We start from the raw sequence: 72,089 nt of genomic DNA on the forward strand, positions 1-72,089 counted from the left end.
TAAGGATTGCCACCCAGCTTTCTTTTGGTGTCCATTAGCATGGTAAATGGTTTTCCATCCCCTCACTTTCAATCTGGGGGTGTCTTTGGGTCTAAACTTAGTCTCTTGCAGACAGCATATTGATGGGTTTTTTTTTTTTATCCAATCTGATAGCCTGTGTCTTTTGATTGGGGAATTTAGCCCATTTACATTCAGGGTGACTATTGAAAGATATGAATTTAGTGCCATTGTATTGCCTGTAAGGTGAATGTTTTTGTATATTGTCTGTGTTCCTTTCTGGTCTATGTTACCTTTAGGCTCTCTCTTTGCTTAGAGGACCCCTTTCAATATTTCTTGTAGGGCTGGTTTCATGTTTGCAAATTCCTTTAGTTTTTGTTTGTCCTGGAATTTTTTTTTATCTCTCCTTCTATTTTCAATGACAGCCTAGCTGGATATAGTGGTCTTGGCTGCATATTTTTCTCATTTAGTGCTCTGAATATATCATGCCTGTCCTTTCTGGCCTGCCAGGTCTCTGTGGATGGGTCTATTGCCAATCTAATGTTTCTACCATTGTAGGTTACAAATCTCTTGTCCTGAGCTGCTTTCAGGATTTTTTCTTTGTCTCTGAGACTCATAAGTCTTACTATTAGATGTCAGGATGTTGACCTATTTATTGATTTTGTGGGGGGTTCTCTGTGCCTCCTGGATTTTGATGCCTGTTTCCTTCCCTAAATTGGGAAAGTTCTCTGCTATAATTTGCTCCAATATACCTTCTGCCCCTTAGTCTCTTCTTATTCTGGGATCCTAATTATTCTAATGTTGTTTCGTCTTATGGTATCACTTATCTCTCGAATTCTGCCCTCGTGATCCAGTAGTTGTTTTCTCTCTTTTTCTCAGCTTCTTTATTTTCTATCATTTGGTCTTCTATATCACTAATTCTCTCTTCTGCCTCATTTATCCTAGCAGTTACAGCCTCGGTACAGCCTCTTGTTCTTTTTTTGAGGTGATTTTTTCCATCTTGTCATTTTGTCCAGAGGAGAATAGATGAATAAGAGAAGAAAATGCTAACAGGGTAACAATGACCCCAGAAAAATATACATTAAACAAATCAAAAGAGACCTCAAACCTGGGGAAAAGAAAGGGAAAGAAAGAAAAAAGAAGAAAAAGAAAAAAGAAGAAAAAGAAAAAAGAAAAAATAACAAACAAAGAAAAAACCAGAATATGATCAAATATGATCAGGCTGGTGCATAGATCAGTGCCACATACTAGATTTTGGGAGTATTTTGGTCTTTTAGAAGAAAGTGTCTCCCAAAAATTTAAAGAAAGAAAAACTTATATATGTACAAAAATAAGGGTAAATACAATGAAGGAATGGATTATGACTGTAAAGCTGAAAATTATAAAAGTTTTTATAAAAGGAATTGATAAGATAAGAAGTTGGTTGAAAAAAGAAAGAAGAGGATTTAAAAAAAAAAGGGAGAGAATGTGATCAGGCAGGAGACTAGAACAAAGTCATACATTAGAGATTTAGGGTATATTTTGGTCTGTTAGAAGAAACTGTATCCCAAAATTTTAAAGAGAGAACAACTTATATATATATATCCAAAATAAGGTTAACTCCTATGAAAGGATAAAATATGACTCTAAAAATGAAAAATAAAATATATTTTTTAAAAAAAGAGATCAATAAGATGTTGGTTGAAAAAGGGAAAAAGAAAAATTAAAAAAAAAAGACAGTTAAAAAAATGAATTTTGAAAGACTAAGGAATCATGGTAAAAAAGCATGAATTCTATCTGCTGTATTCCCCTAGTGCTGGAGTTCTGCCATCCTCATTGATCGGTAAACTTGATCTTGGCCGGCTGTTCTTGCTGATCTTCTGGGGGAGGGGCTTGTTGCTGTGGTTCTCAGTCTTTCCCGGAGGCAGAATTGCCCCACCCTTGCTGGGGTCCGGCTAAGTAATCTGCTCGGGTTTGCTCTCGGGAGCTTTTGTTCCCTGCAAGTTTTCTGTACACCTTTGGAGGATGAGAATGAACATGTGGCCTCCCAATCTCTGCCCCAGGGGAGCCAAGAACTCGGGGCCCCACTTCTCAGTGAGCCCCCAGAGAAAAGCAGTCAATCACTCCCTTCTCCCCAGTCTCCAGCCACACTCTGTGCTCACCCTGTCTGTGACTGAGCATTTCTATCTCTGGCACACGATCCTGTTTGGAGTCTCCAAACCGAGGAGATTCCTGTGGTGCACTCCCAAGCCACTCCTCCTGGCGAGGGGGGAAGGGGAGTCTCCCCTGATCTGCCACTTGTTGGGTCCCTGCTGGAAGTGCAGTGGCCCGACTGTGCCGAGGATCACAGTTTATGGCAACCCCGAGCTGAGGGCCCACTCCTCGGCTCCATCTCTGCAGCCGGCTTCCCTGCTCTGATACCTGGGAGCTCTGCTGCACTCAGGCACCCCCAGTCTTTCTGTGACCCTGAGGGTCCTGAGACCACACTGTCCCAGAGAGGGTTCCACGTCCCTCGGTGGAGCAGACTTCGAAAATTTCTGATTTTGTACTCTGCTGCTCTATCACTTGCCAGTAGCGGCCAACTGAGGCCCCCTCCCCCACCATCTATCTTCCCGAATATCACCTTGGATTCACTTCTCTGCACGTCCTACCTTCCAGAAAGTGGTCGCTTTTCTGTTCAGAGAGTTGTTGCTATTCTTTTCTTTGATCTCCTGTTGAGTTCGTAGGTGTTCAGAATGGTTTGACCCCTATCTAGCTGAATTCCTGGGACCAGACAAAATTTAGGTCTCCTACTCCTCCACCATCTTGCTCCTCCTGTCCATATACCTTCTGTTTTACCTCCTTTAGCAAATAGAAGTGCATTTACTTCCAGAGTTGGTATGGTGGAGAGGATATGGAGATCCAATGGCTTTAGGAAGTAATTTTCAACCTAACTACCATTTTTACCTCCACATTTATGCCCATCTCTATGGGGTCCTGAAAATGCTAATTTCTGACCCTTATGGAGGTACCATGGTACGAGATGGCTAGCTCTCATGTCTATGGTGTCTTCAAAGACAGTTATTACTCATTCTTCTGTTTCCTAACTCCCAAAATTCTGTGGTTATTGTTTTTTTCCTAATTTTCTTTGTCCTTGTTGTTCTATCCCTTAAAACATTTCTTTACTTTTTTTTTTAGTGAGGTTTTCAGATGAAGTGATGCTAAATGTTTTTTCAGTCTGCAGTCTTCACCTGAAGGCTAGATCTTGCTTCTTACTCTCTGGTCAAAGGTTGGGGTTGGGGGGTGAGGAGGAATTACATGATAGTGTGATGTTACCAAAATTCAGAGTCATTGTCTTTCTCTTAATCCAAATGAGTAATTTTTTCTTTTAGTCATCTGACTAAATTGCTCAATCATCTGAGCTGCACGTGAAAAATAAATTTCAGGTTTACTTATGAAATACTGAATTCTACAATATCACAAGAACTTTTATAAATAATCTAAAAATATTTCCTGAACATCCATCATGTGCAAAACCTTGTTATCTAGCTATAGTCTCAAGCAATTTATGATTTGGTGTGAAAAATTGGTCTGTAAAATAAAAAGAAGTAATGAATCAAGATAATAATATAAGCAATTTTATTAATTTCTACATTACTACATTCCATGTACCCAGATGCAAACAATCATCATTCATGTGACATGATAACCTCCCAGATTCTGAGTCATTGGAACACATGATGGAAGTACACTTTATGATGATTAAATGCCTTACTTAGCATGCATTTGTGATTTCTACCTCTTTGGAGGTTTTAAAATTAAAGCTGTGTCATCTCTGAGTAAGTTAAATGTGGTTCAATCTGGAAATGATGGGATTTTTAGTGATTGTTTTTATTATGACTAGGTTCATCTACATGTGACAAATGACCTTAATTTCCTAAACAGTGATTTTATGGTAAACAGAGAATGGGGTACAGGGCTCATGCACCATAATTACCTGGCACCAGAACCCTCTGTCTTGCCACTTCACTCTCCTTAGGATGGCCTCTTATAGTCCAAGATGGCAGCATGAGCTCCAGCTACCATTTCCTCTTTCCAACCAACAGGAAAGAGGAAGGGCAAACAAAGGCCTGTGTTTTCATCTTGGGGACACTTCCTGGAAGCTATGTGCCTGTCATTGGTTAAACCTTGGTCTCATGGTCACACCTAGCTGCAGGGAGTGGCAGAAAATGTATCTTTTCTAGGCCGCCTTGGACTCAGTAGCTATGGGAGTTTGTTTCTATTTCTAAGGAAGAAAGGAAGAAAGGTAGGACAGATAAAGGAGAGAAAGAGCAGTCTACTTCACAGGGACACTATATGTCCAACCTGTGATTCTACACTGTTGAAAAACTGCTATGATAAGAGGTGGTGACAAGTGACCCTGGTGATGGGCATCATGTCAATGGCAGGATCGACAATCAGTCATCTGTTTTACAGCTATTGCTGCTATTCTGGGATCCAGCTGGAAAGGAAATACTCTTTAAAATTATGTATTTTGATTGTAAAATATCTCAGATGCACAGAGAAGTCTGATGCCTGTTATCTTTCACTCAATTATAACAGATTTTGTCAGATTTACTTCTGATAACTCTTGTCCTGACAGGAACAGAAGTACCACAACCTCCCCCATTTCTTCCTTTCTGAGTGTTGAATCTTTACCAATGACATGGGATATTTTCCTTGGAATAGAACGTATTCACTCATGGCATTATGTAGGTGTCATGTGGTGATTAGGGGTGTCTTGGCTAATAGGGATCTAAAAAGCACAATTTGATAGGTGTGATTACTGATCTTAACAAGACACAATCCAATTAATACTGCTTTTATCTATTAAAAATATAAATTTCAGCTTAAAAATCTACAATACTAGGGCTGCCTGGGTGGCTCAGTCGGTTAAGCATCTGCCTTCGGCTCAGGTCATGATTCCAAGGGCCTGGGATTAAGCCCCACATGGGGCTCCCTGCTCAGCAGGGTGTCTGCTTCTCCCTTTCCTTGTGCCCCTCTCCTGCTTCTTCCCCCACTCATGCTCTCTCTCTCATGCTCTCTATCTCCCTCTCCCAAATAAATAAAATTAAAAAAAAATCTACAATACTATTTGTACACATATTTGATGTAATTTAAAGAGAACTGAACATCTAGAATAAATATATGTGCATATATAGAGACAGATGTATATTTTTATTAAGTGGCCTACTTGACTAAGAAAATGAAGCCAGAGCTTCCAGTGGAGTGAAACTCAGAACTGTTGGAAGCCTGACCAATCTCCTGGCCGCCTGTCAATAGAATTAACTTATCACTGAAGGTGCTTTGTGAGGCAACTCTCATACCAGGAATGCCCGGAAAAGGTTGTCGAACATGACTTCATGCCCGGGCCTCCCTACTGCCAATCCCGCCTTAGGAAAGGCTTAATTTTTTGGCTGCACCTGCAGTGGGGAGCAAGGGAAAGACCCGAGGGGAGCACAAGCAGGTGCCAGCAGCAGGAAGTTCAGCCTCAGAGCCTGGGTCCAGATCACATTTCAAGCATTGGCATTGGTATAACTGGATTGCTATTTGCCTGGTGCACACCCACCTTGGCGTCTCTAATGAGCAGCCCCCTCTCTCCATCCATGTGCGAACATAGGAGACTTTAATGAAGACGGAGGAGCAGCCCAGGAGAAGGTGTTGGAGTCTATTCAGCCTCTGAGCTCACTGAGCATGAGTCATCCTTCGAGCTGGGGGCCTGCACTCTGAGACCTGTGTCCCTGCCCTCACGTCCCCTCACACATAGATTCCCCTTTCTTTCTTCCCATTTCTAACTGAGGGAAGATACGCTTTATTTGAAGTGAGAATCCCCCTGTGTCCATGAATGTCCTCCACTCCTGCAAATGACCACAAGGGGAATCATAACTCAAGTCATGCAGACAGAAGGCAGTTTGGTGATCTCATAGAGGAGTCCAGTGAGCGAAGCGGGGGGTAGGGGGGTCAGGGGAACTTGGCTCAGTCTGAGCTACACGAGCTTTCTTCTCCTCTCTTTGAGCAAGAAAGAGCATAGGCTGTGCTCTCTACCTCCTGGGGTTGCAAGTCAGGCGCACGACAGAAGGAGATGAAGGGTAGCTCAGCCCGTAGCAATCCAGGATCAATCAATCTGTCAACAAAACCTACCGGGATATTTATGGAACATCTGATATACGAGTGAGGGAAACCCAATGTGCATCATGATTAATTATTTTAAAATATTCCTTAAAACATTCAGAGGAAAAAAAAGAAAAGAATTAGCCCCTTTAAAAACTGAACGGAAGTTTCTGGCATTGGTGAGAATGGAAAACTGGCTGGAAACCTGCTTTGTGTGTAGTGTGGTAAAGAGACTACTTAAGCGTTGTTTTTTTATTTCCCCTAAAGTAGCCTTTCTTTCCATTCATTCAGGTATTTATACTCTGAGTAACGACTGGGTTAGGGGAGCAGCGTCTCCTACACTACTGGGAACCCTCACCTCAAGTCCTCGCTCCGCTTGGGGACCCTGCTTCTACCCCAAACCCTGCCTCCGCAGTTGTCCCGGCTTTGTACCTGAAAGACAAGAGAGGTGGGCAGGTGGGCATTTCTCTTCCTGCAAACCACAACCACCCATCCTTTTGTCCTTCGCATCTTAGAATAAAAGTGTTCTTCCTCCCTTCCTTCACTCAGGGCTGGCAACAGACCTGGCAAAGCCCAGGGCAAAATGAAAACCCAGGCAGGGAAGCCAATCTCCCCCTCCTCCAATGGCCCACTGTTTCAGTTCACAGGGGACAGGTGACCCCCAGGGTATTATAATCTCCATGGTGAACTTGTTTAATCCCTGATGGGGTGGGTGAGGGACCTTGCCTGTGTTGTCCACTGAGCAAGCCTGGTGCTGCCAGCCTGGATCAGAGCTGGCCAAGCCCGGCCCAGCTCCAAGATGCTGTGGGGCAGGCCCCTGCTGGGACAAAGGGGTGATGGCCAGTGTGGCTTTCCCTGCCCACACAACCTGCTCTCCACCTTGTGTGGGGGGTGAACATGTTTGTGGGGTGGGCGAGGCCACAGGGGAAGCACCCAGGTCCCCAGCGGGTGAGATAGCTTGTTTGCCGAGGCTCCACACCCCTCACACATGTTCCACTTGCAAAACAGAAAATCAAAGATAAAAGTATTAAGAATTTTAAGACAGCAACCGCAGAGCTTTAAACAATGTGGAGGGCCGTTCTGAACTGCACAAAGTTGGTCCTGACCCTACCTCTCCTCTGGGAACCACCCTCTCACAAATCCTCCACGAGGGTGCTGTGCCAGCCACACCTCTTCTCCTGGACCTCGCTCCATCCCTCGGCACTGACTCTTCATCCTTGGACTCTGTGTTCAACTTCTACCTATTATTTCGATGTCTTTCCACCTCTTCTCCTCTTTTTTCTTTTGATCACCCTCTTTCCACAGGTGGGCTTTTCTTGAAAGGAGTCAGCAGTCACTGGGTGTCTCTACTGCTTCACGTCTCATGCACCCTACTCGCCTGCAACGAGGCAAGCTCTTTCCTTACTCCACTGAAAGTCCCCTTGCAAAGGTCATTGTCAGACTCTCAATCACTCAACCCAGAGGTCAGATTTTCAGTTTTTTATCTTCTCTCACTAAAGATGTGATATTTGATGACATTGACGATGCCTCCTCTTGGGACCCACTCCTCAGTGTATTCTCTCTCAGTCCTGGAGGTCAGGAGTCTCAAATCAAGATATCTGCAGGGCCGGGCCTCCCCTAAAAGTCTCTGGGGGAAGGTCATACCTTGCCTCTTTCAGCTGTGGTGGCCACAGGCATTCACAGGCCGTGGCATCACCATTCCGATCTCTGCCTCTGTCTCCACATGGCCAGCTTTCTCGCATGTCCCTGTTTCTTCACATAGCAGTCTTTTTATAAGGACACCAGTCACATTGGATTAGGTACCCACCCAACTCCAGTGTGACCTCATCTTAACTAATCACATGGGTAGGGACCCTATTTCTACATAAAGTCCCATCCTGGGATACTGGGAGCTTTGAACTTCGACACTTCAAGCCCTAACATATTGTAAAAATAAAATTATATTTATAAAAAATGCATACCATTTAATTTCTTGGCTTCAGTGTACTTGTCTATATAATGGGCATGATAAAAAGCAAATCAAATAGTGAATATGGAAGCTATTATGGACTTAAGCACACTTCACAAGTTTGAGAGTTTATCATGATTATGATCCCCTTTTACGTTTTTGGGTTGTGCATCCTCAGACACACTGTGCTTTTCACTCTTGTTGTGAAAGGTACTAACCAGGTGTCGTAAGCACACACCAGGGCTTTGTTTCTTCCAGAATGTCTTGGCAACCCATGTTTCTTAACTCTATGTTCTCCCAGGCAGTGGGTACTGCTGGGCTGTGAAAAGGGGTGAGATTTTATGCCAAATGGAAGGGTACACTGGAGGAACAGTGGGGAAGTCAAGCTTTTGGACTAGGGCTATGGGGGGTTGGGGGTTCACGAGTACATGGTAGCCTGCTCCCTGCCTCCACTCACCTCCTGCTCTCACAGCTGAAGCCACTTGACCAGTCAATCCTGCTTCTGGTCCTTGGAACTCTCAGGCTTTTAGATGAATTTGAGGTGTTTCAGGAGCCCGCATCAAGCAAGCCTTCCTGACCTTACCAGGAATAAGCCCTGTCTCATGGCTGTTACAGTAAGAGCACTTCCAGGCTCTCAGTCATCAGCCCCTTGCACCCAGAGCCCTGTCAGTATGCCCCTTTCCAAAATTATCTTCCTATTGGCCTTGCTGTGGAGCCTGAACTCCACTGTGATTCCCACTTGAGTTAAAGCACCGAACTGCCTTGTTAAGTAGCAAGCCAGAGGAAGACAAACTTCACCAGCCACAGAGCCCACAGCTTGCTCAGGTCAGCTCGTGATCAGGCGGTCTTTGTAGTGCAGCAACATCTGTCCAAAATGTCCCATCGAGCAATAATCAAAATGGCTCTTGGGGGAAAGCCTGTCTATAGCCCATGGACCAGGGCAGGAAAACAGAGCTTCAGATCCTGGTTGTATCACTAACCTATGACTTCAATCTTTATCTTCATTTTCTTATCTACAGAACAGAGATATTTCCACTTGAGAGAGCTTAGTAAGCAGTGAAAAGGGTAACTGGGTGATGGGCATTAAGGAGGGCATGTGATCTGATGAGCACTGGGTGTCATATGCCACTAATGAATCATTGAACACTACATAAAAACTAATGATGTCCTATATGTTGGCTAATTGAATTTAAATTTAAAAAAAGAAAAGGAATAAATGAGATCAAGTAGACAAAGTGCTTGTAGAGTGTCTGGCATGTGGTGGTGGACGTGAACACCCAAGTTCAACACTACGGACCTACATGTGAAAACATGTTGGAGTCCTTTTAAATGGAACAAAGTGGAAGTAGCCCCATTGTTCTGCCTTTTTCTCCCACATCCCATCCCTTTATTCCTCACCTGTTTAGAGCATCGCTCTTCTGTTGACCCTGCACCCTCATATAAATATGCTTCCTAGTACAACTGGGTTTTGGTTGGCTTAATACAAGGAACACTTTTTCGTGGCCAGAGCTGCCTGGAGATGGAGTGGAATGCCTCACAAGATGCTTACTATTATAGGGGATGTGTAAGCAAGAGCCTGGATAACCACTTGGTAGAAATGTCCATTTTTAATTATTTATTTGACAAATATTTACTGTACACTCACTATATACCGGGCATTATATTTAGCACTGCAGAAACAAAATAAATAAATCTTGTGGGTCTAAAACTCTAGCTGGAATTTTAGGCTGGAGCTATAGCTAACTACGCGGCGCACATCACGCTCTTCGTCGGTGCTGTGCCTCTTTTTATGCCTCTTTCCACTTTAAACTGTGTTCACAGTTTCATGCAGGCATCACTCTGTATAGAAAGTCTTATCTAAATTGCATTGGTTTGGGTTCAGTCCCTTTGTGTGTTCCCAGAGTACCTGGCTTTATCACTGTATACTCTAATCCTTGATATGCTGTGGATTCTTTGAGGCTCATGGTGATAATATTTTATTAATCTTAGTATCTCAACAGTTAGCATAGTGCTTGGCATCAAGTACATGTACAAATTGCATTTGTTGATTCAGTGTGAAATGAGACTGTACCTGCCCAGGCAAAGGACAGATTAGGGAGGTTATTTTTTCCCTTTAAGTAATTTCTGAAATTATAAAATCAATACATGTTCCTTAGAGATTGTAAAAATCCAGAATCAAGAGAGGATTAAGAAAATAAAAATGTGCTTGCTATCTTACCACCCAAACACATTGATAACATATCCTTCTGATTTTATATTTTTATAGTTTCTTATACATACACTTTAAAGACTAGTATATATTAGTTAATATTTTGCTATGTGCAGTAATAGAGAAACCTCCAAACATCAATAGGTTAACACAATAAAACTTTATTTCTCCCTTATGTGACATTCAAATGGATGCTTCTGATTGGGGAGTATCTCTCCTCCCAGTGATAATGCAGCTGTCCAGGCTCCTGCCATCTTGTGGCTCTGCCATCTTTGGCCCGGGGCTTCCAAAAATGTTGACTTGGGGAGAAAGGGCTAGAGGATCTTCAAGGGAATTTTTTATAAGAAGACCTGGAAGTAGCCACACCACTTTCTCTTATAGTTCTTTACCTAAAACTTGATTGTAAATTAGTATTATGTTAAGCAATAAGTTAGTAATGAGATCACAACTAACTCCAAGAGAGGCTGAGCAATGTAGTATGGTTGAGAGCCCAGAAAAAAAAAAAGGACAGGGGTTTAATGAACTTGCAGCAGCCCTTCCATAAATTCAAATGCTCCTTTTTTTTTTTTTTAAAGATTTTTTTTTTTTTTTGAGAGAGAGAGCATGTGCACATGCGCAAGCAGGGGAGAGGGGAGAGGGTCAGAGGGAGAGAGAGAATCTCCAGCAGATCCCCGCTGAGCACAGAGCCTGACATAGGGCTCAATCTCAAGACCCTGAGATCATGACCTGAGCTGAAATCAAGAGTCCAATGCTCAACTGACTGAGCCACCCAGGCACCCCTCAAATGTCTTTCTAAGTACATATTTTATAGATTATATTTTCACTAAAACTAATCATAAGTCTTTCCCATATTATTACATAATCTTTTGAAATAGTGGATATATATTATGTTCCTATGTTACAGATGAGGATGGTGGAGGCAAAGTAATTTGCCTGAGGCCCTCAGCCAATATACAGCAGTGCTGGTCCTCAACCCTCCTATCCAGATTTCCTTCAGGGTGCTTTGTAAGGACATGCATTCAGAAATGAAAAGGGAAGAAGGTTAATAAAACCGTTGTCATGATGGAAACTGGGAAGATAATCTTGAGAGTATCCTGAAGCTTGATTAAGAATGACCAGCACTCAGATGTTTCACCCCAGATACATACTTAGGAGACAGAAAAAAAATAAATCCAAAACTCTCAGCAAAATGTGGTATGGATGAGGCTTGGTGGGTTGGGAGTGTTTAGATTGCTCATCACTTAGACTAAGTGGGTGGTTTGGCCCATGGCCACTGTTCTTTGAGTTAGCTTTGACCCTTGACAACTTAGTGGCCTGACTGGCTAGTGTGCAAGACCATTCAACCCATCTCAAGATTCCCAAGAGGAGAGAACTGGCCCCGCCTATTTGTGAATAACAACAGATACTTGGAACCAAGAAAATGTTTTGTTAGGCTGATGATTTCTCTTTTCCCTAATATCACATTGAGGGTCATGGGTTCTTGAGGTGTGAAATTAACTGGGAAAATTCAGAATTCAGCTAATACCTATTTGCTGGATTCTGAGCCTACATAAGGCTTGCAGAAGCCAAGAACATGTTTATCAACAGACAGAGCGAAGTTTCATTTCTCCTGTGAAATGACCCCTCGATGTGATATACGTATATTGAGTGCCCTGCTGTGACTAAGAGCTATCTAAAAAAGAAAAAATATAGCCACCTCCTGAAGCATGTATAAATTGCTTTTTTAGACCCTATAAAATTTTAGCTAGCACCAAACATAGAACTTCATTCATCATCCTGCAAGTGAGGACTGCCAAGGGAAGCCGGCTCTTCCTGAGCTGAAAGTGGCAACACTCCAGGATTGGCAGGAATCAAATGAATCATTTCCTGCTTTTAGTTTTAGATAAATAATCAGAAAAGATTGTCTAGATTATGATCCAAAAGCCATTTTTCATAGCTCTGAGGATCCAGAATCCTTAACTTCATGTGGAAGCCCCCTTTTCTAATGATTTTATTGAACAGTGTGCAAGAGAAGGCAGACAAACCTACCAAGGCCAAGCTAAATTTTTAATGCAGCGAAGACTTATGATCTCAGTGTGGTGAGTACATTCGGCACATCCTTTTATTTCCGTACTTTGATGCTTTGCCATCTGGAGCCTTGCTAACCCTGGAGGGACTAACCCTCTCGGGGTTAACTAATTCCTAGAGATAGTAAACAGCTCAGCTGGGTGTGTGCTCTCATACACGGACTGATCCATCGAGAGCTCAGACCCCGAACCACCTCCTCTGTCTGGCTCTCTCTCTGGGCCACAGTTGCCCTGCCCTAATCTCCCAGGGCCTTGCATCAGACAATTAGGGGCAGTACCTGTGCTCCAGAGCCTGCTGAAGTAGTTCAAACTAGTCGCTCCTCAGTCGGCCAGCTCTGCTCACCTGTCTTTCCTGTGGAAACCACACCAGAGTCTCCCTGCCATGTTTTCCTCCTTCTGCCTCCCAGCCCACCCTGGTGTTTCCCCGTGTGACCCCCCCACCTCCCCATGCCATGGCCTGCCCCCTCCCTTTTGGATCTGTTACTATGACAAATTCTCTTTACAAGGACAATTGTCTCCATATCTGTTGGTCTGGCCATACCTGAATAATAATGAAATCTACATTTTAAGATGGTGAGGAGAAAGAGAAAGAAAAAGAAAGAAAGAAAGGAAAGAAAGAAAGAAAAGAAGAAAGAAAGAAAGAAAGAAAGAAAGAAAGAAAGAAAGAAAGAAAAAGAGAAAGAGAAAGAAAGAAAGAAAAGAAAGAAAGGAAAGAAAGAAAGAAAAGAAAGAAAAAGAAGGAGAAAGAAAATAAGAGTCAAGGGCTGGGGTTCCAGTCCCGATTCTGTCAACTCCTTTCCTGGGAAATCTTGGACAAGTCTTCTAATTTCTCTAGGCCTCAGTTTCCTTGTCCTTAAAATGAGGTGGCTGGATGTCTTCAGACGAACCCTGAAATTTCTTCAGATGTTCAAATTCTAGGAGTTTATTTCTAATTCTAGGAGTTATTATAGGCTATTTTTTATATAGATTTCCAAATGATGTTATTTCTTCATCAGGTATTTGCTGAGTACCTGCTATTTGATGAACACTGAACTAGGGACTAGGGGTCCGAAGATGGGTAAGAAAAATTTCTGAGTTTCAAATGCATAGTGCTACTTTCACATTTGTGCTGATGGCTGCAGAGGTCCAAGAAACACCCAGCTGGCTCTCCTGAGAAGGTCTGCTATGCCCCAAAGGCTCTGGAAAGCTCTCAATTTAAAAGATTAAACATCAGCTGAGAAAATACAGAATTAACGTTAGATATATAGACCAGATATGATGATGAAATCTCCCCTCCACCCCCCAACCAGGTCTCTTTTCCATTGCATGTGTGCAGACATTCATAAACTGCATAGCCAAACAAGAGGAGAGGGGGTCATGTGGCCCCAGAGGTTTCCATATTTCTAAGCTTCTGTATTATCTTAGAAGTTTCTTAATTATTGCTTCTCTATGAGTGGACTCATTCATTGTTCAAGCACTCCAGGTTCCTTGCGGAAATGCTTCTCATGCCCTAGTACCTTTCTCCACCCCATCACATCCACAGAATGTCATATGCTCTGTCAATGCTGTAGAGAAGGACATTTTTGGGGGATTTCTGGTTTCTGTTTTGTTTTGTTGGCCAGAAAAGGACAAATTCCATTCTGAATTCCACTTTCCAGAGTTTCCATCCATTACGTGCCCCTCCTCCTGATTCTGTTTTCTTTATCTTCTGTGGCCTCCCCACTGGTGTTAGCCGCAGTTAAAACTTTCTGTTGCTGTCTCGCTGGGATTTTGCTGTACCCTCTTTTCAAGTATACTTTCCTATGCTGTAAGGAGGGATAATATTTTCAAAAAATATTAAAACAAGATATTTTTCCTTCCCCATAAAATATGTTGCCTAGCAATTTCATCTGCGTAATGAATCAATGCCATTCATTGATTTGGGGAGATTGTGGCCACCATCTAGAACAAAGAATTCATTGCTCGATTTTGAGTTTCATACTAGATTTTTTTTTAAAGTACATAGAGAGATAGTAGTCCTGTCAGCCTCTCATGGAGAGAGTAGAGGGTTTTTTTTTTTCTTTAAATTTCCCCAAATTTCCATTCACTTATTAAAAAACAAACAAACAAACAAACAAACAAACAAAACAACATGTTGGAGTATCTGAGCTTTATTTGCCCTTAACCGTTGTGTAGAGAAGACAAGGAGGAATATGTAAGTTTGTTTCAAACAGGAAAGGAAAGCCTCTGCTGATGTGATGGGGGAGAGCCAGGCTGCCAGGAAGAAGATGCTGTCTGCCTTGCTGAGAACCACCTGGAGTCTTTGCTCTCTGGATCACCGCTCACGCTGGGGACCATGCCGGACATATATCACTGATAGTTTGAGGCAGAAGCTGAAAGGGGAGAGGGCTTGCTTCTGAAATTCTGGAAGGAGAATGTTTGAGGGTCCACCATAGAGAAAAGGTGACCGGGGTAGAGCAACAGTAGGGTTTGGCAGAAGCCAGACAGGGAATTGTTAAGGGCACTTTCAGTTCTCCTCAAAGACTGCAAGTGACATGGAAGGAATCTACATTTTCCAAGGTGACTCTGTGCAGGACAAAGAAGGTACTCTGTAAACAGGCTGCAGGATGGACAAGCCCAGGGAACCCAGCCAGCTGGATGAGGCAGTGGTGTCGGAAGGTCTACCTCGTCAGCAAGAGCAGAGGTAGAGAGCTCAGCATCAGGGGAAGGTGGCTGAGCTCCCAGGGGCACTCACCCTAGAGGAGCAGCAGGTCCTTCCTTGCAGAAGCACTGAGGGCAGAGGTCAGGCGCTAGAATTTAAAACGACCTCAAACCAGGAAGTGTGAACTTCCCTTAATCCAGAGGTTAGTGGGAGCCAGCAAAGAGGGATAATGCATAGCCCAGACACCCCTCTCTCTTGCTCTCATATTTTTACAGAGTTTCTTCTGGAATTCAGAAGATGGAGAGGTGGGAAGCAGAAGAACTGGGCGGGGGTGAGGTGGGGAGAAGCATTAAAATCTGGGCATTTAGGGACACTTGGGTGGTTTAGTCCGTTAAGTGTCTGCCTTCGGCTCAGGTCATGATTCCGGGGTCCTGGAATCGAGTCCTGCTTCGGGCTCCTTGCTTGGCGGGGAGCCTGCTTCTCCCTCTCCTTCTGCTTGTGTGTGTGCTCTCTCTTTGACAAATAAATTAATAAAATCTTTTAAAAAAATCCTGAGCTTTCACCCTGAAGAGTTCAAGTTTACCTACACATTTGTCTTACGTTCATTAGTAGGCTATCTCATTGCACAAATACTTTAAATCAATCTTGCATTTAGTGAGAGGGTCTGAACAAGCACATGAACATGCACATCTATACATCCAGTTGTAATGAGACCACATGGCCCAAGGTCGTCATTCTACAGGCACGAAGACCTTAGGCATGACTTGTTGTGTGTTACAGGGCTAGTTCACCATGAGGCAGGACTAGATCCATGTCCTGAGGAAGTCAGGAGGGCCTGGGAATCTCTCCATGGCACTGGCCCCTTGGAAATATTGTACATGTCCATTTTGGCTATGGCAGGTCTGCTTTCATTCTCAAAAGATTTTATGAATTCTTAGAATGTCTTTTTTTCTTATAATGTTTTATAACGTCTCCCCCAGTTTTAGTCCTTTAGACATAGCTAAAGTGAAAATATTTTAGTATAACAGTGCTTTTCAAAGTGTAGTCACCGGACCTGAAGCATTGGCATCAGCTGGGAATATGCCAGAAATTAAAGTTCTCAGGTCCCATCCCAGGCCTACTGAATCAGAAACCCTGGTGGAAAGCCCAGAAGTCTGTTTTAATGAGACTTCAAGTGTTTCTGATGCATAAGAAAGTTTGAAAATCCACTATATTATCATACTGTAATTAGCCACAGATCCAAAAATTTATCTACTACTTCTTAAAATTCATGTGCATACTTTTATTTAATTTATTTATTTATTTTAAATTTTATTTTATTATGTTATGTTAGTCACCATACATCATTAGTTTTTGATGTAGTGATCCACGATTCATTGCTATTGTATAAGACCCAGGGCTCCATGCAGTATGTGCCCTCCTTAATACCTGTCACCGGGCTAGCACATCCCCCCACCCTCCTCCCCTCTAAAACCCTCAGTTTGTTTCTCAGAGTCCATAGTCTCTCATGGTTCATCTCTCCCTCCGATTTCCCCCCCTTCATTTTTCCCTTCCTTCTCCTAATGTCCTCCATGCTATTCCTTATGGTCCACAAATAAGTGAAGCTATATGATAATTGGCTTTCTCTGCTTGACTTATTTCACTTAGCATAATCTCCTCCAGTCCCATCCATGTTGATGTAAAAGTTGGGTATTCATCCCTTCTGTGCATACTTTTAAAATACAGGTATGGCTGCCTCTAAATTCAGTAGATAAAAGAGCATTTCTGTTTCTATCCCTTTCCTCAAAAGTCACTAGAAACCATAAAAAAGGTAAAACAGGGAAAACAGAAGCAGCTTCAGTGGAAGAATATGTGCTGTGTGCTGGGAAATGTGGATGGGATGGAGGGGAGTGTGGAGCAAAGACACATTTGCTCTCATACTTTATAAGCAAGACACAGATTTCCCTAGACGTAGGTATCCAAGTCTTAGAAAATCCAGCCAGTGATCTCATGAGTGCGGTCAGCCACAGAGCTGTGGGTGGAGAATGCCCCTGATTGACACTGATGCTGCAGCAGGACATAGAACAGACAAAAGCCCAGGAGCTCACAATCTAGCTGGAAGCACGGAATCAGAATAGAATATTCGCAAGTACTGACTTTTCTTCCCCCTTCGGAGAGCTCAGTGTGCTATCCTTGTTTTACATTTCATCTACAACTTTATTTGTTTACTTTTGAATTACTCTTTATTGCTTATATAAACATTTTAAACTAATTTTTTATAAAAACATATTTTTTATTTTTTCATTGTATTTTTTGATCTGTAAAAATTATTTAGGTATCTTGGGTTGGGATGCAATGCATCATAATTTTCCAATTAAAATAAATGGGCATTTAAAACATCGGTAGCAGGGTTTTCAAGTATATATTAAAGTCATTGAAAATGCCTTTATGAGAGACTATGGACTCTGGGAAACACACTGAGGGTTTTAGAGGGGAGGGGGGTGGGGGATGGGTTAGCCTGGTGATGGGTATTAAAGAGGGCACGTACTGCATGGAGCACTGGGTGTTGTACGAAAACAATGAATCGTGGATCATTACATCAAAAACTAATGATGTATTGTATGGTGACTAACATAACATAATAAAATAAAATTAAAAAAAAAGCAGATGTGCATTTTGAAGATAGAGCCCACAGAATTGGCCCTGGTGTGTGAAAGAAAGAGAGTAGTCAGGGGTGAATCCAAGGCTTGCAAACTGGAAGAATGGAGTTGACAGTAGGTGAGAATAAAAAAGCTGGGAAAGAAAGGGGGAGTGGAGAGGGAGAGGTAACATCAGGGCCTCAGTTATGAAAATGTTAAGTCCCAGAGTTGATGGATGGTTGGATGATAGATAGATGGATGGATGGATGGAAAGATGATAGATGGATGGATAGATGATAGATAGATGATAGATAGATAGATAGATAGATAGATAGATAGATAGATAGATGATAGATAGATAGATATATGTTGAGTGGGCAGTTGGATTGGTAGCCTAGAGTTAAGGAAGTGGTCTAAACTAGAGACATAAATTTTGGTGTCATCAAATACAGATTAGAGCTATGAGTCTGGATATAGGTAGAGAAAAGCAACTTTAAGTGAGCTCTGGTGCTCTCCAAATGAAGAAGTTGAGATGAGCAGGCAGCAGGTGAGGAGGAGGAACCACACATGTATAGAGTCCTGGACGGCAGGCCAGGAAGATGTTTCTAGAAGAAGGGAGTGTCCCCTGCTGTAGATAGGGCAAATGAGATGAACACTGAGGCTTAAACATCAGATCTAAAGTCCCTGACATCACTTTAACAAGATAGCTTTGGAGAAGGGGTAGGGGGTGAAAGTAGATTGAGGACAATAGAGACAGACTCAGACCTACAAATGGTATGATTCGATTTATATGACATTCTAGAAAAGGCAGATCCAAAGGGACAGGTCACTGGTTGTCAGCCTAGGCGTGGGGGAGATGTGACTACAAAGGAGAACAAGGTGATTTTGGTGGGGGGGGGGTGACAGAGCTGTCTTATATCTTGATGTGGTAGTAGTTACACGATTGTGTCCATACGTCAAAACTCAGAGAAAGGTACTATAAAAAGAGTGAATTTTACTGTATGTGAATTTAAAGTAAGAGATATGTGAGTGGTCACAAAAAGGACAAGATAATAGGAGTAGTGGATCTAGAAACAGTGAGTGTAGACACCTCTTTTCAGGGGTTTTGCTCTAAAGGTGAGCAGAGAAATGGGGTCAAAGCTTGAAAAGAAGGTAAATTCAAGAGGATTTTGTTTTAACTAGATAAAGGACGGCTGTGGAGGAATTTGAAGGCTGTTGGGAATAATTCAGTCAAGATGGGAACTCGATGGTGTGGGAGAGAGAAGGAAGAATTGCTAGAAGGATGAACTTGAGCAGAAGAATGTGTAGTCCAGGACTCAGCAAGAGAGAGGCTGACCCGAGACAGTCCTGACAACAAATGCTGGGTTGGGTGGATGGGATGGGGGTGCAGGGTGTATGTATGAATTGTCTTCTGACTTGCTTTTATTTTCTCAATGAAACAGCAAGCTAGAGAGGGAGGGAGGAAGTTGTTGGGGTTTAGAGGAGGAAGGGAGAAGATAGGACACAATTGTCTTAGAGGATGGGAGATGGATAGCAGGACACTGTAATGTGAGCCCTAGGGAATTGGACTAGGTATTAACGTGTATTCAGGGAACATGGTTCTGTGATTTTCTCTAGCCCCTGAGAAAGGGGAGAACTGAATATAATCGGGAGTGAGGCTTTGCCATGTGAATCACCATCTAGGGAGATGGGCAAGAAGTTGAGGACAATGCAACAGGGTGATTGTGGCGATTGGCTTCTCCAGCTCCAGCTGTACTTGTCCCCAGCTAGGAACTGAATTTCATCCTCCAAAATTCATATGCTGAAGCCCTAACCCCCCAGTGAGACAGTGTATCTACGTAGATGGGGCCTTTGGGAGGTAATTAGGTTTAGATGAGGTCATGAGTGTGGGTCCCTTGGGATGGGACTGGTGCCCTTATAAGAAAAGACACCAGAGAACTTACGCTCTTGTCCCTAGAGGCCATGTGCAGACACAGTGGGAAGAGACCGTGTGCAAGCCAGGAAGGAAGCTCACCAGCAACCAAATCTGCTGCACCTCGATCTTGGGCTTCCAACCCCCCAAAATGTGGGAAAATCCATTTTTCTGCTGTTTCAGGCACTCAGTCTATGACATTTTGCTTTGGTAGCCCAAGCTGAGTAAGACAGCCCCCTTCTATTTACCAAACTTGCCAGGTATACTCCCTCTGATGACATCTGTATTTTCCTGCCCCTTTGTGGAGAATGCTTTCTAAATCGCTAACAGGCATCCCATTCATGTGTGTGTGCAAATGTCAGGCTTTCAGTTGGGTTTCTCCTAGTGTCCCATTTAAAATTTCAGTCTCCTCTCTACCCAATACCCCTGCGTTTGCTATCTCCTTTCCCCGCTTTATTTCTCTTGTAGCATGTAAATTTTCTAGCGTTCTGGATACTTTAGTCATTTACTTTTTATTATCGATCTCTTCCCCATTCAATCGTAAGCTTCACGAAGGCAGGGGTTTTTGTATTTAGCTCGTTGCTACATCTATAATGTCTCCAACAGTGCTTGGCATGTCACAGGCGCTCGGTAAATATTTGTTGAGCCGGTGAATGAAGTCAGGACATTTTTACTATTTGACATTATGTCTGAATTAGAAATCAACATTCAAACATTCCACCCTGTTGTTGATGCCTCTGCTGAATCTCGCTTTCTCTTCTTGGGTCCTGGAGCGCCCCTTGCCTCTGCGGCTCAAGTGTCATAGGTATAATTTGGGGACCAGCCCACCTAACTTCTTCAGGCTGTATATTGAAACAGTATAATATGTGGTTCCTGTCCGGAGCGCTCATTAGAGAGAGTATCCAGGGTTCAGTTGATTCCAATTCCATTTTCATCTGTGGTTCTTTCTTGCAATTCCAAACCTGAGGTTGACTTTGGAACATCATCTTTCTTGAGTTCCCACAATATTTGCTCTAGACTAATGAAAAAATGAATGATCATAAATATAATTACTCTGAAGGCCTGAGGATATTTTTGGTATACTTGGAAGGAAGATGGGTTTGAAAGAAAAGCAATTGACGGTTGAGGACTTCAGGTGTTTTTCTCTGTCGGAGCTTTTGGGTACCAAAAATAAAGAGCATTTCTCACCCCTTTTTATGTTCTGAACAAATGGAGAAATAAAAAATAAGGAATATGACATCGATAGGCCAAAATATCACTTTAATTACTGGTAAGAGTTGAGGGGATAGTTTAGTGTGAGCGCCACACCACGCCTCGGACAAGCTAGACGTTACCACACTGCCATCGCAGTGGACAGAACTGATCTCCACCTGGCCAGCAGGGACAGACTCCCTGGTGACAGCAGAGGCCACGGGCACCCCATTGTCGGTCCACTCCAAAGAGGAATATAAGGAAGGCATGATTATACTCAGGGAGCTCCATGGCATTATTTTTCCTGGGGAGGGAGCATTCCTAAAATTTATCAATTCATGGAATTGCTTTGTCATGAAGAGTCTTGTGGAACTCGTGGAACAAGGAAGTCACTTGGAGAAGTGCTGGTGTGGGTAATTGAAGTGCCCTCCCACCCCGATCTCGAATATTCCATGAGATAGCACAAGCACTCTCTTTGTGAAGTTCGATAGATTCCTCTCATTGGCAAACATTATTGAACCCCTATAATGTGCAGGGCGCTGTGCTCGCCATTGGGCATTAGGATAGGAGAGAGGAAGACAAAATGACAACCCTGGCTTTCAAAGAATCTGTAATTAAGTGAGTGGGATGGATACACAAACTCTCGAGACTTTTCCTGGATGCAGTTAGAAAAGATATTACAGTGTGATGTGATGGATGCCTCTTTTCTTTAGGTCATAGTCTAGACAACTTGAACAAGGAAGAGAAACATTTCTTCAGTTTGTTTGTTGGTATGATCTTGACTCTTTTCTTTTCTTTTTAATTAATTTATTTACTTTAGAGAGAGAAAGAGAGAGAGAGCAGGGGGAGGGGCAAAGGGAGAGGGAGAGAGAATCTCAAGCAGACTCCACACAGAGCATGCGTGGAGCCGGATGCGGGGCTCGATCTTACACTCCCGAGATCACGACCTGAGCCAAAACCAAGATTCTGCTGCCTAACTGACTTCGCCACCCAGGTGCCCCTGTATGATCTTGACTCTTAAAATGGAAAGTGACATCAGAAAAAAAAAACATCCAGTTACTTATCTGTACAAGGGGTTTAATTTTATTTATTTGAGATTTTTAACAGACAAGAAAATATAATTACATGGAAACACCAAGTCACACATGGGCTCTATCTTTTGCAAGTGGGCACAAGTTAACGTGGGGCAAACAAAGGGATATGAGTTCAAACCTCAGCTTCACTAATAGCTGGCTGTGTGACTTTGGACAAATCGCTTAACTTCTGCCAAAACTTTGCCGACCTGTCTGTAAGATGGTGGGCATTATGAAAGTCTTCTTGCCTCCCAAGTTCCTGAAGGACGTGTAAGAGGAGGGATGTGAAACCCAAGTGTAAACTGTAATATGCTAACATGACTACATTATTGCACACGTAGGCAGTTTCCTGGGACTGTGCGAGAAGTGTCCACGACCTTATTTCATATCCTTGATTCTGAATTTTAATACAATCTGGAAATATAAAGATAGTACTTATTTCAACCGTGTTTTGTTTTCTCTCCAAAGTTTTGGAGTAAGGCCTATGATTTTTAATGTGATGCTTTTAATGTATGGTTATTTAAAAAGCATAGAGAAGATCACACTAAAATCCTATAAGAAAAATCTTTCTTTTATACCCAATTTTGTAAAGTCAACTTTTCTTTAAATGCATCAAGACTAAAAATCCATGGACAACTAAAAAAAGGCTTCTGGAAGGAGAGATATTTTACCTGAAATATCAGGGTGAGGAGATTTTTATGGCTGGTTTAAAACCCCCTTAAATTAGGGGGTTGTAATGGAAAGTCTGACAGGCTCAAATAAGGCAGTTCAAAAATATATTCTTAACACTTAACACATACTGTACATGAAATGTATTTTTAACATTCTATATGTTTATTACAGATTAAATACTTAAAAATGGAAAAACAGCCCAAATGTTTCTTAAATATTTGCTTAATATAGTCAGAACACATTGCGAATTGTAACCATGAAGAGTACACTTTAAGTGTTTGACTAACATCAAATGCAATAAAATGTTTCATTTGAAATGTTAAGCAGGCGATAAAAATGTCCTGTGAGACAGCAGATTATAGTTTCACCAAAATTCTGTCTAATTAAGCTGAAACTTGGGAGAGACACTTGACTGGCTGCAAGTCCTGAGCTTGTGAATATCACGGTCAGATTTGTGCCTTGATCCATTTTCCCTCCAGGGGAAAGATCATCTGAAACAGATGCCCAAACATCGTGAAAGAAAAGCAGGATGTTGCCTCCTCTTGGAAGCCATCCCTGTTTTTAGGAGCTTTTAAGCGCATCTTTTCTGCACCTTGTGTGTCAACGTGCATTCTATGGTAACACATTTTATCACATTAATGCTAACTCTATTGCTCCTGGTTGTGTGACGTTGGGCAAGCTACTTAACCTCTCTGTGCCTTCGTTTCTTCCCTTATAAAATGGAGATGATCGTAGGACCTATTTCATTGGGTTGTGAGGATGGGTTGAAATGTGCAATGAGCTTAGAACAGGTCCCAGGTACAAAGTGTGAGTTCAACACTTAGCATTTACTCTTCATTCTAAATTTGCAATCTGTTTTGACTATAGTAAACAAATAGTTAAGAAACACTTAGAGCTCCCCCCCATTTTTAAGTACTAAATTTGCAATAAACATGTTAAAATATTTTCCATGTATAGTATATGTTGTTAATTTTTTAAAAACACTCAACGGTTTTGGGAATGTATATGTTGTTAATTTTTTTAAAACACTGAACGGTTTTGGGAATATCTGTTTAAAAGTACAGCTCATCTCCCCACTGGACTCTCATTTTCATCATGGTATTTTCTGCCTATTTCTCTTGGTGCTATGTTTTAGGGGCTCAATGTTTGTGACTGAATAAACAATAAATGAATGAATGAATGTAGACACCCCACCAAATACATGTTTGTCTAATCCACCTGATTAGGTTTTTTTTCCAGTTTCTAGAACTTCAGAGATTCCTGACTAAATATCATTAATGAGATAAACCACTTCTAATTTGCAAGGGCTTGCGTTTGAACCAAAAAAAAAAAATTCAATTAATGGGTCCATAAATTAATGTCTCAAGCAATGCAAATGGAAATGAGCTTTGGCAACTGCTGCAGATATTGTGAAAATACTTGCTAATTCTGTGACTCTGGCTAGTTACATAAACTCAACGAGTTTATTTCTTATCTGCACAGTGAGAATAATAAAATAGTACTTCAAGGCTAAATGAGTTAACATGTAGAAAGTACTTAGAACAGTGCCTGGCACATAGCAGGTGTTCAATAAATGTAAGTTAATGTTATTGTATTATAATAAGTATAATAATTGCTTATACTTACTATAATAGGTTAAATGCATTACTAGCTGGTGCTGTTACTATTATTTAGCATACCAAAGAGATTCTATTCTGTTTTTGCTCTGGTGTATTTTCATTCTTGTTTTAGTTTCTATTTTTGTCTAGAAGCTCCTGGAAGGAGACAGATTGTGTACCTTAGTTCCACTGAAACTCCCAGAATCCCTCTCCACAGTTCCGACTGGCAAGATGGTCTACTTACCCTGTTTCTACCTCACATACAAATATGGATTGAGGCTGGAACTCTGCTCTAAGTGACAACAGACATTACCGAATGGCCAGAGGCAACTTCTTAGTTTTAAAAAAAACTTCTTAAGATAACTGGTCAGAATTAGCCCTCCTCTTTTTTGAAAGAAAATATTGGTGGCTAAAAAAAGAAATATGAAAATTAACAAGTAATTGAGTCCAGCTGGCTCTGCTGCCAACAAAAGTCTGTCTCTTAGAGTCAGTGTGGCTCAGAGCACTTGGAAATTAATGGTGTGGAATTAGTTTGAAGTTCATGGCAATTTTGCACAGAAGTGCTTTTAACACTAATCTCAAATTTGGAGATCGTTGGCATTGCCTCTGACCTCATCCTTTTATCTCTGCATCTCTAATGGACTCATTCCTTTATTTAGAAAATTTTCAGAATTTTCCCTCATTTTTGATAAATTATCACAGTTTATAATTGAATCCTTTCTTTTCTCAAATTCCCGTGTTGTTGCTTAACTTTAAGGAGACTTTCTGTGCCTTTATTTCTTTATCCTAAACATTTGAGCTATTTCTAGGACTGTGGGCAAAAAGTCATTTTGTGAAATCCAGCTAATAATTCCTCCAACTACACTGCGCTTAAGACAAGTGCAGGGAAGGCAATGAGCTTATTGAATTTTAGGCACTTTACTTAATATGCACTTGGCAAAACTAATGAAAGGCCTTGGGAACTATGGAACGTAAATGTGTGTCACAGATTTTTTTTTTTTTAAACAACAGCTTTATTGAGATATAATCACATACCATAAAATTCACCCCTTTAAAGCATACAATTCAATGGTTTTTAGTCTATTCATGGAGGTGTGCAATCATGATTGTCAAAGAAACCCCATATCCATTAGCAGTCACTCCCCGTTCACCTCTCCCCTAGCTCTTGGCAACCACAAATCTATTTTTCATCTCTATGGGTTTGCCTATTCTGGACATTTCACATAAATTAAATCATAGAATATGCAGCCTTTGTTTTTTTTTTGTTTTTTTTTTACATTTTATTCACATTTATATGCAGCCTTTTTTGTCTGGCTCCCTTCACTTAGCTTACGCTAAGTGTGGCATGTATCAATAGTTCACTCCTTTTTATTGCTGACTAATATTCTGTTCTATGGATAGATGACATTTTGCTTATCCATTCATCAATAGATGCACATTCAAATTGTTTCCATTTTTTTAGGCTATCATGAGTAATGTTGCTATAAACATGGCTGTGTGTTCTTTCTGCAGCCTTATGTTTTAATTTCTCTTGGGTAAATACCTAGGAGTAGAATTTCTGAATCATATATGAGAGACTGAAGATACAAACAGAAAATGTCCAGATCATACACAAAAACAGCATTCAGACCCATAACCTGTAGCAACCTGCCCAGAAATCCATCTCTTTATCTACAATAAACAGCTCAGAGAGCCAACCGGCTGGAAATCAGGCTTGCAGGGGAGCCAGATCGCTATGTTTAGTAATACTCCAGGATGCTAAATAATAGCTTCTGTAACAATTGGCCCCGGATGGTTAGGACTTGATTAGTAACTGACAGCTTCCCTAATGTTTGTTCTGGCTTCCAAGTAGGACCAATCAGAGAAAACCAGATATGTGCCTTAACCAATCACAGGGGGTGCCTCACATAATATCTTCTAATGCAGGTGGACCTGCAACCTTCTTTTTTTCCCCACTGTGAAGCTTTCCCACCTACCTCTGAGTCTCTACCTTAGTGTATAAATGGTGGTGGCTGACTCATGTGCTGGAGAGCAAGCTCTGAAAAAATAGTTTTTGCTTTTCCCATCTGGCTGGTCTTCATTCATTTCTACATATGTTAACGCTGTGTTGAACACGAATTGCCCGTCTGTTTTCCATAGTGGCTCCCGTGTCACAGACTATAATTCTTTTTCATCTTATTGTTGGTGAAAGCCAGAGACAATAGGGAAAAATTGCAGAGCTGACTGCTGGAGGAAATGACTTCCTCATAACATTGTTTCATTAACTTGGGGGATGACAGAAAAGGAAGAACTAGCCTTAAAAAAGTGAGCCTTTTTGTTTGGGGAGTCAGGGTTGGATCTTTGAGAAACTTCACATAGAGATGTTGAGGAGTTAGTCAGTCAGTCTTGGGGTTCAAGAAAATAGTTCAGTCTGGAGAGGGTCACCATCTTCCGCTTTTCCATAACCTTTCCTTTTGCCTCTCATACCTCTTCTTTGAGATTTTTCCTCATCGAAGGTCATTCCTTCAATGAGATTCCCCATCATTATACCTTCCTCTTGGCTCATTAAGAGATGCAATGTCTTCTTTTCCCTTAATACCTGAGTACTGGTACAGTGATTTGCAGCTTTTGGTGGGAAAGGTCTCAGGGACAGAACAATAAACCAGGGAGACGTGGTGGCCCTGTGAAAGTCAGGAGACACCAGTACTAGGCTTTTCTAGAAAAAGCTCATTACCTCCTTTTTAAAGATTTGTGACTTTTCGTGTGTTTACTGTTGCTAAGAGTTAACATCATGACGGGTATTTCAAAACTATTTCCCCATTTAAGCCTCATAACCTGAGATCTAGGTATTTTTGTTCCCACTTTATAATACAGATTTTGATCCTTTTATGCTTATGGAGAAATCCCAAGTGATTAGAACAGTGTCTGGCATGTAGTAGGTGCTCAAACAATTGTTGTTGAGAGAGGACACAGGCTTTTTTATTTGCCTACAGTAGCTCTGGGGTGGTAGAGTTGGAATCTAGCATCCCCTTATTTGATTCCAAAGACTGTTTGTGCTGCTTTGGCCCACACTGTCTCCAGGGCCCTGTCACTCTAATGAGAAGACGCCAGGTCATTTTCCCAAGCTGGTGTTCCGACGACAGCAGGTGACTCATCTGTGTCTTCGTGGATATTCTGCTCCAGTAAATTGAGAACTGCTGAGTGCTCAAAGATCATTTTCTTTCCTTTGGGACTTGTCAGCCTTTCATATGCTAAGGCACATTGTGAATCACCAAGGGGAACAAGTAATACATTGGTCTATAGAGTCCTCCAACACCTCCTCACGTGTGTGCGTGTGTGTGTGTGTGTGTGTGTGTGTGTGTGTGTGGCATCTCTTAACATCTCCCAGGAATGAAGTTTTAGAGTACATGGTCTCAATTTCTTGTGTTCTTTTGATTGGCTACATCTAGCCCTATAATTGGTTGACTTGAATTGTGGTAAAAGAACAAATTAAGGTCAAATCTTATTATAGAAAATACAGTTAGAAAAATATTACTATAACAAAGATATTTTAAAGACCTGGCCATAAGCCTAGAGTAATAGGGGCTTGCTGATTTCTTCAGAGTTAAATATGCTGCTACAAATAATTTAGTACAATAAATGCTTTTTTCCTGCCCTATTTTTACAATAGAGGAGGAAAAAGTGGCACCTTGCTGTGTGGTATTTATCTTCCCAAGGAATATTTATCGAAGCCTCCCAAGTACCGTAGGACCTGGTGGGGGACACCAGGCGGGCCGACACAGGACTCCAGCCCCCAGGTATTCATGATCCACTGGGGAGTGATGAGAAGGTACACGGGATCAGAGAATCAGTGGCAGAGCAGGGAATGAAGGCTCCTGTGTACCAGACACAGGATAAAAAAATTAAAAAGCCATTGAAGATAATTTAAAAGATAAGGGAAGATGGGTTGGGCTTGAAGTCCACACAGACTAGGTTACAGGCTTCCTGGGGGCAACCCCAGTGTTGCTGAGCATCCCCTCTGTGCTCTGCCTGGGGTCTGGCAGGGAGTGGGTTGGAGGGAGTCGGTACGACATGCGGCCGCCGCCCCCAGCCTTGCTCCCCCTCTTCCTGGGTCCGGGGCACTTTGCAGCTGAGTCTGCTTCTGAGCCCCACCTGAAGATGCAGCCTCGGCTTCTGGGTCCTTACCTTCGACATGCCACCCTCCTTGCCAGGTCCTGAAGCTTAAGGGAAAGGAAGGGTGATAGTGGTGCAATCAAGCACAGCAGGCCCTCAATTCTGGCCCCACACCTCTGCCACTTAGCCTCATAAACCTCTCGTTCTTCCATTGTGATGCCGATATGTGTGTGTGTGTGTGTGTGAATGTAAAATGTATACGTGATATCAAATATATGCTGTATATCATATATAGTGATATATGCAGTGATCTAGTACATGATATATATGATATCATGTATAAGTTATATATATCCATTGTGTTATCATATATATATATACACACACACACACACATCACAGTGGACGCATATATAGCTTATATATATGTGATACTTTAAAGTTTTATGGCAATGATTACATGAGATGGTGCGGGAAAAGCCTGAGTCCAGTGCCTGGCACTGAGTGGCCGTTGCTTCTGCTGCTCGGTCAGACCTTCAGGCTCCATATGGCTGCTGGGATCCCCTCAGCTCAGTCTCCCCTCCAGCTTGTTGCTGTGGCAGAGCAGGAGTCTGGGATCTGGCACCTTGGATCACAGCCCCTCTTCCCCTTCTGGCTGGGTCGTTCTGACAAACCGGACTTGCGCCCACTCTTCCCTGCTTCTCTGTCTTTGCAGCGGCCCCTCCAGATCCCAGTTATCTGCCAAGTGGGGGTTAGTGCCCTCACATCATGGCAGTAAGGATTATTTCTGGTCGCTCTAAGCTCAAAACATTTCACTCCTAGTAATCCCAGAGAAAAGAATGTGGTTTTCAGTTTCCGATCATCTGCACTGATCCTCTACAAATACTCTAATTGGCCCAACTTGGGTCCTGCCAGACCAATCACTATTCCCACTTTGACCAATGATAGCTGTGCCTCCTCTAGCTGGAAAGGTAACATCACATGACTGAGAATCACACAGCGTAGCGACAAGACAATTCCCTAAAGAAAAAGAAGCCAGACACCCGCCCCCATACACACACACACACACACACACACAAGGCAGGAATCCATAATATGGACACCACCTTAACTAGCTTCTACACTAAACTCAAGTTTAAAGTCTGGATTTCTGGTGATGAGAATGTTCTGAATCCCATAGTTTGCCGTGCTCTTTGGATATCATGATTTGGACCTGCCTGGATGGCTTCCCGATTTTGCATGTGTATTTTTTTCTGGGAAGAGGCTCCTCCACAGCTTTTGTTAAATCCTCAAGCATGCCCAGGACCCATGATGTTTCAGAGACACTCACCTAGAAAATAGATCTCCAGATGAATCCATAAATACTGTGTGCTAAGTTTGTTCCTAGGCACTGGGGATGCAATGCTGCGGAAGACAACACATAAGCTGCTCTCTGTGTGGTGGAATTTTCCCTCCCTGTGGGGCCCCTGGCAGCTGACATCTGGCCAGCAGGAGACTTGAAGAGAAAGCTGGCTTTAGGGAAGCAGAAGGGGATTTGCCTCAAAGTTAGAAAGTCCAGTGGGAGTTTGTGGATAAAGGAGAGACTCAGTGAAACAAATTGAGGGGTGGATTTGGGTAGTTGGGGAGCATCCATATGATGTTGGATGGAGGGGCAGGCAAATTGTGGTCTTACTGTGGGAAGACTGGAATGACATACAAAGGATTCATAGATCACAGGATTTCAGAAAGTCCTTAGCCATCACACAGAGGAAGAAATCAAGGTACAAAAGGTGAACTGACTTACTCTAGGACCCACACCACAATTCTTTCTGCTCTAAGATGCTACACTGGGATCTTCTGGCAAAAGCCCACTGTTTTTTGCTTCTCCTTGCATTCACCCTCCATCTGTGTGGCCAGCACTGGGAAATGGGTGGATTCAGTAGAAACAAATGACCTGGGAGTGAAGAGTGTAGATGTCACTGAGAAGCTGACCAGGAAACCAAGGACTCAGTGAGGCTGGACCACCATCTCCTGGCTTCTCCTGCAGCTCTCCCCCGGCAACCCCCTCGCCCACTTCATCTGGCAAACCTCCCCAGGACTCCTCCCATCAAGCAGGACCCTCTCTAGGCACGTTTCCTCCAGGATCCTCTGAGGGAGTCAGAAAGTAACAGCATGCACTTTTGATAGGCCTGGTCTTGGTCCAAATGAGAACGGCTCTTGTGGAGAAATGCAGATGCCTCCTACCTATTTGTGCCAAAAAAGTATGCCCCACCTACAAAATTATAGAATTATTAGTTCTTGAAAATGCACTGCTTCTACTCCTTTCATTGAAATTCAATCCAGTGCAATTAAAACATCGTGGCAGGCTCCACAAGGGCACAGATGCCCTGGAAAATGATTTTGGGGGTGTTTTCCCTGGCTATGAATAGTCCGTCAATGTGGAGGCGACCACACACGTACTTAAAAATGAAAACAGTCCTGATGGTAATGGAGCAATTCAATAATACTAACTTGCATTTTGAGAGGCACTTTGTTTTAAGGTTAATTTTTGGTTGGGTTGATCATGAGCAAATATAACTAGGGCTCCGTTTTTGCTCTAAGTGCTTTCTCTTTGCTCACTCCTCTTCCCCGATGCCTTTCCTCCTTGTTTCTCTCTCGTTCCGTAAGACCTATGTGTTGGTGACTCACAAGGAACCCACTCTGATGGCAGAATAACTGATGCTGTAAAGATTCTCCATCCAGGCAATGTTTCCAAGGGGCTGTTGATGAGGCTGGTGACCCACCCCCCTCCAGTGGTGTCTACACCAAGTCCCGTTGGGTTATCTTCTTAACAGACTGACCTACTTATCACAGAGCAGAGTGCCATTCTTTAGCTTGGGATTCTAAGGTTCCCACACTGACCCTCACCAATTATACCTCCTGTGTCCCACCACTCCAACCAAACCTGGGCTTTTCCTCCTTTATGCTGGATTCAAAACTTAAGTGACATCATGGTTTCCTCTCTATCCATTGAGACCTTTCCCATTGACCATGGCCCAGTGCGTTCTCTGTGTTCTCCTCCTGGAGTCCTTTCTGACATTTCTGTAATCGCTTGCCACCTATTACCCACTGCTCCATACTACTGAGTTTATTTTACTAATGATGTTTGGCACATAGCTTGTTCAATAAGCAAGCTAAACAGGAATAATGCATACAAGTCACTAATGCCCGACAAGCACACTGTTCAGTGCTCGGTTACTATTGTGCTCTGTTACTTCTTTTATGACAAAAGCTGCTGTCACAGACACTGATATCGTCATCGCTAACAGCAAACCCTTGAGCCAGTTTGTGTAGTTCGACACACTCAAATCCCACTTTAAATTTCTGTATTTCCATGTGATAACAGGTAGGGCTTTGGTTCTTCTGTACTGTTAAAGTTGATTCAGTGCTGTAATAGTTTCTTCATTTTATTTTTATTTTTTATTTATTTATTTTATTTTTTTAAAGATTTTATTTATTTATTTGAGACAGAGAGAATGAGAGACAGAGAGCATGAGAGGGGGGAGGGTCAGAGGGAGAAGCAGACTCCCCACCGAGCAGGGAGCCCGATGCGGGACTCGATCCAGGGACTCCAGGATCATGACCTGAGCCGAAGGCAGTTGCTTAACCGACTGAGCCACCCAGGCGCCCTATTTTTTTATTTTTATTTTTATTATTTTTAAGACTTACTTATGTTTTTTTTTGGGGGGGGGGTCAGAGGGAGAGGGAAAGAGAGAATCTCAAGCAAACTCTGTGCTGAGCATGAAGCCTGACTCAAGGCTCAACCATCTCACAACCCTGAGATCATGACCTGGGCCAAAATCAAGAGTCAGATGTTCAATGGATTGAGCCACCCAGGTGCCCCCTTTCCTCATTTTATTTTATTGCAAGTTTTCTTCCTGTTTTATCCACTTCCCCTCTAGATTGTGTTTTGGTCACCCAATCATATCAGAAATTTGGTATAATTTTGGATTCCATTCAATGGTGGGACCTTCCAGCTTCTCACCACCTGATATTGCAGATAGAGGAGTATTTACATTGGCATTTCTCTTCCAGAAAAGTTATTTCTGTCCCTTGTCTGCTGGCAAAGTTCTGCTTGTCCTTCAAGAGAACTAAAGCATCCTGTCAATTATTCCTTTTACTTCAGAAGAATAATTCCTCCTTTATCTACTTGTCATTATAGGCAGTTTTTATATGGCATTGTCTGACACTCCAAGAGTAGCAGAACCATTGTTTACTATTGCACTCTCTGTACCACAAAGAAATTGACATGAAGTTAGCACATGTATTAGTCAGGACAGACTAGGATATGCTGAGTAACAAATAACCCCAAAGTCAGTGAATTAACACAACAGTTTATTTCTTACCTTTGCTAAAGTAACATGAATGACAGCAGGAGGTGCTTCTCCACACAGTCACTTAGGGATCTAGGCTGAGGGAGGCTTGAGCATCTCCTAGCTATATGATCTGGAGTTCAGGATCTCTTCAGTGCTATGTCAGTGGAAGAAAGAGAGAGACGCCACATTTATGTGTAGCCTCTTCATGGTCCCACCCTGGACATGATACATGTAACTTCCACTCATGTTTCATTGGTCATAACCAATGGCTTCAGATCATATCTACACCTAACTGTGCAAGGAGGAAAATGCAAGGAGAAGATTAAATATTGGGTGAGTATTACTGTCTCTGCTACAGAATGCCATAAGTATTTGTTGAATGTATGAAGGGGACACTGTAGCCCAATAAGAAAAAGACTCTCTGCACCCACAGAGAGACCAAGCTAGATGGTACAGACTTGGAAAAGCCACTTGGTCTCCTGAATCTCAGCTTCCTCTTCTGAGAAGTGTGGAGGGAAAATGCAGACCTCACTCTCAGTTTTGTTTTGACCATAAGAGATGATTTATGCAAAGCAATTAGTGCAGGCAATGATATATAGTAAAATGACTGTGGCTTGTTCCTTGTGCCAGTTATTCTCAATCACCTTGCCTGTATACACCCTCCCCCTTCTCCCTCTAAGAGCCGCTCCACTCAGTCTCCTTTGCTTTCTGCCTCTGGTTGGGCAGCACAGAGAGGAGATAGGAAAGAAAGAGGAGATGGGGGTGATGCATTTATTTCTCTCCTTCCATCCCTGATTCAGGATGCACTGACTGTGTCAAACAACCCCTTTCAGGGTTCTGATCTCAACTGGATTCACTTCAGTAGCACTGTTTCCTCTCTTACTTTTTCTTTTATTTATTTATTTATTTTTAAGATTTTTATTTATTTACTTTAGAGAGAGAGAGAGCACGAGCTGGGGAGGGGGCAGAGGGAGAAGCAGGCTCCCCACTGAGTCGGGAGACCAATGGAGCTCGATCCCAGGACCCTGAGATCACAACCTGATTTGAAGGCAGACACTTAACTGACTGAGTCACCCAGGTGCCCCCTCTCTTGCCCTTTTTTTTAATTAATTTTTTTCCATCACGTTCAGTCAGCCAACATGTAGTACATCATTAGTTTCTGATGTAGTGTTCAACGATTCACTAGTTGTGTATAACACCCAGTGCTCATCACAACATGTGCCCTCCTCAATACCCACCACCCGGTTACCCTATTCCCTCACCCCCCTCCCCTCTGTAACCCCCAGTTCATTTTATGGAGTCCAGAGCCTCTTATGGTTTGTTTCCCTCTCTGATTTCTTCTCTTGTCTTTTCAAGCCCATGTGAGGTTGCAGCTTTCTGCTGTTGCTAGTCTCTGGGTGCCTCAACAAGCCATGTGGCTTTTTAAACTCTGAACACCTCTCTGTAAATGGTCCCTTCTTTAAAGTCTACTCACAAATCCTACTGAGCATGCTGTCTGCTTCCCACCCTGATCCTGGCTGATACTTTAACTGCCTGGACTCTGTGCTCCTTGGGGGCATGAATTGTGAATCATCTTTCCTCCTCATTCCCAAACATAGCACAGTGTTTGAGATAGAGAGCATATTCAATTTTTAAAAGAAGCTATTAAATATTAAATTAATAGATTGTACTATTAGCTAATATTCGTTGAATGCTTCCTATGTCCCAGTAACTTATGGCATTACAATTTCAGTCATCTGTGAGGTAGGTACCATCACTGCCTTCGGATTTCATATGATGATATTGAGGTCCAGGGAGGTTGAGCTACCTGTTATCTAGTTAGAAAGTGGTGGATCTGGGACTTGAACTGTAGATGCCTGATTATGGCTTTCCTGCTCATAATTGCTATCCCAAATCAGTTGGTACCTGCTAAAGAGAGGCTCTAGGCTTCCAAGATCTTTTGGATAGACAGCACAAAGGCTTCCATTGACAATCATTCAGAAAGTATGGAAAATAAGGCCACCTTTATTTCTTGTGGGGTTCTAGGTCTATGGTTTAATTGAAGTACAAATGAAATTTCAGTGAAAGTGCCGGATAAGTTTGCCTGAGGCTTTTCCTTTGCCTTCTCCAAGGTGCTGCTTGGTTAATGAGGCTATTCAGAGAAGGTAAGGCCCTAAGTTTGTGGGTGGGATTTAAGGGTATGGGCAACAGCCCATAAAGAACATCTGTGTCTGTAGCTTCCATGGGTTGGGCCTGAGGGTGGAGGGAGGTCATTTCAGCCAAGATGGGAGAGCTAATAAGAGGAGAACTACCTGCATGGTGTAGGAATTGAGATGCAACTTGGAGCCTGAGAAAATGTTTTGAGACCCTGCTTTGAGACTGCTTCCCCATGCCAACCTTACATATACCCACCTGCTCCCTAAACAAATGAATAGTGAGACCTATCAGTACAATTAAGCTACTAAGTCATCTCACTAGATGATCACTCATTCATTCAACAAATATGTAATGAATGTCCATCCTGTGTCATGTACCACAGGGCACTAGAGAGGCATCAGTAAACAGTATACCTCAATATTCCACATTCTAGTAGGGACAGCCAATAACCATGAAAGACATGTGAATTTGATCTTGGGTCAGCAGGTGATATTGATAAGGGCCACAGAGAGAAGTGAAGCAGGGCACAGGGAGAGAGTGCACCAGGAGGGTTTGTCAGGGCATATAATAAGCAGGTGACATTGAAATGACTTGACTTGGTGAGAGAGTGAGCCATGGGGTATCTGACGGAAGGACAAGAAGGAAGTGCAAGTGCAGAGGTCCCAAGGCCAGAGCTTACCTAGGGTGTTTGGGGACCAGCAAGGAGTCCAGTTTGGCTGAGCAGAGGGCCCGAGGTTGAGAGAGAGGTAGGCGGTGAGGTGGGAGAAAGGCACACTTCATCAGCCTTTCAAAAGCCTTCAGTTTTTAATTGAGATTGGGATGGGAAGCTGTTGGAGGCTGGGTAGCAGAGGCATAGATGATTTGGCTTGATGTTAACAGAGTCTGGTTGTGCCATTGGGTATAGGGCATGAGGAGCAAGGGTGAAGATGGGGGAAGGGTTAAACTTTGGGTTCGTGTTCATCCCATTGCAATATGAAGGTAGCTTCAGCAAGTGTGGGGGAGGTGCAGGTGGTATGAGTGGGTGGATTCTGGGAAGATATCGTTCAGAGCAGAGGAAATTTCCTTGCAGTGTGTCTTAGAGCTCTGTCCCTGCGCCTGTTCTCACTAACATTTATATCCTCAGTAGGAAATCTACTAAGCACGTAGGCTGGCAAAACCAGCATGGAGGATATGGCCTAAATTGGAAGGTTGGGTGGCGGAACAGGGATCCAGGGTTAGTAAGACAAATGGGAGCAGTGGGCTCGAGGTAACCTAGTCAGTGGCAAATGGCTGGCTTCCCCAAACCAACCATATGGATAAACAAACCATGTCATCACATCACATCAGCACTCTTCAGGATCTCAATTGCTGTAAATTTGTTATGTATGATGTGGATCTCAAAAAAATTGTATGCTTTATCAATAAAATATAATACTGAGGGAAAGAGGGGTAACAGCTTGATTCTTCTCTACTCTAATTGAACCGTTTGTCATATATTGGCATCCTTCCTTCCATATTCTCAAAAGGATATGCAAGCTGAACAGAATTGAGAGAAAAGTGAGCAGGATAATTATGAAAAGCATAATGCAGCATAAGAAATGATTCAGGAATTAGAGATATCATGTCCGACAAAGAGAAGAATTTTACAGGTGGAGAGTTAATAAACAGTTTTAAGTAATTCATACTCAACATGATGAGTAGAGAATACTTAGATTTTCTTAAGACATTCCAGTGTAAACTTATTGACAGAAACCCCAGATGAATATATTTCAATTTTATGTAAGAAAAGTCCAGCATCCAGAGTTGTTCAAAGATGAAATGTTTTGAACTGAAAAGTCATGAGTGCTCTATTCCCACAGGTGCTCAAGCAGAGGCAAATAGGCTGTTAGACTGGGTGTTCTTTGAGAAATCTTCCAGTTCAGGGATCTCAGTCATCTGGGACTCTGGATTTGCTGGAGCCACAGCTCTTGTATCTTAATTCTTGAGCTGGATTGTAAACTCTATAAAGACAGTGCACATTATTCATCTTTGTTTTCCTCAGAGCACCCAGAACAATGTTTTACTTATTTTCAATTTTAAAAGAATTCTTGGAGAAAGAACAAGCATATGGTTTATGAAACTATTATAGGTTTGGTTTCAACACTATTTTAGACCCACATTAGACTTGTAGTATTTGTGTAGGAGTAGTAGCTAGGAATATACTACTTCTATTTTTGACTGAAGTATACCAGGAAGGGAAAAGAGGGTTCATTTTCAACTTTAACCTCATAGTTGAATTTTTTCAGCCTTTACTTGCTTTCTTTTTGACCACAGGAGGATGGAGGGTGTGCCTGAGCAGAGAGTCAGATAAACTGAGGAGCCAGGGCAAGGACATGGTGGTCTCAGGGAGGCCTGCAGGGGTGGGGGGAGCCAGGAACATCCCCAGCTGCAGTCCCTAGGGCCTGCAGAGGGGCAGACTTGCATGGCACATGTCAAAAGCCCAATCAATCCATGACGTGGCAGCAAGGCCCCAGCTAGGAGATAAACCCCAGGGAGATGTGCCAGGTGGACCTGGCTCTGAGAGGGAACGACCTTAAAGAGGGATCTGTATTTGCTGGGAATGGCCCTCAGTGGTGTGTGGGGATCCCAACTTATAGTATGAGTCATCTTTGTGGATTTCCTCCTGTTCTAGGTCCTCAGTTATGAGCTCCTTTGTCTAGCCCACGGAGGGCCATGGGCCTGGAGCAAACTTGTGGTGCTCAGAATGAGACACAGGTCGTGTTCCATGTTCTCTCCATCCTTCTGTTTCTTCCTGGAGTCAATGGAAGAAGGCCAAGTCTGTGACGGTACTTTCTCTGGGAATTGATTTTAATTGATTTTTAAATTTTTTTAAAAAGATTTTATTTATTTATTTGACAGAGAGACACAGCAAGAGAGGGAACACAAGCAGGGGGAGTGGGAGAAGGAGAAGCAGGCTTCCCACAGAGCAGGGAGCCTGATGTGGGGCTCGATCCCAGGACCCTGGGATTGTGACCTGAGCCAAAGGCAGACGCTTAACGACTGAGCCACCCAAGTACCCCTTGATTTTAGTTTAGAGAGAGGACAGATGCAACACAGTATCCAGGAGCCAAAATAATGTCCCTTCCTATGTCTTTCTACTTTCATTCATGAGCATGATGAGAATTAAGGATGACTGGAAGACGTTCTTCGAGGTTCTATCTTGCAGAGGTTTGGACCCAAGCTTGCACACTCACTGAAGTTCAGGCATCTGCCATTTTTCAGGATTTCCTCTCTTGACAAGCACGTGGGATGTAAATGAGCATCTGCAACATTTTGGGGCCACACAGTCATGACCTTCTGAGCCCTAACGGGATGCCTGAGAAAAAACCATTTCTGGGTCAGTCTTGTTGACAAGGCTGGGACGTGAGGGTTGGAGCCGAGGGTGCAGAACCTCGTTATCACCATAGACCGTGTCTGCCAGCAGGGAATGTTCTGTTTATTTTCCATCGTGAAGGTCTGAGCGATCCCCTTCTGCTGGTGCGCCATTTCCCTGAAGTTGAATGATAGACCCCGAGAAGGCCGACTATTCATCCAACATCTGTTTCTCCGATTTTCCAGGCTCCTTGTTGTTTTGAAGTGCTCGGAATCAGTGTTTTAAGTACATGTGGGCATAATATTCAGTATATTAATGCACACTAGAGACAGTTCTGCCTACTAGAAAGCCAGGTACTACAGGGTTATAAAAGTCATCTGATACCTTGTAAAGCCCAAGACACCTCACCCAGGCCCTGTTACTTGATGTAGTCAGGTGATAACATGTGTGCACTTGTACAACCTTGTCCAGCAAGTGCCAAAAGTTCATGCTAAGTACTACATAAATTATCACCTAATTAAGCACTGTTATGGTTTGGATTGGGGGGGAAGTGTAAACTCAATTCTCCTTGGAGAGCAATATGCAGAAATATGATGTGGAATTAATTGTATGGGTCCAGGTCAAAGATCAAAGTACAGATGGAATTGCCTTTGCAAGGGGAGAATTTGGAAAGGATTTTTGTTGGCATCTCAATAATTTCATTTTTCATTATTTGGCTTCTGCCAAGCGGGCAACACCATTGGTTCCCTCTTCCTTCCTTCCGCAGTTCTCTGTAAATGGGTTGAAGGGGCGTCCTCTCCCGTCCCTTCTGCAGTCTCTGTCCACCCTAGTTCCCCGGCTAATCCAAACTAAAGGAGGAAGGCCTTGGGTTTGAATGTTGGCTCTCCTAATTACTGGCTAACCTTGGGCAAGTTACTTAACTCTGGAGGCTTAGGTTCCTCACCTGTAAAACGGGGATAGTTATAGTCCCAATGGCATTAGGACCTGGTGGTGTAAATGAGACACTCTCTATGCTGCACTTGCACGATGCTACAAGGGTTCAATAAACACCAACTGTTACCCCCCCATCTTCTCTTCCTTCATAGAGTGACAGGGGCATTGAGTCCTTTCGTGACGGCTTAGATTTTGGGTTACCACTTATTCTCCACCCCAGATATCGTTCAAATTAAGGGGCCCATTTACCCATTTATAAATTCAATACATTCATTTGTTAAACCCTCTATGTGTACCAGGTACTGTTCCTTTTCCTAGTTCCTGAGGCTGAAAATTTCCCAAGCTTGAATCTCTTCTGTGATCCTGTTCTTGGGACCAAGTATTTTCTTTGGTCTCCTGGGAGACTCTTTGGTCCCTGACCATCTCCCCACTCCAGCTGGATTAATGTTCCCACTGAACTCCATTATTTATCTATGAGTGGCTGTGTGCCAGGGTGGATGAGAACGTGGTCTCTGGGGTCCAACTCTGTGATCTTGGGCAGGTGTTTTTATTCCTCCGTGACTTAATTTCATTATCTGCATTCTTTACAATAGCACCCACCTCATTGGTTTTGTGCTGGTGTCTTACCAGTTTGTTCTCAGATCCATTACTCATTATTCCTCTGAAAACGTATCTCTTGCCTCCCAGCAGTGTTCAGTCAATGGGAGACACTTGAAAGAGATTGGAGGGCCAGGGAAGGGAGAAGTCAGGTGATTGGAGTCATTCCTCCAAGGTCCCAGCCCCTGTTGGGTAGCCTCCATTTGTGGACTGAGTTTCTTCTGGTCACTCTGGCTTCTCAGCTCTGGAAACACCAGTCCATCCCTGTGTCCCCTCAACCTACATCCCCATAGGTGGGGTCGTGTTTTCGTGTTTCTGCTACTCTCTGGGTTGCCTTGCCATTGTCTATTTGGTTATGCAGCTTTCCCAGTACTTTTGTAACCAAGTACCTCTATTAAATTCTTTCTATTGAACTATTAGAATGGACTCTACTTTCTTTACTGCGTAGGGTTTTTGTGAGATTACATGGAGTCATACATATAAAGCTCTTTAGGTAGTTACTGCTACATACTAAGCACTCAGCACATTTTAGTTATTTCATTTTATTGGAAAGCTTACCATATTATACTATAAATCTTGGTTTATTTGACATGTCTCCCCTCTGTGAGTTCCCCTTGTGAGCTTGAGGTTGGCCTCGTGTTTACGCCTGTATCCCCTGCCTCTACGATAGCACCTGGAGGATGACAAGTTCTCACCAGATGGGCAATGACTGTGATTCCATTTTGAGTTCCCTTTTCCCAACTTGTCCATCTCTCCTACTGCTTGTCTTCCCAGGAGCTGGATTCTTCCCTAGAACCCAGGCTGGCAGAAGATCACCGACCAGCAGATCAGTCTGCAGGGTGGCAATCTGTGCTTGCCGAGATGGATGTGCAAACCTCCCAGACTCCCCATCCTGGCCTTTTCTCTCTCTGCTTCCTGCTTCCTCAGCTCCTGCAGCCACGCTGGCTGGGTGATCGGTGTGGGCTCCTGCACCCATCCCCTGCCTGCCCAGCGATGTCTCCTTATCTTCCTCTCCATTGGGATGTCCTCCTCATTCCTATCATGCCCTGTTGGTGGGTAAACAACCAGGCCCTAGATCCTCCTCCATTTTTTTGAAGTCCTTTGGTGAGTGGATATGAAGGATCTCATATGCCAACATCCTCAGAGCATTCTCAACTGATGCTGAGATTTTCTCTCTTTTCAATTGATTTCTGATATTTTTTGGAACATTAAGATATTCTTCAAGCACTGTCAGACCTTATGTGAATGTCCATGCATTGTGAACTCTGTGATTGAGCACTAAAATGTTTTCCATGCTTGTTATGGGTAGACTGTACATCATTTTGGGAGAGCAAAACTTCAATGGCCAGAGCCTAGTCATCTGAAATTTCACTTCTCCAGAGTTTTATCTTTACATTCCATGGAGGGAGACAAATAACAAGGAGAGTCCGTTAAATGCAAAGGTGATTCACTGAACGTTTGCTGTGATCCTGCAAGACTGTCGAATGCTTGGGGCATCCATATGGACAAGACACAAATTACAGTCTCAAGGAGGTAACAGTCTGGAGCAAAGATGCAAATCTCTATAATCATGACGAACAGAGAACCATGTTCATGCAAAAAGTGCCTCGTGAACATAGAGAGGGAGTATTGATTCATCCAGAGTGGAGATTTGGGGAATCTGGAGAGGAGAGGAGGAAAGTAGATGATGAGGGTGATAGCAGAGATATTTTAAAAGCTCATTTTTAGGTACCTGACTTCTTTAACTCTAGGCTTCTCTGATTAGGTTGAGGTTTCCCCTAGCATTCAGTTACATGCCTGGCCAAAGAGAAAGACTACTTTTTTCATAAGTACTGTGAGATTTTTGCATATTTCAGAGTCGACAAGGCAGTTATATCTTTCTTGTCCTATTACTCTTATACTACTACTGCTATTACTTTAGCTAGCACAGCTGCTGTAAGGATTACTAGTTCTGCCATCAGGATGGCTACTACTAATAGAACTACTTTCTACTGCTATTCTGCCATGGTTAGGGAATCCTTACTTTTACCAGACATCATTCTAACGGCTTTATTATTTAAGAGAAAAAAACTATCAGTTTTTAAGAAGATGCCTCAAGGGTATTGCTAAAAAAGGGTGATTGTCCCATCAGAAAAACACAGTTAATAAAATGATCCCACTTCCAAAGTAGTCTGATAAATCACAATGTAATTCTTTTTGGGGGTGGTGGTGGTGGTTTTATCTATCTATCTATCTATCTATCTATCTATCTATCTATCTATCTATCTATTTATTTATTTTTTATTATTATGTTCAATTAGCCAATATAGAGTATATCGTTAGTTTTTGATGTAGTGTTCTGAGCGGTAGTCTTGCTTTCATTTTTTTCTCTCTGTTGTTTCAGTAAGTATTCTTTGATGAATGGTAATCATTTGTCCCCAGGTCATCTCTTTTCAATATCGATCGCTAAAACTTCTCTTTTGTATCTTTCCAAACTATTTTTTGTAGGACTTTGAATACTAAATAATGCCAAATGGATAAGCTATGTGCATACAGTTCTCTTGAGTCATGAAATGTGCCTATAGTTCCTCAAATGTAATTTAATGCCTTGCAATTTAACGCCTCTGTGCCTTGCACATGTTCTTGTTTCAAACAGGAACTACCTTTTTTCTTTCTCTGACAGGTCAACCCTTGGGCGTTCTTAATGTCTAATTCAGAGGACTTCTCACCAGAAAACCATTTCCTTAGCTGGAGGTCAGGATTAGATGCAGCCTTTCCATTTTTATCACACTCTGCTGCTTTTTTTCCATCATGTACACATTCAATGCTCTAAATATTATCATTTATCACATATGATTATGCTTGTTTGTCACTGATTCACTTGTTTGTGAATCAGCTTGTATACTATAAGCTCTTTTGTATTCTTTTTTTAAAGATTTATTTATTTATGAGAGAGAGAGAGCGAGAGCGAGCATGCTCACATGTGTGCTTGCAGGAGTAGGGGGAGGGGCAGAGTCAGAGGGAGAGAGAGAATCTCAAGCAGACTCCCTGCTGAGTGCAAGCCCTGCCCGGGGCTTGATCTCACAATCTTGAGATCATGACCAGAGCTGAAATCAAGAGTTGGATGCTTAACTGACTGAACCAGCCAGGTGCCTCTGGATTTTGTATTCTTGATACTAACTACCCTCCTTGTCACATAGTAAGTATTTCTGGAGCAAACGAACAAGTGAAGTTAGATCCAGGGACCATGCAGAGCAGGGATAAAATTCATTTTCCTAGTCCTAAGCTTACTTTCTTTTTTTTTTTTTTTTAAAGATTTTATTTATTTATTTGACAGAGAGAGACACAGCGAGAGAGGGAACACAAGCAGGGGGAGTGGGAACGGGAGAAGCAGGCTTCCCGCTGAGCAGGGAGACCGATGCGGGGCTTGATCCCAGGACCCTGGGATCATGACCTGAGCCTAAGGCACACGCTTAACAACTAAGCCACTCAGGCGCCCTGAGTCCTAAGTTTTCTATGAACAGAATTCATCTGGTTACACTGCAGTACTTTTTTCATTTCCACATTTAGCTCCATTAAACTAGGTGTATATATATGTCAATCTGACGCACCCCGTGTGCTAGAATGGCCTCAGGGACAGTGGTGGAAACATTTCACTCACTTTGGCAGAGAGAGAAGAATGAGATTGGAGAACACATCAAACATCAGCAGCTCAACTGAGGGAGCTGGAGTCTTTATTCCCAGTCCAATGACTGGATATTTCTCAGGGTGGGAAGGACGGAGTGTAATAATTTGTGTGATACTCTCAGCTGGCAATATTAATGAGAAACGGCCTCTTTCAGGTTTGAATGGTGTGAGCTCAGGAAGGCCCTGTGAGGCTGAGTCTGTTTTAAATATCTCTCAGCTTGACTCATCTTGGTACCAGCTCCTCCAAACTCACAGTGCCTTGGACAGTTTCCTCTCTCTGGAATGGAGTGTGTATGTTGGCAAGAGCAGGCCAGGCAAGGGCCATCCTGGCTTAGCTGATTCAGGGAGGAATGTTGTAGTTAACTGGGTAAGACCGTTTGAAAGAAATCACTCAGAAGAACAGCAAGATGTTGCCTTCAAACAAGTTAACTTCAAATAAAGTTTCCTTTGTTTACTTAGAAGCCATATCTTGGCTTCTAGATGTCTAAAAACGTTTGGACTTACCTCCCTTCCACCCCTGCTCTGGCTTCACTGTCTGCAATGAGATATAGGACCAAAGAGTAAGGCAGATAAGGTCAAAATACTACCTCTTGACTGATAGTGGAAGGATTAGAGAGCACAGAGTTTAGTGAGACAGCCAGATAGACTGCCTAAGTCGTAGGTGATGCTGGATCCTGAGACTTGGGGTATCAGACAACTGAGGATAAACGTACCCTTTGTGCAACGAGAGATACATATGCTCCCAAGAGGAAGGAGAGAAGAAGGAACAAGCATGACTTTCTTTATTTTCTTTAAAACTCACCCATTGGATATGTCTTTCCTCTTCCACTAGTGTGTAGTGAACGAGGGGCAGTGGGACTGAGAACACTATGCTGATGAGTCTCCTTTTATGTGAAAATCAGGCATGGCAAAGTGGCCTCCTCTCTCTCTATCCCATCTGAGCATTAGTCACCCACCTGTGTCCCACACGTTGCTTACATGACCTGATGCAGCCCTCACTACAACCCAGTATGTGCTAAGGCTCAAATCTGTATTCTGACTATCTGGTTTGTATCTGAGCTCCACCGTTTGCTAGTTTTGTGACTGTAGGCAAACCATGCAGTTCTGGGAGCACGTTTCTTAAGGTGCAAAATGGAGGTAATAGCAGTTCCTACCTTACAGGGTGTTCTGAGGCTTAGTTAATTAGAACAGGCAATACAGAATATAGTTTATATATGACACCGCACTTAACAAACGTTATACATGTCGGATATTATTTTCACAGATTAAAAACAACAGCAACAACAAAGCTCAGAGAAGTTGGGTAATTTGCTGACATGCCATAGGTAATAAATGTCACACAAAATTTGGGACTGTCTGACCCTGATGCCCATGCTTTTTCTGCTTCATTATGCTTCTTTCTCCCATGATTGATTCAATTATTGACCATTGGAGATTGATTCAACTTCCAGCCCCTCCCCCCTCCCCCAAAGTCCCTTGACTGAAAGTTCCTACTTTGTAATTCCAAGGTTGGTTCCCCTGGCAACTAGCCCTCCTTCTTAGGTGGGGGTCCCAAAGTCACCTCCTTAACATACCAAAAGGCCCCTTTACTGCTCTCATCACTTAGGAAACTCTTAGGGTTTTTGAGACCCAGGAGCCAGGAAATGTGGATGAAGACCAAATATATATAAGAATATATGAGATACGAGAAATATGTATTTGGTCATCTGAATGACCAAATATATATTTTTTACTAATCACAACATTTCAACAACCTCCTATCTTCTCCATTGTTTTCAACTACTACCACCCCTCTCTCCCTAGGACCCACTGTCAAAATTCTTTTTCTTCAGAAAAACCTAATAATGATGACAATTAATATTTAGCGAGTGCTGAGTATGCACCAGATTTTTTCTTTCTAAGTGTTTTACATTTATTAAAACATATTATCCTCACAATAACAATTTGAGTTAAGTGATATTCTCCCTATTTTACAAATAAGAAAACACACAAAGATGTTAGGGAACTTGTCCAAAGTCTCAGAGCTAGTAAATGGTGGAGCTAAAATATAAACCTAGGCAGGCTGGCTTCAGACTGTAAGCTCTTAACTACTAGCTATATTGTCCCTCATGAATTACTAAGATGAATCGTGCCAGGAAATTCCTGGGCTCCAATAACCTTTCCTCCATTTGGGTTTTGTCCTATGTCCATGCCATATACAGTCCCAGATCTCATTCTTCTCTTCAGACCCTCCACCTCTCCCAACCAAGTCTGACCACTTCCATTTTCGTGCCACTGTGATTCCTGTCAATCATTCCTATTATAACCCCTTATATTCACTCTGGCACATTTTTTTTATTAGTAAAATGTCATAATTTATTAAGATATAGCTTATATTCAAAGAAATATAAAGATCTTGAGTGTACAGTTTAATTAGTTTTGACAAACTCTACAAACCACACCCCTCTCAGATACGGAACTTTTCCATTTGCTCAGGAAATTCCCTCATGCCCCCTTCTAGCCAATTCCTGCACATCCTTCTTCTCCAGACCAGCCACTGTTCTGGTTTCTTTCACTGTTGGTTTAGCTTTGCCTAAGTATGTCATATAAATGGAATCATACAGTATGTAACTTTGCTTGTTTTTATTTCACCTAGTACAGTGTTTTGAGATTCATTCCATATTGTTGAATGTATCAATAGTTTATGATTTTTTGGTCATATTCCATGATATAAATGTATTTGAAATTTGTTTAGTCAATGGATATCCTGACATTCGTTCATTTATTTTTCTGATGGGACACTTGTGTTTCTCTTTTCAGATTTTGACTCTCATGAATAAAGAGCTCTGAACATTCTTAGACCCATACTTTTGTGGACATAAAACATGTTTTCATTTCTCTCAGATAAATGCAAAGAAGTGGAATTCATGGACCAGAGAGTAGAAGTTTTATTTTATTAAAAAAAAATTGCTGAACCATTTTCCAAAATGGTTGTACCATTTTATACTCTCACCACCGATTGATGAGTGTTCCAGTTGCTTCTTATCCTTATTGCCACTTGGTATTTTCAGTGTTTAATTTTAATCATTTTAGTGGGTGGGTAGTAGTATCTCCATGTGGTCTTAGCTTGCATTTTCCTGCTGACTAAAGATGTTGAACTTTTTGGCTATTCATCTATCTTCTCTCATGAGATGTCTGTTCAAGTATTTTGCTTTCTGCCCACCTCTACCATTTCTATATAGATTTCTTGACTTTTAAATTTTGAATTGTAAGTGCTTATAGATTATGGATACAATCCCTTGTTTGATTTATACTGCAAATATTTTCTCCCATTGTGTGGCCTGTCCAGTCATTTTCTTTTTTTTTAAATTTATTTATTTATTTATTTATTTGAGACAGAGAGAATGAGAGAGAGAGAGCACATGAGAGGGGGGAGGGTCAGAGGGAGAAGCAGGCTCCCCGCCGAGCAGGGAGCCTGATGTGGGACTCGATCCAGGGACTCCAGGATCATGACCTGAGCTGAAGGCAGTCGCTTAAGCAACTGAGCCACCCAGGCGCCCCAGTCATTTTCTTAATGGTGTTTTTTGATGAATAGAAGACCAATTTTGATAAAATGCAATTGATCAATTTTTTTTCTTTAATAGTACTTTCATGGTTCTGAAAATCTTTACCTATACCAAGGCCATGAAGATGACCTTCAATACTTAATAGTTTGCATTTTACCTTAGGTCTATAATCTATTTTGAGTTATTTTTTGTGTGCCATGTGAGGTAGGAGTTTATACCTTCTTTCCCTCCATATCTAGTTATTTTGGAAAAATTGATTGAAAAACTTTCTTACATTGAATTGCTCTGTGTATTTTTTCAAACCTTAACTGACTGAAAAAGTAAGAGTATACAACTTGCTTGTTCCCATCTTTAGGGGAAAAGTTTTACATTGATTGATTTGTGGGTGTTAAGTCAACATTGCATTTCTCAGATGAACCCCTCTGAATTGTGATGCATTGCCTTTTTTTAATATATTGCAGAATTTAAACTGCTAATATTTTAAAAATATTTTTTTCTATTATATTCATGTGTAATGCTGATCATTAGTTCTCTTTTAATGTTTTTGAATGATGTTGGGATCATGGTTATACTGTGCTCATAAAACAAGTGTTCAAGACTGTGAGTTTTTACTTATTTGATAGAATTCACTAGTGTCTCCATTTGGCTCCGAGCTTTCTTCATAGTATGCTTTTTATTTTATTTTTTTAATTTATTTTTTAAAAAATATTTTATTTGAGAGAGAAAGTACGTGCTAGCTGGGGGAGGAGCAGAGGGAGAGGGACAAGCAGACTCCGTGCTGAGTGCAAAGCCTGACGAGAGGCTTGATTTCACAACCCTGAGATCATGACCAGAGCCAAATCAAGAGTCAGATGCTCAACCAACTGAGCCACCCAGGAGCCCCTTCATGGTAGCTTTTTAAATACTAATTTGATTTTATTAATAAATATAAGGCTACTTAGATTTTCTATTTCTTCTTGAGTCTGTAAAACCTATGGTGATACTCCCGCTTTCATTCCTGACACTAATAATTTCTGTTTTTTTGTCTGCTTTTTAATTTAGTCAAAGTAGAAACTTATCAATATTCTTGAACTTTTCAAAGAACCAACATTTAATTTTATTGATTTCCTCTACACTTGTTTATTTTCTATTTTATTGGTTTGTATTGTTTTACATTATTTCTTCCTTCTACTGACTTTAGGCTTAATTTCTTCTTTTTCTGGCTTCTGTGAAGCTTAGGTCCTTGACTTTAGGCATTTATTCTTTTCTAATATAAATAGATAGAGCTATAAAATTTCCTCTAAGCAGTGCTTTAGTTGCCTCCCAATGCATGTTTAGATGTGTCTTAATTATCATTCCATTGAAAATATTTTTTAATTTTGCCAGCTGTAATTCTTTGACTGAAACCAAGAGTCAGATACTTAACTGACTGCACCACCCAGGCACCCCTACACCACCTTTATTTCTGAAGTGTATTTGTGCTGGATATAGAACTCTAATTAAAAAAAAAAAGTTAAGCAATTCAAACATGTTTTATTACCTTCTGGTTAACACTGTTTCTGATGAGAGCCCAGCAGCCATGCTTACTGTTGCCTTGCAGATAATGCATCCCCTTTCTACAGATGCTTTTAGGATGTTCTTTTCACCTTTTTTTTTTTGGCAATTTTATTATGATATTCCTAGGTGTATTTATCCTTCTTTGGGTCTGATAATATTCTTGATTTTTTCATCAAATTTGGAAAATATGTGACCAAATATCTTCATTTTTTAAAAATTCAATTAACCAACATATAGTACATCATTAGTTTCAGATGTAGTGTTCAGTAATTTATCAGTTGTGTATAAGACCCAATGCTCATCACATCACGTGCCCTCCTTAATGCCTATCAGCCAGTTACCCCATCCCCCACCCATCTTTTCTCTAGCAACCTTCAGTTTGTTTCCTAGAGTTAAGAGTCTCTCATGGTTTGTCTCCCTCTCTGATTTTTTCCCATTCAGTTTTCCTTCCCTTCCCCTATGACTCTCTGTGTGTTTCTTATATTCCACATATGAATGAAACCATATGAAATTGTCTTTCTCTGATTGACTTATTTCACTCAGCATAATACCTTCCAGTTCCATCTACATTGATGTAAATGGTAAGTATTTATCCTTTCTGATGGCTAAGTAGAATTCCATTGTATATATATACACCACATCTTCTTTATCCATTCATCTGTCGAAGGACATTTTGGCTTTATCCACAGTTTGGCTGTTGTGGACATTGCTGCTATAAACATTGGGGTGCAGGGGCCCCTCCAAATCACAACATTTGTATTTTGGGGGTAAATACCTAGTAGTGCAATTGCTGGGTCCTAGGGTAGCTCTATTTTTAACTTCTTAAGGAACCTCCATACTGCTTTCCAGAGTGACAGCACCAGTTTGCATTCCCACCAACAGTGTAAGAGGGCTCCCTTTTCTCTACATCCTCACCAACATTTGTTGTTTCCTGTCTTGTTAATTTTAGCCATTATGACTGGTGTGAGGTAGTATCTCATTGTGGTTTTGATTTGAATTTCCCTGATGCCAAGTGATGTGGAACATTTTTTCATGTATCTGTTGGCCCAAATATCATTTTTGGGGGCCAAATTTTTTGGCCAAATTTCTCTGACCTCCTTTCTTGGGGGCTCCCATGACCCACCTCTTTGAGCACTTGTCCTTGTGTCACCAAGGCTCTGCTAATTTTTTCAGCTTTTCCTTTTTTGTGCTTTGCTTCCATTTGAATTGTTTCTGTTGCCAGTTCTCTAAGACTATTTTTTCTCCAGAAGTGTCTAATTTGTCATTAAACCACTCTTGAATTTTTTACTTCAGATATTATAATTCTATTTTCGGGTTTAGTGTTTTTATTTAGTTTTTATTTCAATTTCCATTTATCTTATGTTCTCTTTTCTTATTTTATTTTATTTTATTATGGTATGTTAGTCACCTTACAATACATCATTAGTTTTTGATGTGGTGATCCACGATCCACTGTTTTCATATAACAGCCAGTGCTCCATGCAGTACGTGCCCTCCTTAATACCCATCACCAGGCTAACCCATCCCCCCACACCCCTCCCCTCTAAAACCTGTTTGTTTCTCGGAGTCCATAGTCTCTCATGGTTCATCTCTCCCTCCGATTCCCCCCCCTTCATTTTTCCCTTCCTTCTCCTAATGTCCTCCATGCTATTCCTTATATTCCACAAGTAAGTGAAACCATACGTGGTTTCACTTATGTTCTCTTTTCTATGTTTTGCCACATCATGTTTTCCTTAAATATTTTGAACATATTTTATAATAATTATTTTAAAGTCCTTATCTGTTAAATCCAAACCTGCTAAATAGATGTAGACATGTCTACTTCTACTGACTTGTCTTTCTCCTGCTTATAGGTCACATTTCCCTACTCCTCTGCATTTCTTTTTTTTTGACCGTAGGAATATTTTAATTCATATGTTTTAATTCATTACATAATAATAATAATATCACAGTCTATTTTACAAGTTAAATGTATGAGAACGTATGAAATAGAAATGGTAGGAAAAAAACTAAACATAGGTCAGGAATATGAATTTTTCCAAAACTAGGGGCCAAAGGAAGATGTGTCGCCTGCAGGGCCCAAGGAGGAGGCAGGGCGGGGGCGGGAACAGCAGTGGCTTTCGTGGTAAGCGTCTGTCCCGCGTCACCCTGGGAAGGAGTCAAGGCTCACCCTCTGCCCTGGTCTGGGGTTGGGAGTGGAGTCTGGTCAGTGGAAGATGGCGGCTCAGGAATTAACAGCCATCTGGTTACCTACACAGAACTGGTCCCCTGGTGGCCGCAGGTGGGTTCTGCCCTACAGGGAATTAGGGTTGGAAGTGTCAAAAACCAAATGCGTGGAGGAAAAAAGTACACAGTTTCCTCCTTTCCCCCCCAAACCCAAATTCTTGAAATGCACACACATTCTTGTCTCAAACGTAGAAAAGTCTCACTCTGGATGCGCTTACAAGAAGATGGTCTTCAAAACACTTTGTCTCTATGATAGCATTCCCAGTCGGCACGCTGGCGGGCGTCCTCTGGGACTCGGGCGCTGCCTCTCTCAGGGACTGCCAGGTGTTTGCGGAGTTCGGGGTCGCAAAGCCGGACTCGAAGAACCTCTCTTCCAGGCCTTGCCCTGTTCCAGGCGGAATTTTTCCATTTGCTCTGCTGAAGAGAAGTTCAATTCTCGAGACCTGCCTTGCACTTGAGGACTTTCTTGGGAACACGGGCTTCATGCTCCTCTCCAGGGACCGACAGGTCTTCTGTTCCTTGCACAGTACCTTCCCTGTCTCAGCATCCGGAGGCTCATCCGGTTTCGTTTGAGGGCCCTCAGGATCTCCCTGGCCCGCTCGTCCTTGGCTGACATGATGCGGTGGTCGCCGCCTGCAGGTCTCCTACACCCGCCCCGCGGAGCTTCGCCGACGGTGCCCAGGAACGGAGGCCGGAGCCGCAGCCGGGCCTGGAGACCTCGGCGAGCAGCTGCCCGGCCAGACCCGGACCCGCCTCTCCCTCCCCTCAGCTCCCGCTCCTGATCCCTTCTCCCCTCCGCTGCATTTCTGGCAACACTTTCCTTTATACTAGAGATTGTGAATTCTACAGAATTGAATGCTTGGATTTTGTGTTTCTTTGGCATTGCTGACTTTTGGTCTGGTAGCCAGTTAATGTACTTGTGGATCTGCCTGAACTTTTTTGAGGACTTTTTAAAGCTTTGTTAGAGTGAGTGAGGGGAGTTTACTTTATTGTTAGGGGAGCACCCTGTCCTCATGCATGACCTTTCCAGTATCTCAGCTGAAGGCCTGGCTGGTTTATCAAGTTCTCTCCACTTAGTCTGGCTGGAGCTCTCACATGTCTCAGTCTTTCCTGTTCTGCTCATAAATCCCTGATCAGATTTTTTGCCAGGTGTTATGGGTTGAAATGTGTCATTTCCTGCCCCTGCCCCATTCCTGTGTTGAACTGCTAACCCTCAATACCACATAATGTGACCTTATTTGGAAGCAGGATCATTGCAGATACAATTAGCTAAATTAAGATGAGGTCATACTAGAGTAGGGTGGAATCCCAATCCAACATGACTAATGTCCTTATAAAAAGAAGAAATTTGGACACAGACATGCACAGGGAGAATGACAAGTGACCATGAAGGCAGAAATCAGGGTGACACGTTTCCAAACGAAGGAATGCCAAAGAATGCCAGCAACCATCAGAAGCCAGGGAAGAGGCATGGAACAGATCCTTTCCTTCTATAGCCCTCGGAAGGAACCAACCCTTGATCTTGGTCTCACAGCCTCTCAAACTCTGAGACAGATTATCTGTTGTTTCAGACACATGGTCCATGGTACTAAATGGCAGCAGCCCTAGGAAACTAATATACCAAACCTCACAAAATTGCCCTATGGTATATATGCAGCTTACTAATTACCTTAGACTCAAGAGACCCCTCAGAATTTCTGGATCTCCTTCCCGGCACAGTGTCCTCCTCGTTGGCATTGTGCGTCCAGCATTCCAATGACTTTATTTGTCTTTTCCATCTCTGCCTGCTCAGCTCAGCAAGACCATGCTCTGCTTGGGCTTCACCTCCCTGCATTGCAAACCAGAAAATTCTCCCAGCAAGGAAGCTGTGCAAACATGGGCCACTCCTTGCATGTCTCTCATCCATCTCAGGCAGCACTGTGTTTCACTGCCTGTTGTCCAACGTCTGAATTATTTCATGTGTTTCATACTGTTTTCAAAGTTTAGGGTCAGAGGGTAGTCCTGTAACAGTTACTCTGTCATGGTTATCTGGTATAATTTTTTTTATATTCCAGACTACCCCTTTATATGGATAACTAGATAAGAAATGATAACTTATGTTCCCCTCTTCCAACATTGTATGACACAGGAAATACACATTCATTCAATCCATTCTGCTTTCCTTCCTCCTGCCCTTGACTAAGCTAGGCACTTGGAGAAGAAAATGATACCCATTCTTTTCAAGTGGGAGTGCAGACAAGAAAAATTGCTACTGAAATACAGTTTAATAAACACCTTGCGAGGGTAGGACAGGACATTATGGGAACACTGAAAAGAAGTGCTTACTGCCACTAGGTACTCAGCAAGTGCTCAACAAATGCTTGTCAAATTCAAGAGGGAACTCTATATGTGTTCGGTAAGATTTCCAAGACACTCCATTAATTCATTAAAGAAATATGTACTTCATACCTACTATGTAATAAACTCCGTTCCAAGAATATGGAAAGTAGCTGCAAACAAGAGAGCCCAAAGTGTTTCTTAAATAAATACATAGATGCAAAATGTCTTATTAATAAATTCCCTTCATAAATATTTATTTAGTGCCTTCTATGTTGTAGGCACAGTTCTAAAAAATTTTACCTATTTTCTAAAGCAATTAGTGAAAATAATCTATCATTGGTATTATTTGGAAGTAGAATTTTAAGGCCCGAGTTCTGAATTAGGCACAGACATGTAATCGATATGGTAGATTTCGGATGATGTTAGGCAGACTGCCCTGGGGTAATCTTCTAAGGGGATAATCAGGATCCAATTCCATGATTCTTGTAGTCTGTCATTTGCTTTGAGAATATAAAATGTTCAAGAAAATGGAGAGGAAGAAAGGTGGGAGCTTTTCTTTGTAAGGAGTTTCTCTTATGTGTCAATTCCAATCCTAACCTGGTCAGGTGAAGGGTTGAGGTGTTAGGTCTTTCTCATGCTTAGAGAGCTTGTTCCAATGGCAGCACTCATAAAGCTTTAGTTATGTTCCCTGCAGTTGGTGGACACCAAGGACCCAGACATACTATCACCTCAGAAAAGCTAGAGCAACCTGTGACGGGCCAGAGAGAGTAGACTACAGTGCCTGGCAAGTAACCAGAGAAGGAAGAAGTACAAGGGCATGTTTCATGGAGCGGATGGTGACAGAGCCAGCCTGGAGCCATTTCAAGTCCTGCCCAAGTGGACTGCCTGGGAGTGCTTTTGGACTTACGTGGCACAATGGATGTGGACCTCATCTTTGAGGAATCTAGGGTGGGGGAAGCAGCCAGGTGAAGGCAAGGCATTGCCCACGTCAGAGGAGTCGTAGTTGGAGGGGCCAGCAAAGAAGCTTCCAAACAACTTTCAAAGAATCTACAAGGAAAGAGCTACTGCTGTCCAACTGCCAGGTCCAGAGAGCATGAAGCCATTCACTCTAGTAGAAACTGCCTTTTCTCCTCCTCTTCTCCTTGGCAGCCCATCCTCTTTGACTTTTATGAGGTGTGGAGCAGCAGCTAGTGAGTGGGGGAGGGAATGGAAGAGAAAGAGGGCAGAAGCCAAACATAGCCACCTAGCCTGAGGTGACGGTGGTATGGGAGGAGTCTAGCTTTGAAGGAAGGTTGAAATGTGACTAGTAACTTCGGCAGACACTTCCAATAACTGAATTGAGATTGTGTTTTGTGACTTAATATGGTTGTAGAACTACAGGAATTAAATGAAAAATATGGTTCCTGACAATTTTTCATCTTCCTCCTCTGAATAAATTTGAACAAGACCATAAGAGATGAAGATTCAATGTTTTTGATTATGTCTGGTGTGTTGTGTTTGTCTAATCAACTGGCTGCACTTTGAAAATTTTCTTTAGCTACTGACAGGGATTTCATGCATTTCTTCTCCAATCCTCATACCAGATGAGCTCTGTCAATATTATCCACACAAATGTTAAGGTCTCAGCCCTTGGAAGATCGAGGATTTTACAGTCTATTTGCCAGAGTCATCAAGAGACTCAAGTTTGAGTGTTTAGAAATCTGGGTGTCAAGGAATCTCTTTTTCTGTTCTCTTTGTCAGAGATCTTGGGAGGGGTGGAGGGTGTCAACCAAATGACTTGGGAATTCCCTTTTCAATGTTTGGACATTTTATTCCCCAAGGGCAGGAGTGGGGAGAGAAGCAATAACTAAAAAGTCCACTAACAAAGATAGACAGGCATAGGGGCCTCACCAGACACAACTTTTTGGTGACTCCTGTTGGAGGAGCTGCCTCTCCTGGCTATTTCTTGGGTAACTCTCCCTAGTCAGTTCCACTTGGAAAGACAAACAGCATTAAAACTAAAGAAAGTTCCACAGCTGACTCTATGGCATTAGAATTATCACCCAACAAAATTGCGGTCTGTAGCCAAAAGACACCTTGTCACAGTGTCAGAGCAAGCATGGCTGACGATGTCCAGGGGAAAAAGAGAAGCCTGTCTAGACAGATTGGAACGTCTCATGTGCCTAATTAAACAGTCCCTCTTACAGCCGGGGCTGTGTGAAAAGTTTGCTTGTTTATTAATTACCGGTGGAACATACTTTTAAAGAGGTGCCATGCACTTCATCCTCTTCCATGGATTCATGGGGATTAGGAGCCCAAAAGGGCCCTAGGATCAAATAATCCAATCCTGTAAATTTCCAGAAGAGAAAAACTGAAGATCAGAGAGATCAGAGAGGATGACAAGGATGAGGAGTGAGCCAGTGGCAGTGACAACATTAGAATCCACATTTCCAACATCCAGTCCACGGCTTTGTCCACCATGCCAGCCTGCCTATTGTGTAGACAGATGATGTGGTCACCCCAAAGGTGCTGCTAGGAAGGCTCTTTGTTGAGATTTATTCCCCCACGTGACTATCCTATTTATTAAGTTTCCCTCATTACTGGTTCATCCCTTTGGGGTGTCAGTCCAGCTACCTGCCTTAAAAGTATGAATATCCTTGAATGGAGCAACACAACCCAGGCTTGGATTCTCCTAGAAGCAGTCCCAGAGACAAGGACTTGAGGGCCAGCAGTTTATTTTGGAGGTGATTCTGGGGAGCATTGGTGTGGGAGTGTGGAGGACACAGAGAAGACAAGGAAACCAAGAGAAGGTAAGCTATTGAATAGGCGACTGTTATGGGCAGCTGAGGCTCCAGCCCTTTGGGGGAATTCTGGGAGGAAATGGCCAATATATGTCAGAGTTGACCCATTAGAATGACAATAAAGTTAGGGAAGTTGTCACTCCAGCTGTCATTGGTTGACAGCTATTCCCCAGGGGCCATGGACACTCGCTCTTCCAGTCTGTCATGCTTGGGCCGGCACTAAGGCAGAGAACACCAGTGTTTGCAGTAGGTCCCTGTTGGGTACGTCCTGGGCAGGGGGTGTTGGGTCAGTCTGTGCAGCTGTGTGTCAAGAGTCGCTACCTATCAGTGCTTGCCAGCTTAGTATGAACTAGACTGTGTGAGGGCTTGCCTCCATGACATCTAAGGTTGGAGAAGTGAGGACAGCGGTCCATTTGCTGGGGGTGGAAGGAGTTGAGTGAAGAGTTTGGGCAAACAGAACACTACCTGCCCAGGAAATAGCAGGCTCCCATGCTTGCAGACAAGTTTACAATGCAGGGTTCTGGAGGTCTGACCTGTTTATAGGTTACTTGACACATATTAATGAATTACAGCCAGAAATTTATAGTCACCAAGCCTGCCCTCAACCTTCCTCCCCTCTTCTGCTTACCCCCTCAATTTTAGACAAAATACAGCAAATCGAAGAGTAAAAGACACCTTAAAAGTCAGGTTAATTTAAATGATCTCAATCTATATTAATTCAAGCTGAACATTTGCATGCCATTTATTTTCTGTGATTCACTTAAATAAGATCAAACATTTTTTGATTACTTCTCCACTTAATCAATCAATCAATCAGTATAGGGGAAAGCAAATTGGACTTGAAATCGGATTTAGTTCTGAGGCATCACTCAGTGCCTATTTAGTGGACAAGGCATCAGGAAATCTTTATCACTAAGCCTTTCTTTCTGGAAAATAGGGTAGTCGTCGCAATTCTGTGTAGCTCTGTGTATCCTGTGAGGGATACATGGAATAACAGACAGGAAAGCGCACTGTAGCCTGTAACAAATGTCTCACACTTGTTCTACACATGCTATCTCCATGCCTGCTGCATGTACTGCCACGGAGTCTAGAGCTATTCAGTGGCATTGAGACTCTTTACAACACAGAGTGGGAGGCACAAGCACATAGCCCATACGATCTCTGCTTTTATGGGCTTTATGATCTAGGGGAGGGGAGGGAAAGTTAATGACCAAAGAATGAGGCAGTGGGTATGGTTCTAGTGTAGTGTTAAGGTATAGAGAATTATTTGAAGGATGGGTAAGATTTCAGTAAAATAAACTGGGAAACATGTGGGGGTCGCAGACGCTGTTGGAGATCCACCTGGATTTTCTTGGATTCCCCCACTGGCTCTTTGCTCTTCCCTCTCAGCCTCCATTTGCCTCCAAAGCCTGCACCCATGTCTCTTCTTTGGAGGGCTGCCCTTGGCTCTCCGCACACTTGCAGACAGCTGGAAGTACCTGGGAGTTTACATCCCTGGGGCAGCCCTTCGTTGATGACTAATTAACATCGGAGTGTGCAAGCTCAACTCTCTTGCCTGGGGTTGGGACAAACTTGGAGGCATAATTTACACTTGAGAACTCCCCAGTGGGATTATGTGGAAGTTGCCGTCTCTGGGAGTCTGCCTGAAATCACACCCTTGTCTGGCTTCTTCTCCTTCACCGTCATGCTTCCCCCACTCTTCCTGGTTTCTCTTGGGCGCACTTCCTTAATAAATTACTTGCACACAGACTCTTGTCTCACAGTGCATTTCTGGGGAATGCAACCTAAGACACAGGGCATTCTGGGTGTGATGAACAGCCTAAGGAAGACAGTGAGTTTAGGAAGGTGGAAGGTGTGACTGGGGAACAACATGGTTTGTGGGTTGTGGCTGGAGACTGTGAATTTGACATTGAACCATGTCAAATTCATTCATTCATGAGACATTTTTGGGGCAATTCCTATGAGCTCAGTGCTGGTTTTAGTCCTTGGGATATATGAACGGAGAGGAAAAAAGATGAAATCCTTGCCCTGGTACAGCTTATATTTTAATAGGACAGAAAGAAAATAAAGGATAAACATAAGGAAGTCAATTTTATAAAAAGTGTGTTAGAGTATAAGAGATGCATGAGGAATATGGAGGTTTATTGATTTCATATAACTTTGGGGAGGATTCTGCCAATGAGTCATGGTAAGGTGATTTGTGGCTTGGGGCTCTGAACTGTTCTTTATCAGTGATCTTATTTTAACAGCTAGAGTTTTAGGGTGCATATCATCAATGACTTATGGAGAACTATTTTAAAGTTGGGAAGAGTATTATTGTGTTATTTATGTGTTGTTGCATAACCAATTATTCCAGAATTCTGTAGCTTAAAAGAACTTTTACTGTCTCATGATTTTTGTGGGTGAGGGAATCTGGGTGAAGCTTGGCTGGGGCTGCTGTCATTTCAAGGCTTGGCTGGTAGGGTAGCAGAGAATCAGCTCCCAAGCTCACTCACGTGTCTCTTTGTAGGTCTCTGTGGCTGTTGGCCCTAAACATCCGTTCCTTGTCACATGGCTCTATCCATAGGGCTACTGACAACAGAGCAGCTTACATCCCCCAGAGTAAGGGCTCTAAGGTAGAGAAAGAAGGGGAGGGAGGGAGTGAGGGGGAGAGAGAGAGAGAGTGAAAGTCACAAGAGAAGGGAATGAGCAAGGTGGAAGATACAGTTTTTTTTGTGTTCTAATCTAGAACATAACATATTTTGCCACACACAGATAGAAGCGAGCAAGTCAGTAGGCGCAGTGCACATAAAAGATAACCCAAGAGCCTGAATACTTACTAGGAGGCAGACATCGATGGGGACCATTCTGTAGGTGCCTACACAATGATACTTTGTTGATATTCTGAGCATTAGGGCATTCACTAGATCCTTGCTTTCTGAGAAACAGAGACCTGAAGTCGAGTGATCTCCAACATATCACTGTGATATGTGACTCTTGTACAAAAGTTTCCAAGCAAGTTATCACAATTCAAACTCTTAATCTTATAATATAATAAGACTTGATTGCAGAAACCTTATTTCATGCTTCAAAATATAATGCTTATCATATAGGTACGCTTTTGCATTTAAGTATGCAAAGCTGATTGCTCAACACAAAATTTACAAAATCGTAAGTTCTTTCTGGAAATTCTGCAATGTGGGCTATGCTGTGTGTTGCTTCTCAAATCAGAGAATAATTAATTTAGAATAAAAGTGGGTTCTTTATTTCTTAATGAATATTGCCATTCTTCCTTGGGATCTCCTGTCCCAGTGTTTTACCGAGATCTGTTCTCTGCCTCCTCTGGATTGTTTTGATGATGAACTTGGTATGGGTGTTAGCATCAGGATTGGCTTTGGTCCCAGCGACTAGGTAGGGTTGTAAAAGGGTGAAGTTGGGTCATTTCTATAAAGGTATTATTTGTAATGAAAATGATTGTAAAAGGTAGGGGTTAAAAGATAAACCACTGAAAATCAGGGGTTCTTGAAATCCCAAAATCGTGCTTTGAAACTTACAAAGTTTTGATGGTGAATGCTATATTCTCAATAAAGTTGTTTAAAAAATACAGTTATCCCAACCTCATCACTGGAGCGACCTACCCTGAGCTAGTTATCTTTACTTTGGAAATTTCCTTCCTTTTCCCACATCTACACAGAAATAACTCCAAATTGTGGAGCAACTCTGAGGCACAGATTTTGGAAGGAAGAATTGAGATTGGGAACTATTTTCCAACCGAAACTTCCTCTTACTGAATACACATTTGGCACTGGTGACTGATCGAAGGGCCATGTAAACCAAAGTGAAATATCAGGAAAACAGGGCCACACCAAGTAAGAAGGCAGGGAGCATTTCTGAAGGAAGAATGTAAATTGCGGGTTTTTTTTTTTTTTTTTAACTTTTATGAGAGGCCACCGGGATGGTCCGGGTACCGAAGTAGGCTGTGATGTTGTGAGAAATAACAATGGAGCTTGCAGGATGTCATAATACAAACATTGCCTCGAACAGGATGGAAGGCTGCCTCCCAGCCAGTCGGCCAGCTCCCTGCTCCCCTCCCTGCCCTGGGTCCTCACTGTCCTCTCCCCTTCCCCACACCTCTCCTCGGCCGCTTTCTTCACAGGATCCTGGTTGGGTCTGGATGGCCCCCAAACACCTCATTGGACAATAAACACGCATGTCTGTGGTGGTCCTGTCAGGCCCTGCTCTTTGTAAAATAACCACTGACCCCCAGCCCTGGCTGGGATGGATTTCCCAGATGGCCCCGCATCTCTGCACTGACAGGCGCTGAGGTCTGCCTTACGCTGTCTTTGTCCCATTATCGGAAGGTCTTTAAGAACCAGGAGGAACACATCTCGGCGCTGCCCCTGGAATCAGTTACAAATCAAACACTGTGCTTACAAACACTTACGTTTTGAAAAGAACACTTTGCAGTGATTAAATGTTTATGTGTGGTACTCACTTGAAACTTTGATGATTTATTCAGATTTTATAACTTAGAGTAAAATAGAAATTGTTGTCCAGTGTAAGATATATATAAATATAAATAAATATATAAGTATATAAATATAAAAATATATATGTATGTACGTATATAAAAGAATTCTTTTCCCTGGAAATGGAGTGTCCAAGATGCTAGATGACAAAATGCATCTGTTTTGCTGTGTGTTTGCTTTTTTTTTTTTTTTTTTTAATGGTCTCCATAAATCCAGGGAGCTCCTTCTTGGACCGCTAGCTTCTTTCAATAGAAGCATGTTTTCACTGGGATTTCCACGTTCATAATTATTCCTCTCATTTCTCTGCCGTGAGAAGACAAGCTGGTATTTCATTGCTTTGGGGAAGTTAATAATATGGTAGGCAAAACATCAGGAAAAATTATAATGAATGAAGCTATACAAATTGGGGGAAACACAGGCTGCTTTTCTAAAGTGTTCCCGTCATAAACCCTGGGAATTCCACTGTAGTCCCGAGCAAGTAATGCTTTAGCGCATAAACACTCAATTAATTAGATGTAATATGCTATATAAGTTTGAATGAGTTCTAAATACAGAAACGGTCAAATAATGGTGCTTGAAATCACTGGCTAAGAGGAGTTCCATGTCTTATTCTGAATTTCTTAACTGGAATGAGACCCTTCTGCAGGCCTCCTGAAAAGCACTACATGGGTCGTTGGTAAATAGAGTATTATCGATAATCCTTACTTAGTACATGCTGACCAAGCCTCACACTCAAGCATAAAAAAAGCCAAACAAACAAAAAAACTTTCCTTGTCTTAAATTTCTGTCTCTCAGGATGTCTCCAGAGCAGTTGTTTGAAGAGTTCGGTTTTCTTCATTATTTCCAATTTCTGGAAGCATCGGTTTTATTATCCTCTTGCCCCTCTTATGTCTCTTGAACCATTTTTATATGGTGTTTAAGGGGACACATCTCACCTGACTGATACTCTGTAATCCCTAAATAACTACTTCTCAAATGTGACTCTGAAACTACTCCCAGGGGAGGACAAACCTTTTGAGAGGTGACAAGCCTTGTCTGACACTAGGCTGAGGGTGACCGCTATTGTGTGCGATTTCATGACACCTCACGCCTGTCATTGCTCACTGTGCTTTATAAAAGTCAGTTCTTGGTGTCTCTCTGCCTTCTTCATGCCTGTGACTGTATCTTTCCCGTCTTTGTGGTCTTGCACTCTGATCCATCTTCTTGGTCCTCTGTGTGCATACGGTAATGTTCAATATATGTTTCAGGCATGCACTACATTCCTTCATTCAGCAAGAACTGTTCCAGGCCCTGGAGAGCTATGATGAACCAGACACAAAGGATCCTCTGGATCTTAGGGTCCAGTCTGTTTTTTATAGGTTGAGGTGAACTAAAATAATTTTATAAATAAAACAAAAAAATGTATTAAAGGAAAGCACTTGGAGATTTGCCATTCAACCCTTTCACTGTCTCACAAGGAGAAGTCGACCTGAGGAAAAATGGGTCTTATTTTTTAAATGTTTCAGAATCTGACCAGACCCAGAACTCAGTTCTTTCCCAGAGTGTGTCCCCCAAACTCTGCTGCCTCTATTACTTTCTTCCAACTGTGCAGCAAACACTTATAAAAACTTTGAAACCATTGCCGAACTGATGAGAGAAAGAACAGGCCTCTTCTAGGAAAAATCGTTGGGCCACGTCTCTTCTTATAGAAACCAGAAAAATCAAATCCACTGATACAGAGACATTGCCTTAATCTTAAATTTAAAAAAAAATTATAGAAGGAATAGCTCTTAGTATGAAGCTTAATGCAGAACACTGGACAGAAGTTTTAGGACTACATTTTTCTGTGAAATACAATAAAGAAAGGAAGATTTGTAGTACTCAGTTTTTTTTCTGCATTAAAAACACCCCCCATCCCCACCCCCCACACACCAAATCTCAGAGGCTGGAATAGCACACATTTCTTTCTTACATGTTGGTGACTATAGGTTGGCTGCCGTCCAGGAACCAGGAGTGGGGACCTGCTCTTTTCATGGCAGAGAGACATGAGCAGACTAGAGCCTACAGAGAAGCATGCAATGGATTCGAAATCTTTTACAGACCAGAGGATGTATGGAGTCAGCCTGCAAATGACACAGCCAAGCCCAGTGTCCATGAGGGTGGAGATGTGTGCATCTATCCACCAGGACGGATAGAAGGAAAATAAAGTCCACTTGGGGAACCGAGTGTTTGTGAGCAGGATTGTTGTAACCCCTTGGCCCCTTCTGTTCTTTCCCTGCCCTGAATAGCTTCAGCCCTTTTTCCTCACAATGGACTCCTGAAAATACTCCCAATAGACAAGGATAGACATCTGAGGACGCAGGACTGGTCTCTCAGTCGTGGGGAGCTCAGTGTCCAGGCCTCTTGGGACATTTATCACACTCTATTGTGTTCTACTCATTTTGTTTCTTAAGACTGTAACATTGTATCCAATATAATGGGGGCTCCTCAGAAATGCCTGAGATGTAGAGTATGGCTGAAACGTCTGTGATTTTGAGATGGCTTAAAAGTAGGAAATAGAAACAATGTCTACGGGTGATTTTAGCAGCCAAGACCCACATTTGTTAATTCTCTGCAGGGAGAAACAGTTTTCTGTGGGACCCTCTTCCTGAATGCCTCTTTTACTACAGATACCAGCACTACCGAAGCAGAAATTTTCTTCACATTTATTTCTCTGGTATTAAGTTAATATCTAAATACCCTGAAGGCACTAATCATGCTGCCCCGTGCCAAGTAGGTCCCTTCATCGATTTTTAAAAACTAATTTGCATATGACAAAAACAAGGAAAAAGAGGGAAGCAGAGACTTTAGTAATGTGGGTAGAGGTATCTTCTGAAACACTTCTTGGCAGGAGGAGCTAAGACACAATTAGCTAACATTTCCAAGGCCAATTTCTCTTTAAAAAATGAGGGAAGGGGGCACCTGGGTGGCTCAGTCGGTTAAGCGTCTGCCTTGGGCTCAGGTCATGGTTCCAGGGTCCTGGGATCGAGCCCCACATCGGGCTCCCTGCTCGGTGGGAAGCCTGCTTCTCCCTCTCCCACTCCCCTTGCTTGTATTCCCTCTCTCACTGTGTTTCTCTCTGTCAAATAAATAAAAATAAAATCTTAAAAAATGAGGGGAAAAAGGCAGAACAAAAAGATTGAGGAGAAAGAGGAGGGAAAGAAGGACAATATTGCATGGAAAAAGTCTGAGAATTTTGTAGTGACTGATCCTTGAGATGTGTGGTAGATATCAAGTATGTCCCGATCATCCTAGTGCTGTTGAATATGAAAACACAGGGATCCAGAGATCCATCTTCCAGGTTCTCTGACATTTAGAGACTCATTCCAGAAGTCTCCAGAATACACAATAAATCCTGTCTACTCTTGGCCCCATGCTCGAGTCACCGAATTCCCCGTCCTAACTCCTGCTGAGCGTCCCTGAAGACCAACCTCTATGAACTGACATTCTTCCTCAGGCCACAGATACTTGGCAGTTTAATGGGGTGCTGTCTGGAAGAAGAAAACCAGCAAGAGGGAAAGAATAAAGTAAGAGAAGGGTGGGAGGAAAAAAGAGGGGAGGAAAGGGATGGAGATGTTAATTTTGAATTCAGTGAAATGATGAAGTTCTAAATGATGTATACATATTGTGTATAGGGAGAGGGAGGGAGAGAAAGAGAGAGAGAGACAGAAAGCAGGAAAGGAAGAATGTTACCGGCTCTTCCTCTGGCAACTCACCTTTCCCCAGATGTTAGGACAATGAAAGGAAAGAGACTCCCATTTCTGGAAGGCTTCCTGCTTGCCAAGTACTCTGCTACATGTTTTGCATCTATGATCTTACTGAGTTTCTATTTTCTGATGTAAGTGTTCTGATCTCCTCCTAGAAGGGAACAAACTGGCTCAGGGCATGTGAGGGACCAGGCTGAGGGCTGGTGAATGGGTCAGATCCCCACTGCTGTGGGGCTTAAACCCAATTGCAAGTCAGCGTCCTGATTAAATAGGACAAAATTATAAACCTCAAAGGCAGGGAGGAGACCCTAAGACTATCCTCGCTTGTTTCAAGGAGGCTCTCGGAGGAAATTGGGCCCTGATACCTGAAGGACCACTATTAGAGCAAACCTGATTTAACAGAGCGGGTCTCAAGTATTTGGGGGAGATATTGATTAATGTTTTGAGAAGGTAACCTGTGCTCACATAGACTTGGCATATGCCGGGTTAATCTGCAGGACTTCTCAGAGCCTTTAATAAGCTAATGTGCACCTTGGCCCCCTAAAAGCCTGCAGCCTGCAGGTCCCTTTCCTTACATCTTTTGAGACTACTTGTGCTCAGAACATATATTGCTTTGGAGTCCCTGACTTAGGTTCAGAGTGGGTGCTGAGTTGTCAAAACAGCTGCCCAGAGCTCCCGGCTCCTTCCTGAGCACTGTCCCCGCTCCCAGAATCCCTGCACATAGTGTGTATGAGAGGCTCCAGGTTCATGCCACACAGCCATCAATTGTTTCAAGGGTGAGTGCCTGACCACTCTGAGCCACTCAGTGGGCTTCTCTAGGAATTGTAGAGTCAAACCTGAGACGAATATCTCTCTGGATGCCTGGAAGTGAGTGCAAGAAAGGAAGCAACTTCATGTGCATCCCACTGGCCAGAGGTTCAGATGCACAAGAAAGTCAGAGCAGTGAGGTGGGAACCCTCTGGAGCCCTCTGCACCACGCCAGCCCCAACATGGCTCACCTCCCGTTGCAATAACCCAGCTCCAGAATCCCATCAGGTACCTGACATCCTTCCACGGGATCCCTTTAGTGGTTTGAGCTGTTTTACTCAGGATTTCCGTTACATAAGTAACAAAGTAATACAAAGTAATTAAAATGAATACCCTGTAATCAAACAAAAATATATATAAAGTGTTTGAAATAAATGCAATGCCAGTTTTGCTTGCCTGGAAGGAATAATAAAACAAGGGAACAGGGATTTAGAACAGTAACGTGTGAGCGGGAGGGGAGAGAAAACAGTTAGCAAACCAGCAGTGAAGTTCTAAGTGTTTATAACGGGAGAAGATGGTAGTTGCACCTACAGACTGAAAGATTCTGTGTGTTATCTGAAAACATCATCACATTTATTCATTCATGACTACATTCCTCCTTCTTCTTTTAACTGATTCACAAAGATCCATGTGAAGACATCATCTTCAGTGTTATGGACACATACATGCGAATGACGTGGTCTCTGCCTGAAGAAGTCTCACCATCCACGTGTATAAGTAAGTAAAAATATGCAAATGTATGACGTGTGCTATTTTCTGCCTGTTTGCTTTCAGACCCATTCCACACCCTTCCCCTAATCTATCACAGGGAGTGCATGGCCCAGCTCCCTTGTCAACTGGCCAGTGGAGACCCTTCCTGGAGATCGGACAGCAGGGAGAGAAGAAGGCCAGCCTCTCTGCCTTCCTCTCTGCTTCAAGAAGCCTCTCTGGCAGTAGTCAGAGCTGCCCTACTGTTCCAACTGCCTCAGGCAGCGCCCCTCAGAGTGGGTGTAGATTCTGGGCTCTGGTCACACAACCTCCACCATTTGACCCTCTGGCTCCAATGGGGAAAGTGGCTTCCTGTCTTTGCTGACCTCTGGAGGGCCTCACAGTCTCCTGAGTTTGCCCTTTTAGGTCTTCCAAAACTGTTCTCACTAGTTCCTTATATGAAATTACTACATTGTCCTCTCTGGCATGGCCTTCCTGTCTTCTGAGTGGACCCACGCTGATACGCCATCTTCAGTAAGTGTCTTAGCAGAAGAAACCAGTGATGGGGGCAGGTCAGAAAAGTCTTCAGAGTGAAGGTGTCCATGAACCAGTCCTTGAGAATCTGATAGGCACTGAACACACAAAGAAAAAAAAGGGCATTCTAAGAGAAACAATTGGAACTATATTTTGCCTTGCTTTTAGGGTTCATTGGGTAGAGTTGTTTATATAGGAGAGTTGTGGCCAGGCTGTGAGGGCCCATGCATATGATACACATCCAATTATAGTTTGGATGTACTCTAGGTACAATGAGAGAGCCAAAATATCAGGGAAGCAGTGAAAGGTGAACTCAAGGGAAATAAACACATGTGTCTGATTGGAGGAAAGAGAACAGCCAAACACAGAAAAAACATATAAGTAAAAAGGACTTTAGGAGGCCAGAGTCAATAATAACCTCTTATGTTTGTTGCTCTGTTATTACTTTCGGAGTGTTTGCACATTATCGTATGGGATGTGGCTGTTTCTTGTATTGATTTTTTTACTTTGCCAACATCCACTGAGCCCATGGCCCATGTCAGGCTCTTTGCTAGGAGTGGGGCACATGGAGACAAGGAAGGGGGGCCCCTTCCCTAGCAGTGCTCCTAGCCTCCTGGGAGAGGCAGGAAGGGGAGGGCAATGAGGCGCAGCGCGTCACCACACCGGAACATGACTGTGCTAGGGAACGGGGGGTTGGATGGCCAAGCTTGCAGGGCAGTTTGAGAGGTATGCAGACGGAATCAGCAAACTGAGTGATGAGTCTGGGGCTAATGGAGAGGAAAGAATTAGGAATAAATTATCGGAGATCCAGATTGCCACACGCCAGGGAGGTAGGGTCATGGCAGCAATCCTGTGCCAGATGTGGATTAAAGTGATGAGTAACCCATGCTGCTGACAGATTAGGGTGGTCATTGAGCCACTGAGGCAAAGCGAGAAGTCAAACCAAGAATCAAAGCATCGAATGCTAGTTTTTTTGTTTGTTTGTTTTTTTGTTTTGTTTTTCATCTCATAGATTATTTGGGACGAAGAAGGGATGGAAACCCAAGGCCTTCAGCTCTTATAAAAATGCACCTCCTGTTTATATGTTGTTGGGGTAGAAAACTCATTCCATCACTAAATTATCATGTGGCTTGGAGCAAAGTGCTTCTCAGCTCCAGGTCCTTCACCTCTAAAGGGTGATGTTACTGGAGGAGACGCATAGTATCACTGCTCGCCGAGCGCTGGTATTTGGGTCACTGAGATTTGGGAACAGAAAGGTAGGTGTTCCTGAAATGTTAATTTCCATTCATCACACACTTTGTCTTTTTCATACCTGATGTAAGGCTTCATATTTGAAAACGTCAAGGAAATTATTTTTGCCTTTGAGAAGATGCTCAGTGACTCTCCCGATGAGTGAGCCTATGAGGGAGAATTTCAATGGAAAATTCCTTATTGTGAATGAAAAAACCCCAAAGGCCTTAGGGTGTGTCCCAGATACCCAGGCAGAGCTAGAAATTAAATACATTTTTAAAAATACTCAACTGACTCCTCAAACACTTGGAGGTATTTTCAGATATTTGGGGTTCTTCCATGTATAAAATATACAGTGTTTTTGTAATACTGGTAATTTGGTGACAGATGCTGCTGACGTTCATATAATGGAGCATGTAAAAATGAGGAAGCAATTAAGGCATTTTTAGTTTCCTCTGAGGCTTGCAAAAATTGCTTAAATATAGCTATCCAAAACAACATACATTTTTTATCAAAGCCAAATTTAAATGTTATTTAATGCTCAACCTTTTGGCCAGGAATAGATGTCAAGTTTTTCTTTTTATTGTTATTTTTAATTTAAACAAATGTTGCCTTGGATCACTTTCTCTTTGGTAGAATGTTTGTGAGTCTCCGAGGAAACTATGAGCATGCTTTGTTCTCACCATAGCATTTACAAAGGACACTGGCTTCTCTCGTGGAAGGGAATGCTGCAAATATCAAATGTACGCCGTGGTAAATGGCGTGGTCATGTCGCACTTTCCTCTCCTCATGTCTCTGCCATTTGGAATCCCATGCACCTTTCAAGGCCCAGCTCAATTTCCTTGCAATGGAAAGAGCTTAACTTTTGTTCCAGGGAGGGGGTGGGAGTGGGTGGGGGTTGTGAGGGTAGCAATAGTGATGCCCTTGGGCTCTAAACTCAGGCAAATTTTCTATTCAAATTTTTTGGGCTGGTTTCTTAAACTTGAGAGTCTCACTCTTTCCTTCCATCCAATGGGAGTCCTAGTACTTCATATGGTGGCTGAGAGGAGAAGGAATGTAACAGATAGCTGCCACCCAACATCCATTCCCCCTCCCAGGAACAGCACCACAACTGTACTTTGGACATCTCCGTGAAGAGACTGTCAGTCAAGGTGACCTGCCTCTCCTGGCCAAGAGGTGGCCATGTAACCGAAGTGAGACCAATCAGAGCTTCTCTCCCTGGGAGTTGAGTCTTGAGGGGAGGGACACCAAGGCAGAAACTCTTAGAGCTCTACCTGTTGACCAGGGTACCTTTAAGCCACCAGGACTCCCTACCTGGATCTCCAGAAACTGCCCTGGGTACTGCTCTTTGCGAAACCTAGTTCTTCTGTAGTTCTTCTTCCCCCTCTATTTCCAGCACTATTTTTTCTTGCACTATAAGTAATTGATTTCTGTTGCTTCTAGTCAAAGAACTGCCATAAATATTAGATCCTTCACATTTTTCATTCCTCCAACAAAATGTCTGTGTTTTTCTCCCATGAATAATCAAGGTTTCCTTCCTTCAGATAGTGTTTGTATTGCTATTAATGATTCTTGACTCCTTGCGCCTTGTAGGGGCATTAGCCCGTGGCCCTGGTTCCTTCTTGGACCTTCTTTCTTGTGGGCAGGAAGTCTGTACACAGTCTCAGTACTCTGTGTGCCATGGAACATTTGCTTTGCTGACTTGCCCATCTGCACAGGTGTGTGGCCCTGCAGGAGAGCACATGTCCTTAAGGACTAGTTCCCCAGCAAAATGGCATCTGGGCCAAATGTCTGGGAATTCCTGCACTCCGCGGGCCCTCGGGCTGAGAAATCCCATGGTAAAGACAAATCAAATCAAAACAAAATGTTTTAAGTGTAGTATTTTCTCAATGAATTTGAACAAAGAAGTCACCCCCTACCGTTAATAATATTTCTCTGGGTAGGCCTGCAGTGGATCAGTGGGGGAGAAAGTGTCTGCTGAGGACACATAGCCACAGCCGTGGCATTCTGTGGTCTTCTGGAACTAAGGGGCGAACCAGTGGTTTGGGGATCACTCCAGATTTCTCAGCAGAATCTAATTTGATTCATTACCATTCCATCTAAATATTTATTTTTTCTCAACAGATATTTATGGAATATCACTTTACTCAGTAACGGAACAACTACTTTGTAGTGGGCCCTACAACTGAGTCTTGGGATGTGAGGATGAATGACATACAGTCTCTGCTCCCTAGCGGCCCACGCAAAGGGTGAGCCCAGTACAACAGTGGTGATTTCAACAAAGTAGGGCAAGTGCTGGGATGTAGCAGATGTGAGGTGTTATGGGAATGCAGTGGGAGGCATGGTGTACCCAGGTAGGGAAGGCTGGGGTGGGCATTGTGGATGTCACTATACCTGAGCTGATTCTTGAGGGGTGGATGGGAGTCATTGTCTCTGGGAGTGATGATGTCATAGTCCCTGCTGACACGTACAAAGTGCTTATACCGAGGCAAGTCCTTTCTGTGTGTTTTAAACTTAATCCTTACTCACATGGGGATGAGGGCAGAGAGAAAATAGAGTTAAGTATTTTCTCTTTCCTAACACCTCACACCCACCTCCCTGTGGACTTTACCCCGTGATTTTGAGTATTTGTCTCCTTTTAGCAGAATGTGTGTGGTCTAAATAGATCACAGGGATGGTTCTTCAAAGAGCCACCCTTGCCTTCCCATCTGCACAGGATCAAGAGCACCACCTGGCCCCGGGCAGGCTTTCATAATGACTCGTTTCATTATTGTTGACCTTGTAAAAATTGGTCTAATCATGGTTACAGGCCCCCTTGTATCAGGATAGATCTTCCATATTTGAAGACTTTATCTTGATCAATATTTAGCCGCACTTCAGGCATCAACTGGGACTCCATAAATATTTGTTGAGTGAATCCAAGCTGAGATAAGGAAGTCTGAATGAGCCTTACATCCAGAGACCACAGGGCCTGGTCTCCAAAGCAGAGAGAAAAGGAGACTTTGGGGAATGATGGCATGAGGGCCCATGTGATGTCATCACAGAGTCCTTCCTGAGGCTGGGGCAGGCCTAGCGTAGCCTCTGTCAGGGGTGAGGATTTGGGGCCCAGTGTTAATGCTCGGCACCACCAATGGGGGTGTCTCTTCCATTTGAGGTTACCACCTGAAGTATCTTACTTCTATTAAACCTAAAGACTTGTACCCCTAGCGACTGTGGTTTTTCACTAGATTGCTTAATCAGGAAAACTGAGATTCAGAAAAACTAATTGACGTCCCTGATCAAATGTTGGGATTTGAAGATTTGGAACAGGTCCTCTTTCCTGCTACAAATATGGATGCCATGCAGCTCTTACCCAACACATATTCTAGAATATTGTACCCGAAGAAGAAAAGAAAGAAACAGCTGAGGGCATGCTGTAGCACCTTGGCTTAGCCTGGAAAAACTTGGGAATGGATTCTACCTTTCTCATGCTGAACTCCTTTGACATCATAGCAAGTTGGACATCAGGATGCTCAGTTCCTGAGTTCTGCAACTTAAAAAAAAACAACGTATTCTCTATTCCTCCACAGTGTTTCAAGTTTCTAACATACATAATGCACTACAGTCTTGGATTGTAATTACCAAGATAAATGATGAACATATTTAAAAAAAATACATTCCCTGGCAGAGGCAACCTGACAGGCTGCTTTGGTCTGTTTCCATGTGTCCTCTATGAGGTGGGTTGGCAAGAGCCTCTGAAGAAATTTTCATCTCTTGAGCCCAGATCCTAATTCTCTGCAAAATGTCTTTACATTTTCCTTATGGAATTTTCACATGTTTCATATCTTCTTGGGCCAAAGAGGTCCGAGTTTAAAACCTAGGTTCGCACTTTCACCTAAGAGGTTGGTAGCCACCATAATCATTGTGTTCATTACCTTCTCCTTGTCCTTGGCTTCTCCCTGACCTGTTTTACCCATGATCATTTTCCTGGTAGTTGACTGGTATTTAAAGCATAAGCAGACACACAGACACACCTTTAAAAACGTAGTGAACCTAGAAATTTTTAAGGACATCAAATTTAACATCTGGGTCCTAGAGTAGTAGTCCTGTGTTCTTGAGCATGAGGTCATGTTTATCCACCCCACCCACTGGGTGACCTGAGTGAAATTTACCCATAAACATTTGAGGTGACAAAGACTGATATTGAAACAAAGTGCTCCTGCTCCTTCCTCCACATTTCCCTCATAGCTTTTCCAAAGCCATAGAATCTAGGAAAGGTGCCGGGCTAGGAGTCAGGATCCGGAGCCCCCACCTCAGCCCATACGTTGCTACCTCAAGTGCTCTCTGGACCATGGCCAAGTCTTTTGATCTCCCTAACAGTTCCTTCAACTTTAAGATAGCCCTTGTCCTACCTGTTTCACAAGATGTAGCATTAAAATGCAAATTCTTTTGGGATATGTCAAATATTACACATTCACACTTATTTCACTTCAGTATGAGGAAATGATCATTTAAACTTCAGAGGTTTTGTTGTTTATCAAAAACTGAAATTCTCACTTTCTTCTTTTTTTTTAAGATTTTATTTTATTTATTTGACAGAGAAAGAGCACAAGCAGGGGGAGTGGCAGGCAGAGGGAGAGGGAGAAGCAGGCTCCCCATGGAGAAGGGAGCCTGATGTGGGGCTTGATCCCAGGACCCTGGAATCACGACCTGAGCTGAAGGCAGATGCTTAACCGACTGAGCCACCCAGGCGTCCCTCACTTCCTTCTTTTAATTGCATCCTCTCCGCTGGTCAGAAAAAAAAGAAAAAAATTAGGTGATGCAGCAGAGCCCTAATATGTTTGTGTATGGACAACGACCTTTGATTAGGAAAAAGTAGATAAGCCAGAGCATGCTGAGTAGGTAATAACATGGGGAACATTTTAGGTTTGACTTTTCTTTAAGTTAACTATGTTGCCTTTCCTCCATCCTTTTGATTAGTTTAGTGTTTGAATAGTCGATGTTCACAGACTTCAATATATTCTTGACTTTACACAGTGCTTGAGAGAGTGGCCCTGGGGTGTTAGAGCTCCTTACAGAGTGCCCGGTTTGATTTGGCTAGTCTCCTGACTG

General features: G+C 42.6%; 1 long non-coding RNA gene and 1 pseudogene across 1 annotated transcript; one reads left to right on the plus strand and one right to left on the minus strand.

The window, feature by feature from the left end:
* Window positions 1-12,325: 12,325 nt before the first annotated feature.
* LOC118010287 lies at window positions 12,326-34,573 on the plus strand. The gene is made up of 3 exons (XR_004679165.1): window positions 12,326-12,340; window positions 13,324-13,385; window positions 34,550-34,573. It is a non-coding gene; the product is annotated as an uncharacterized LOC118010287 (long non-coding RNA).
* Window positions 34,574-50,590: 16,017 nt separating this feature from the next.
* Window positions 50,591-51,024, minus strand: LOC118010288 (annotated as a pseudogene).
* Window positions 51,025-72,089: the final 21,065 nt, after the last annotated feature.

Source organism: Mirounga leonina, unplaced genomic scaffold (assembly GCF_011800145.1).
Source record: "Mirounga leonina isolate KUSES-001 unplaced genomic scaffold, KU_Mleo_1.0 Mir_129, whole genome shotgun sequence".
Lineage (NCBI taxonomy): Eukaryota > Metazoa > Chordata > Mammalia > Carnivora > Phocidae > Mirounga > Mirounga leonina.